This window comes from Rattus rattus, chromosome 8 (genome assembly GCF_011064425.1).
Source record: "Rattus rattus isolate New Zealand chromosome 8, Rrattus_CSIRO_v1, whole genome shotgun sequence".
Lineage (NCBI taxonomy): Eukaryota > Metazoa > Chordata > Mammalia > Rodentia > Muridae > Rattus > Rattus rattus.
Genome location: NC_046161.1, coordinates 88,512,251 through 88,584,339, shown reverse-complemented (window position 1 = coordinate 88,584,339; position 72,089 = coordinate 88,512,251). Strand labels below are relative to the sequence as shown.

Sequence of the window (72,089 nt, the reverse complement as noted above, 5' to 3'; positions counted from 1 at the left end):
AATGTCTCTTCGACCAAGGCAGTCTGCCTATGACAAAATCAGACCTGCAGTTAGAGTCCCCATGAGCCAATTGTCAGCAAACCACTGAAGGCTGCAAGCATCAATGAATGAACGGCTGGCTCAGAGTAGGATCCTACTGCCTGTGTGTTCTCTGCTCCTCTGTCCTTCCAACCATGTCACTGTTGTCCTGGATATTTTGCTTTCCAAGAATGGCCCACAACTGAGCCCTCTGTGAAGCAGATAGGTTTCTAGTAGAAGACAGACTGCAGAGAGTGGGGACATAGAAACATACAAGGGGTTATGAGCTGTGCACTCACTTGCTGGCAGGCTCAGAAGACCTTTCTGCCTCTAGACCAGAAAGGGGGGAAAGTGGAAATGTTACTAGATACCAGGGAAAGCTTTTTCTATAGGGAAAGGCTCGTCTGCCAGGAATCAGTTTCATATCATAGAGTTCGTCAAAACACCTAAAAGGCATTTTAAAATGTGCGTGGATGCTAGACAGATAGTGCATGATTCATAGTTAGGGTCACTGTTGCTGCTATGAAATACCATGACCAAAGCAACTTGGGGAGGAAAGTTACCTTACACTTTCATATCACTGTCCACCATCAAAAGAGGTCAGGGTAGGAACTCAAACATGGCAGGGACCTAGAGGCAGGAGTTGATGCAGAGGCCATGGAGGGGTGCTGCTTACTGGCTTGCTCCTCCTGGCTTGCTCAGCCTGCTTTCTTATAGAACCCAGAACTGCCAGCCCAGGGATGGCACCACCCACAATGGGCTGGGCCCTCCCACATCAATTAAGAAAATGCCCTGTAAGCTTGCGCACAACCCAATATTCTAGACACCTTTTCTTAATCGAGGTTCCCCCCTCTCAGATAGCTTTAGTTTGGGTCAAGCTGACATAAAACCAACAGCACAATTTGCTTGCATTTAAGCACTCAGGAGGCTGGAGCAGGAGTGCCACAAGCTGAGGCCAGCCTGGGCTAAAGTGTCAAAAGAAATGTATGTGGGTGAACCTGTTTGAGCATATGCAGGTATATGTCATTTGTTCTTAACAGGCCAAGGATCAGCCAAGAATTTTGATTATTTTTATTTTTTTTTTTTTTTCGGAGCTGGGGATCGAACCCAGGGCCTTGCGCTTCCTAGGCAAGCGCTCTACCACTGAGCTAAATCCCCAACCCTTGATTATTTTTAATTACATATGTGTGTACAGTGAGTGTGGGGGGTATTTGTGTATATGAGTACACAGTCTTCCATTAGCAGCCTTCAGATGAAGATGTAGAACTCTCAGCTCCTCCTGTTCCATGCCTGCCTGGATGCTGCCATGTTCCCACCTTGATGATAATGGACTGAACCTCTGAACCTATAAGTCAGTCCCAACTAAATGTTGTCCTTATAAGAGTCGCCTTGGTCATGGTGTCTGTTCACTGTAGTAAAACCCTAAGACATAGGACAAATAAAAAAAAATTAAACTGTAACAGACCTTAGTAGTCCCCCAGATCTCAGCGGGACTGACTCCATGACACAAGTATCATTCAGGATGTAAAACTCAGAACACAGACAGCACCACCTGCCAAAACCAAAACAAAGACCGAATCCATCAAAGTCTATAGTTCTGGGAAAGCCTCTAAATGTACTAACCTTGCTTTTGGCTTCTATAGTTCAGCTCCTGCCTAACTGTTCTTGCTAACTAAACTCTGTCAACCCAGGACATGGTGTTTTGTGCTTAAAGCTCACCCTGAGAAAGGCTCCGGGCTACACTGGGACCTGAACCCAAATACCTATGGTTGTCAATGGCTGGTTAATAAGGACTTTCTGTTGGCTCAAACCCATGTCCAAGCAGTTTTCTAAAGCTTTATTTCCAAAGTGTTGTCATGTGAAGTGCTGTTTACCCACTTTAAGCCAGTGGTTCACAACCTATGGGTCTTGACCTCTTTGGGGGTCAAAAGACCCTTTCACAAAGGTCACCTAAGGCCATCAGGAAACACAGATATTTACATTACAATTCATAACAGCAAAATGGCAGTTATGAAGTAGCAGTGGAAATAACTTTATGGTTGGGGAATCATCACAACATGAGAAACTGTAGTAAGGGGTCACAGTGTTGGAAGGTTGAGAACCATTGCTCTAAGCAAATGCAGAGGATAAACTCATATGACACTGGTTCAGAGGTTTCCTTCTCTCCTGGTCTCACTCAAAAGCTGCCCTGCAGCTGGGTGGCAGTAGCATTCGCCTTTTATCCCAGCACTCAGAGAAGCAGAGGCAAGTGAACCTCTGTTAGTTTGGGGCCAGCCTGATCTACAGAGTGAGTTCCAGGACAGCCAGGGCTACAAAAAGCAATTCTGTCTCTCATTGAACTGAGCACAGGATCCCTGTTGGAGGAATCAGGGAAAGGATTGGAGGAGCTGAAGGGGCTTGCAACCCCATAAGAATAACAATACCAACCAACCAGAGCTCCCAGGGGCTAAACCAGTACCCAAAGATTACACATGGACTCATGTCTCCAGCTGCATATGTAGCAGAGGATGGCCTTGTTGGGCGCCAATGGAAGGAGAAGCCCTTGGTCCTGCCAAAGTTGGACACACACACACACACCCAGTGTAAGGGAATGTTGGGGGGTGGGGGCGACAAGAAGGGGGAGGGGAACACCCTTGTAGAAGCAGGGGAGGAGGATGGGATTGGGGTTTTATGGTCCAGAAACCCGGAAAGGAAATTTGAAATGTAATAAAAAATACCCAATTAAGAGAGAGAGAGAGAGAGAGAGAGAGAGAGAGAAAGCAAGAAAGAAAGCAAGAAAGCAAGAAAGCAAGAAAGGAAGGAAGGAAGGAAGGAAGGAAGAGAGAGAGAGAGACAGAAAGAAAGAAAGAAAGAAAGAAAGAAAGAAAGAAAGAAAGAAAGAAAGAAAGAAAGAAAGAAAGAAAGAAAGAAAGAAAGAAAACCAGCCAAACAAACAAACAAAAAACCTGGCCCTCCTAGTCCAGGTCCTTGCCCGAGGCTCTCTAATTATGTGCTTTAGGTAACTTCTGTAAACACTTGCCTTGGATGGGGGCCAAGCAGCTTTTGACCGAGTCCTGTTGCATACAGAAGGTGTCTCTATGACCTGCCAGTGCATATTTGCTTAGTGATGACAGGGGTCACCAAAGTCAAAAATCCTTAGAAATCACAGCCTCCAACCAACCCTGTCCCTAGGTGAAAATCAGCACACACCTCATACACAGCCAAATGCTCTGAGGGTTCGCTGTACTGGGGCCCATAAAAGGTGTTTATAAAGCTGGAACTTTCGGGTGCCAGTAACGAAATCCTCTAAATCAGACTAGTTTACACACAGGGGGAATGGACTGCTCCCCTAACTGAAGCTTTAGGGAAAACCCTCAGGATCCAGGCACTTGACTGACCCTGAGGGGCAACCTTCATTAGAAGCCCCTCTTTCCATTCCTAAAGCCGCCATGTCTCATTTCGGTTCAAGCACCTCAGATGAGGACAGGGAGGCTCCCTTTATCAGTGACACTTTGGAATCAACTCTCCAAACAACGATAGAGACCACACTGACCTTTATTTGTATTACTGCTTTGAGTTATCTCCAAGCCCAGTAGCTCCCACAGCCCTGCCCTTGGTAAAGGTGGCCTTCTGGAGCCCCTCGTCCCATTAGCGTCTTTCTGGATTTTGACAACCACAGCTTTCCTCACATGCTCTACCTGACTGTGACTTAAACCTTTCCATCTTCCTCAGTGAGATTATCTAGTGGCCCTCAGAGAAGTTCTATGTGAACACCTCACTATGACTGACATTGAACTCCACCCCGCCCTCCTGCTAAGGCTCTGACCTCAGATGCATATACCTGACAAGAATGTGGGGGAGCTAACTGTAACATCTCCCCAACCTCCAAGGCAACTCATCAGGAGGCTTCTCTCAAGACAAGGCTCTGGTGATGGATCTCCTGTGGGGATGAGCAAACAGGACCTGGCATTGACTAAAATTATTAGTTCACAAAGCTTTGCAATTGTTCAAGACAGACTGTCTTAGGGTTTCTATTCCTGCACAAAACATCAGGACCAAGAAGCAAGTTGGGGAGGAAAGGGTTCATTCAGCTTACACTTCCACATTGCTGTTCATCACCAAAGGAAGTCAGGATTGGAACTCAAGCAGGTCAGGAAGCAGGAGCTGATGCAGAGGCCATGGAGGGATGTTACTGGCTTTCTCCCCTGGCTTACTCAGCTTGCTTTCTTATAGAGCCCAAGATGAACAGCCCAGGGCTGGTACCACCCACAAGGGGCCCTCCCCTCCTTGATCACTAATTGAGAAAATGCCTTACAGCTGGATCTCACGGAGGCATTTCCTCAAGGGAGGCTCCTTTCTCTGTGATAACTCCAGCTTGTGTCAGGTTGGCACACAAAACCAGCCAGAGCCTCAGTTTACCCCAGGAAACTGCACAATTTACATCCCTTGCTGTTTATCATTTGCAAAGTGGAGTGATCTCTAGGGGATGCCAGACAAACTCTAGAGCCCTTAAGGAGAGCACAAGGCTTCACAGTAGGAGTCTTACAGGCCCAGAAAGGGACAGTAAGATTGCCTTTTGACTGTTTGGATTCTTCTTTCAAAAAGGACGTATAATTTGGGTCCTGGCATGTGCTCCTCTCCTTTTCCGCATTCCTAAGACCACTGTGCTCAGCCTTGGGCAGCCTGAGGAAGAGCAAAGAGACTATGGGTAAGGTTGTCACTTGCAACGATATTGCTCCTTAAAAGCTGCCATGCTCCTGGAGAGACGTCTGTTCTAATCACATCTTTCTTTAGCATTCCTCCTGTTCCCTTAGCACTCCAAGCTGGCTTCAGGAACCAAAGTTTTCTCACCATCACTCATTGATTGCCCAGCTCCAGTTGCCCAATGAGTGGCCAACCCTAGTCTCGTATCAAGATGCCAAGTTTCTTGGGTCAACTTGAGCCCAGGTAAAGTTTCTTACCCTAGAACCTACTGACTCTTGGAAGTGATCAACAGGACCCTTGCACATTTCACTTCAGGACTAGGAATTTTTCAAGAAGATAGCCCCTTCCTAGGTCTCATCAGTTAGCCACAAAATGACCCAGGGCTAAGGTCAATGGCAGAATTGTTTCCGCAGTGTCCTTCCAAGGGCTTCTGACAGTACACGTTGTATGGAAAGGAATGGACACCTTTCCAGCTTGCATGCCCAGTACTATATAAGGAACAAGTACTCAAACAGCCCGGCCTTGGAGGTCAACTTTATAATGAGTTCAATTTTTAAATGAGGACTAACTTTATTCGCATTTGGTAACTAGACACTGGTGCTGTCAACACGTTTATACAGGTCACAAAGTCCCTAAAAATAGTACGTGTAGCCAGCCACTGGATTCCACAATGCTGGTGCTTTAACAAAACCATTCTTCTCATATTAGAAAATGACTCCAGGTTGATAAACATGTTGTTAATTGTGGCAAAGCAATGAACACTTACTGTTTGGGTTTGGTTGGTTGGTTTTTGTTTTTGTTTTTAATAATAACATTTCTGTCTTGTAGGAAGAACTGTTTATACTTCCAGGTTAATATTAGGCTGGTATATTTTAAGCAGAATTTTGAAGGGCGAGAGTTTATTTTCTTTCACAGAAATAAGATTCATTCCTACAGTCTTAAAGAAAAAAAATCTAATCATTTAATAATCATTTTCTGCTGTTTGCTAGCTGCAATGAAGATTGTAGCAGTTAATATTAGGCTGGAATATTATAAGCAGAATTTTGAAGGGTGAGAGCTTATTTTCTTTCACAGAAATAAGATTCATTCCTACAGTCTTGAAGGAAAAAAACCTAATCGTTTAATAATCATTTTCTGCTGTTTGCTAGCTGCAATGAAGATTGTAGCAGTTAATAAGAAATCCCAACAACATCGAAGCAAGTAGAATATCATGTAAAACTTTATGCAGGGAAATGTATGGTTGACTCTAATGGGCAGTTTTGTTCTTCCCGTCCCTTTCTTGGATTCCCCAAGAATTTTCTGAACTCAGAACAAGAAATCTACTCCCAGCCAGCTTCCCAGGAATGCCCATCTCCATGAAAAAAATTAAGTCAGTCATACTGAGCTTTGTTAAAGACATTTTAGTAAGAAGAAATGGATTGAAAATCTGACCGTGAAAAGAGGCACCATAGGAACACAAGGCAATGGCCAAGAAATACTAAGTTGTGAAGCATTGGCTCAGCTGGCTGTTTCTCTAGGGAACAGAATAGATTTCAAATAGAGAGGAAGTAGGGAGACGGTGCGAGGACTTGAGCTCAGATCCCCAGCACATACTTAAAAAGCCAGGCACTATAGAGGGTGTCTGTCACCCCAGTGCTGTGTCAGGTGGAAACAGGTGGATGCCTGGGACTCATTGGCCAACCATCTGACTGGACCAAATGAGCTACAGGGTCAATTCAGTAAGAGACCCTGCTTCAAAAAGGAGAGAGCACAAGAGGAGAGTAGCCAACATTGTCTATGACCTACACACACACACACACACACACACACACACACACACACACACACACACACACGCACTCACATGTATAGGCATGCACACACGTGTGCACATACACCAACCCACACACACCCATACACACAAAGAAAGAGATTTGAATTAGAAATATTAAATTGGGTTGGGGATTTAGCTCAGTGGTTAGAGCGCTTGCCTAGGAATCGCAAGGCCCTGGGTTCGATCCCCAGCTCCGAAAAAAAAAGAACCAAAAAAAAAAAAGAAAGAAAGAAATATTAAATTGGACCTTGAAGTCAGATGCTATTGATAGTGTTAAAGCCAACCCAATCAGTAGGGAGAAACGCCAGACTCTGCGTGGATTGCCTTGTTTAATCTTCAGAACACTGAGTTTACAGATAAGGAAACCAAAGCTCAGAGGATCAAAGGACGTTGACTGGTGATGGAACCGTGTTCATCAACAGTCTAACCAGGCATCCTTCCCAGCCCATCAGATGTGCCTCTCTCCCGGTGTAGACAAGAGCAGTCTTTGTTGTCTCTGAATGAAAACCGTCCTGAGTTTTTGAAGTTGTATGATTCAAGAGCCTCTGGCTCAACCTAGGCTTACAAAAGAAAGGTAGTCGCAGCTTGCTAACTGAGTTGCTAACTCGCTGGCCATTCGTTTGTTCTGAATGGGTCCCAAATCCCCCAAGGAAAGAAATGAGATGTAAGAACTTCTGTAAACAAAAGCAAAGGGAAGGAGGGGAGGGAATGACTAACTTTAAAAAATATTTTTTTTCATTTTCTTACATTCATTTTTTTGTGTGTGCATGTATGTGCCACTGAACATGTGTAGAGGTCAAAGGACAAGTTGCGAGAATCTCTCTCCCCTTCCTCCATATGGGTTCCAGGGAACGAACTCAGTTTTTAAGGCTTGTCAGCAAGTGCTTATCTGCTAAGCCAGCTCTCTGGCACTAAAATGACTAGCTTTCTGAGAGCCCAGTCTAATGCTAATGGACTCCAGTTAGAGAAGAGGCATGGGTGTCTGGGAACCATGTATGTGTGCTGTTACACTAGCATCACAGGTGATGGAACCCAGTCTCCAAGATGATGCCGTGTTTGTGTTCTTTACCGTGTGCGTGCGTGTGTGTGTGTGTGTGTGTGTGTGTGTGTGTGTGACTCACTCCAATAAAAGTTAGATACTATATTATGACAGCCCTATTTTTTAGAGGTGCAAATCCAGAGGGGCACCACTGACATTTGCAATTTGTGTGCCAAGGTAACAAATTAGATCAGGGATATGTGGATGGTGGTAGAAATGGAGGCCTCTTATTAAGGAGGCACTCAAAAGGATAGAAAGGAGCCACTGGGAAACACAGAGGTTCAAAGGTTCCAACACTGAGTTCTGGTCCTTTAGAGGTCATTACAGGACACACATCTTCTCCATATCTCTCAGGCTCCTCTCCAACATGTTCTATTTTGATTTATATAGTCCAGTGGGCAAGGGTTTCCAATCCTCCTGTCAAATTGGCTTCTTTCATATGTTAATCTTTCTCTCTCCGTCTCTTCCTCCCTCCCTCCCTGCCCCCCAAATACACACTTCTGACAAGTTGCCACCACCTTGAGTAAAGACTGAAGCCCCAACAATGGTGGATCAGTGATGGATGGGACCACACCTTGACCAGGACAATATAGGCATATTTGAACCTCAATCTCATGGTACAACCCTGAATATGAACTTGGAGTCACTGAAGCCCTTTGTTTATCTTCTTTCTATACTATTACATGTCTCTTTAATTGGCATGTTGAAGACAGGAAGCCCTGCTTTGTCCTAAAATGCCAATAACAACCCTGAGGCTCCTCCCCTACCTCCCCACTCATCTCCCTTTCCACAGCAGGACACCTTAGGCCCGGCTTACTTGTCTGTCCACTGCACAGAGCAGGGCAGGCCTCACCCCAACACCTAGCTAAGTGCTTGCCACATTACAGCTATCCAGAAAGTTAAGAAAGGCTGTCAAGTTCCCATGGCTGAGAGCCACTAATAGCTCTGAGGAAGACGTAACAGAGTCCCAGACCTTAGCACAACTGACTCCATAATTGAAGTGTTTAGTTTCTGGACCCTAAAATAAGGGACTGAGGTGCACATTTTACATATCAAACATACCTGGTCTCCAGGTTCTCCCAACATTCCTCAGTCCCTACCTGGCAAACCATATCCTAACCTTGAACTTTCCAGCCCAGGGGCTAGTCTGCCCTTCCCCCCCAGAGGCACCTCCCTATATAATCCAGACATTTTAGTCTCTCTCTTCTCTTTTTTCTTCTTTCTCTGTACTTTTGCCCTTTCTCCTTTTATCTTTTCCCTCCCCCAACCCCTCTCTTCCCAAGGCAACTCCCCTGGTCTCAATCCTTGGGTCCAGTGAACTCACCTGAGAGCAGTTTCCCAATAAACCTGCCTTTGATATACTCTAATCTGGCTTGCATTGGCTCATTTCACAGGTAGAGAAATAATCTATCAGGAAGTACCATTCAGGCTATAAAACTCAGGATGTAGAAAGCACCACCAACCAGAAATAAAACAAAGACTTAATCCATCAAAGTCCAGAGTACTGGGAAAGTCTCTAAATGTACTGGCCTTGCCTTCTGGCTTCTGTGGTCCTGCATCTGGCTAACTGTTCTTGTTAACCGAAGTATGTCAGCCCAGGACATCGTCTTTGTGCTTACGAGAAAGGCTTGGAGCATGAACATGCGGTATAGACACCGGCCCGCTAATAAAGACTTTCCATTGGCTTAAATCCACGTCTGAGCAGTCTTCTCTGGTGGATACCCCACCACAAGGGGAAGCAGCCTTAAAGAAATTGCCTGGCCCCAAGAAATAGAGGAGAATCTTTGGATGACAGGGGCCAGGGACTCCCCCTAAGAGAAGCCAGAATCCAGGCCACCAGGCCATCTGCCCTCGAGATGAAACATAATGACAAGTGAGCCAAGGACCACAGGTTACCCTGACACTAGGACACCAGCTCTGGCCAGGACCCAGCATCCGACCAGGCCTGCATGTTATTCTAAGCAATCGACCTTGATCTAGAAGCTAAGCTATCTTTATTTAGAAAGCAAAGAGAGTTGCCATGAGGGAAGGAGCCCAGGCTATGTGTGTGTGATCTGTCAACTCATCAAGTCTAATCTGGGACTGGGCTCTGGTTAATCAGAAACTAGGTTTCTAGAAACCATCAAGCTAAGGCGGGGGAGGAGGACACCCAGCACAGTGGAGTTTTCCATCTCGTTCCTCTCTGTGATTTGATTTAGGGAATCCAACTCAAAAGAAAAAGATGTTTTTCTTCATCTTGATCCATACCCAAAAGGAGAAGAAAGAAAGATCCTCTCCCCTTCCAGAGTTTCCCTACTCAGTCTTGATAGGTGCACACATTCTAAACCTAGGCATGTGTGCTCAGCATAGAAGCTGCAGTAATGGCTACATTGGAGATACAACAGTAGTTGTATACCCATAATCCCCACCATTGAGGAAGCTAAGGCAAAAGGACTGTGAGTTAGGAGCCAGTCTATGCTACAAGATAAGACCCCATCAAAAAGGAAGAAGCCGAAGTTTAACATGGTTGCATCTTTCTCTCCCTGGTGATTATGCAAACAAAACAGACTTGTCAGCCACTTTATCCTGGAAGTCCATCGTCCACGATTAGCCTCGCCCCAGCTTCTGTCACCGTTCTCAGTCATCAGAACCCTCCCAGGCTCCAGTTCAGCCAATATGTTAGCAACCAGGCATCTCCAGCAGGCTGAGGTCAGGGACATAGGGATCTAGGGACAGCATCATTCTAGGACATACGTCATTAGCTGCCAAGAGGCAACACATTTCCACAGTCCCAGCTCCTCCTCATGCACATGGGTTATATCCCCTAATAAAAAGCCAGCACCTCCTCTCCCTTTCCTCATTTTCCCTTCCACCTCAATCAGCAGCAGCCTCCGCATATCCCCCAACCCCAGTAAACTTCCCAAGTGAGATCTGACACATGGTGTGACTGACGGCAGTCGCTTAGATCCTAATACAAGACAGCTTTGTTTCTAGCTTTATTCCAAGTAGATTATTTAGGAAACAAAGAAGCCAAGCTGCAGATCCTTTTTTCTAACTTGTTCTTTTTCTATTTTGCAGACACTTTTTTTTTCCCAAAGAGAAAAACCTTCATTTCTATAATTGAATTTATCATATTTTTCTCTTATAGCTTTAGGCTATGTGTAAGCGAGGTTCCATATCACACTATTATGTATTTGTTTTTAAAATCTCTCAAGTTTTATTGTAAATTTTTATTACCTAATTTTTAGCCAAACTTTATATAAATCATATACAATAAAATGTAGCCACTTTAAGGAATCTGGGGGATACCACGGTGTATGGGCTGAATGAAATTTCTCCACCTGAGCTATGGCCATCACCAGATTCCCCACCACCACCTTTTTATTTTGATGTAGTGTCTCACTAAATTCCTCCAGCAGGCCTTGAACTCACTGTAGCCCAGACTGGCCTTGAAGTGTCAGTCTTTCTGCCTCAGCTCTGAAGAGCTAGGATTACAGGCCTGTGCCAACACGCCCAGGTTTTCTTCGTTCTAATTCTATTGTCGAGTACAATTTCACTTTCTGGATGAACCAGAATGTATCTGTCCACCCACCTGTTTAATGCTAACTAGTTTTTTTGTTTTTATTAATAATTCTTTTCGGCTTTATAGCTTTGTTTTCTTGTGGGTTAATTTTTAATAGATGTTTTTAAGTCAGGACAATAAAAAGCGCAAAGGTCACACATACCACCTACATACATGCAGCCTGCTCCACTGTCAACTTCCTACACCACAGCGGCACATCTGTTACAACGGGCCAGCGCACTGTTGTGGACCGACGTTCAAAGCTGACAGTGACATCCACTCACAAGGTTCTACAGTCTGTGGATCTAGATGATGTATACTGCCACATGTCCCTCGTTATCATGTCATACAGAGTGGGCACAAGTCCCGCGTTTTGCCTGTTTACGCTTCTCTAACCTGTGACCACTGACAACTGCTCTTCTTCCTGCCTGTCGTTTTGTCTTTTCTAGAATATCTGTGTATGTGCCTAACTTCCATCTGCGTATCTTCTCTAGTGTCACATCCTACACTCACCTTTCAGAATGAGTTGAATAGACTTTTTTTTTTTAATTGCTGAGTTTTAAGAGCTCTTCATATAATTTTGTGCTAGTGTCTCAGGGTTGGGTATTCATGGAAAATACCCAGAAAGAGTCAGTGTAAAAGATGGAGAACTGATTGTGGATCTCCATTTCAGAGGTTTCGGTCTAAGGTCACCTGGATCTATAGCTTTAGGCATAAGTTGGCAGACTGTCATAAGGTTAGGGACAGGATGTGATGGGAAAGGTACTCACCTTAAGGTAGTCAGGAAACAGAGAGGAGACAAGAAAGAGGAGGGAGAGGAGGAGAGAAGAAAGGGGAAAGATGGTGAGAGAAGGGGAAAATAGGGGGGAGGGGAGAGATAGAGGAACCAGGACAAGATACAGCTCTCAAAGACACCTCCCCAGTAACCTACACACACACACACACACACACACACACACACACACACACATACACCACCACCACCACCACCACCACCAACGACAACAACAACAACAACAAAAACAGCAACAATTTTAAAAAAATCTACCAGTGGGGACCAAGCCTTCAACATATGGGCCTTTTAAAGATATCCTTTGTATCTAAACTTAAATATCTTGGATCATAAACAGTCTTGTATTTTCTCGTTGTTGGGACCAAATTCCCAACAGAAAACAACTTAAGGGAAGACGCATTGATTTGGTTAATGAATTACAGTTCAAAGAAATACAGCCCACCATTGTGGAAAGTCTTGGCAGCTGGGGCAGAGGGCAGCTGGTCATTTCTCATCTACAGTCAGAAAGCACACAGGAAGTCAAGCCGGGCTGTAATGCTTCAAGGTCTGCCTACAGAGCACACTTCCTCTGGCAGGACTCCACAACCCTCTCAAACAGTATCACAAGCTGGGGCCAAGAATTCAAACACATGAGCTTATGGCACAGGGGGTGGGGTGAGGTGTGGGAACGGGGTGTCATTCTAGATATAAAACATAACATAGCTTGTATATGACAATAGTTTGCAAATATTTTCTTGCATGCTTCGACTTTCCTTCCAACTCTCTTGATTCGAAGTTTTGTTCCATCCATTTAGATTCAAAAGGGTTATGCAGGGAAACCAAGTACAATTATCCATCATGTAAAAGCATTTCAGCCAACAATGGACTGTATTATGTGGTGGTGGTGGTGGTGGTGATGATGATGATGAGCCCCTATCATTGTAATATACCAGTGACACAATAGCTACCTTATTATGTTTAAATGTATTCTACATACCTTGTACAACCATCAAATTACCTAAAGGCAATTTCCTCAACCAATAATCTACAACCAATAATCGCTAAGTGACTATACCATACCATACGTTTGAAGGTGAGATATCTAAACTCACCTTGGTCTAGAGAGATAGCTCAGCAGTTAAGAAGAATGTGTTGTTCTGGCAGATGACTTGGTTTCATTCCCAGCACCCATCTGGTGGTTCACAACCACCCATTGGCATGCACAAGGTGCACATCCATTCGCTTGGGCAAACACCTATACACATACAATGAAATAAATAAATAAATCTAATAAAAAACATGTGTAAGCAAGAAATTCACATTTCCCCTGTTGATCTAAAGTGCTTTTAAAAAACTAAATTCTCATGTGCATTTGGACCAAAGCCATTGCCTTGTAGTCTGTTGAAATAAAGGATGACTAAGAATCTTTAGACGTGGCAAGGCTCCCAAGTTATTTCTGTGCACAAGCTCACTCTATCCTGGAGTGTGTATTAAACTGCTGGGGAACCGCATGGGGTTGGAACTTTGTCAAGGGTAACCAGGGCATCCCAGTGAACAGAGAGCATTAAGCTGGGAGTGCTGGACACGTCTCTCCCTTTTCAAGCTGGTCATTCGCTAAGGGCAGGAATAGCATCACGTCTCTCAAACAAAGATATTCTTTCTCATCAGTCAAAGGAGGTCTTGTGAAGTTGGTGATGTGCTAGGGACGACCGCACCACTTTCCTGAATCACTGGCTACCTGCCTGAATGAAGTATTGGCCACTCCCTTCCCCCTGTCCCCAATTGGTCCTCTTCTCTTAAAACTGTTTCTGGCACTGTGGTTCCCTGTGACCGTGTGTACCATGGGTCAAGAGAAAGAAAGACGCCCTGTGTTTGGTCCAGTGCTTACATTCCTGCTGGCCAGCAGAAAACCAGTTGGGGATAGAAAACACCAGCCTCACCCTGCAGCCGACTATCTCTGGAGGTTAGGTGGGCCTCCAGAGCTGTCTGCTGCTTAATCTGGGTGGGGAAAGCTAGACTCTGCCCGCAGCATCTCATCGCTCATCTTTTTCTGGGCTACCTTGCTCCGCCCACCTTGGCCAGCCACCCTGTTTTCTTATTCTTCTTTTTTTCCTTCTCATCACTTTGTTCTCCTTATCATCAAAATATATACATAATAATAATAATGTTCACATCTTTTGCCAGAAGGACAAAGGACAGACAGGGCTAAGCAGAGTCCTGGGAATGTAGACACCCCAGAAAAGGGATCATGACATAGAGCCCAACGTGGAAAACAGAAGTTAGGGACTTTCAATAATAAAATAAGTCAAGCCAGTCAGTGGTGCAATGGATGATGTATCTATCAATGGAGTCAGAAAAATGGCACAAATTAGGGTTGCTTAGTGCTGACCAGACTTGAGGTCTGCAAGAATTCGTGATTAATATATCATAGAGAGCAATTTAATACACTGAAGTTTTCTGTTTGGTTTTTGGTTTTTAATGTAATGAGTGCTCTATATAAGCATATATACCTACATGCCAGAAGAGGGCATCAAATATCTCTATAGAGATTTGATATCCATGAGCAGCCACGTGGTTGCTGGGAATTGAACTCAGGACCTCTGGAAGAGCAGCCAAGCTCTTAACCACTGAGCCATCGCTCCACTCCCTAATACACTCTATATCACATTATTAATACAAAAACCGGTCCCTTTTAGCAACTCCATCTTAATGTGGCTGTAGCCTGAAGTGGTAATGCCTGGGGCTGGAGACAGCACAGAGCTGTGAACTGTCAGGGGCTGGAGTTATAGGTACATAGCTTGTCTCTTTCCAGTGATGGTGGCATCACTCTGCTCCCTTCTGAGACAGTCACAATGATATAAAATATCTTACACACAGTAAGCATGTGGCACATTCCTATGGTTGTATACACTTGATGAAAGGAAGTTTAGTCAAATCGTCCAATACCTACTAAAGTGTCCTTGTCCTAGTCATGAAGCTAGCACCTCTATGGTGATGAGTTAATTTGGGTTAAACGTATTTGTATACATTAGTATACATGCCATGCATATATTTTCTTCCTTCTTCCAACCACTCTCCTCTCATTCCTGACCCTCCCATCATCCCAGAGAGATCACTGCCCAAGCTGCCACCAGCTATATCTCCTGATGGATCTCCTATTCCCTTCTGTGTCCTCCTTCAGTCCAACTCCCATGTTACCAGAATGAGTTCTGTAAAGAGAAAGCGAGGCCCTCATATCACCCAGGTTAAAGTCTCCAGTGGTGTCCCACACGACTACAGACGCCTGCAAGAGCTGGCCCCTATCTTGGCCTCCTGATTCCTCTGCTTTTCCCCCTGTCTGTCTCTTCCTTAAACATTCTCAGGGCCTTTATGCTTTCTATGCTCAGATCACGCACTTGACCTCTGAATGGGAATTATACCCTCCATCCAAATGAAACAAGAAAATTCACACATTGAAGTACTAACTTCCAATCCCTATAGGGATGTGACTCTTCTGCAGAAAGGGCTTTTACAGAGGTAGTGGAGATAAAAATCAGGTTATTCTTGTGGGATCTAATGCAATTTGATTTATTTCTTTTTGGTTCTTTTTTTTTTTTTTTTTCCGGAGCTGGGGACCAAACCCAGGGCCTTGCGCTTCCTAGGCAAGTGCTCTACCACTGAGCTAAATCCCCAACCCTGATTTATTTCTTTATCGGAGGAGAGGGTGACACAGACACACTTAGGAACAACTATGTGAAGTGTGATGTCACAGTCAGAAGGCAGCCATCTGCAAGCCAAGGAGAGGCCTCAGAGAAAAACCAAACCTGCTGACATTTGGATTGGAGTTCTGTGTGGAAGCCCCTAGTCTGGGGATTCGTCTTGGCAGCCCTACTAAACTACTACCGCCCCCAGCCACATCTTCACCTGGTTGCTTTCCATTTCGTTCCAAGTTCCCAGCACAACTGGCACATCTGCAGAGAGGCCGTCCATCCCAACCCACGAATTCTAAACAATTCTTCCTTCTTTTGCTTGTTTTCGTCACAGTAATGTGTTATGTCTGGAGACCAGCACATTGCTGATTTTCCACTAGAACCCAAGAGATGGCTGCCTTAATGTACCCCCTGGGCTTAGGTAGAGCCTAGCACAGAGAGGACAAGTGGAAACCATGCATTAACCGTTCACATGGGTGAATACAGAAGAGGCTACAGATATGAGACTCTGCAAGCGTGGAGAAGCGAGCTGCTTGCTACGTGCCGGGAATCTTGGCACTCAGAGGGTGCTGGAGCAGGGGCTGTAAGTGGACCAGGGTCTGGAGGTCAGAGGAGAACTGTGCAGGCACAGAGGGGAGAGGGTGATCCAGAGGAGTGTCTGCAGGCACAGAATGAAACAACTGTGTGACAGCAGGCAGCGCCAGAGGTGCCAGTGACCTGGAGTAACCTCTGTTTAGAGGAAGGGTGGGAGGGTGGGAAGGAGAGGCGAGCAGGCACCTCCACGTGAAAGGCTGAGTGCCAGAGCCAGGAACTTGAACTTTCTTCCCTCCTTCCCACTCATTCTTCTGCCCTGTAAGGAGGGGAGAAAGTACAACTCATAGATTTATTGATAAAAATTAACTAAATGGATTTAGTTGCATATTTCTGTACACAAGTTTTGTTTCAGCCTTTGACCCGAGTGTGGATTCGGCAGTTTTCTCAAACCACAACAACGGTTTGGCTACTTTCTGACTTCTTCAGCCACCCACCCCTTACGTGCCCATACCTGGTAACTTCATGCCATGGACACAATCTGTTTGTCCACATCAAAATAGAGTCCTGCAGGCGATTTGTAGGAAACAAATTGTGTCAGCTGTAGAGTCTCTAGAGCCCAAAACAATCGAACAGTTGTACAGTTCAGCTAAAAGGACTGTTTTTCAATTTTAATTTCTTTGTGCCTACAGAACACGATCTGTCCCTTACCTTTTTTTTTTTTTTTTTTTTTTTTTTTTGAGACGTGTTCTGTAGCTCCGACACACTCTGTATGGTGAATAGCCCATGCTTTCCATGTGGTAAACATTCCATGGGCCATAGGACTGTGAAATCTTCTGGGTATGTTGGAACACACCTGTAGCCTCAGCACTTGGCAGGTAGAGGCAGAAGGAGCTCAAGGCCAAGCTCAGCTACAAAGTTCAAAACAGCCTGGGTTGCAAGAGATCCAGGCTTCAAATCGACAACAGAGCTGGCAAATGTCAGTTCAATTCCCAGAGCCCACATGATGAAAAGAAAGAACTGAACCCTGCAAGTATCCGCTGACCTCGATGTGCCTGCTGTGGCCTGGGCACTACTCCCCCTGCCCTATACACAAAGAAAATGAAGAGGGATTTTAAAAACAACAACAGGGGTTGGGGATTTAGCTCAGTGGTAGAGCGCTTGCCTAGCAAAGCGCAAGGCCCTGGGGTTCGGGTCCCCAGCTCCAAAAAAAAAAAAAAAAAAAAAAAAAACAACAAAAAAACAACAATAAGCGTTGTTGAGATATAGTCTATAAATAGTCTATAAATCTCAGGATAAGTGATTGATTGTAGTAGAACCCAATTAATCTTCTCAAATGATCCTGGCGGCAGAGGCAAGTTCCTTGACAGTGTCGTTCAAAGCCCATGTATGCTCACTTATTTCTGTCTTCCTGATATTTGAGCCTAATTCTAAATTTGTCTTCTTCCTCTGTATAGCCCTACTAGTTTTTACTAACTGGATTGAACCATGATGAAATTATTTTCTTTCAGAAATAGCCTGGTGGTATTCTTTGCTATGAAGTCTATTTCATTTTAACCCAGCCAAAACAGCTCTAACTGCTGCTAATATGGCATATGTGGTGGTTTGAATAAAATTGGCTTCCACAGATTCATAGGGATTAGCAATAATAGGAGGTGTGACCTTGTTGGAAGAGGTATGTCACTGGAGGATGGGCTTTGAGGTTTCGAATGCTGAAGCCAGGTCCAGCGTCTCTGTTCCTGCTGATCTAGATGTAGAATTCTCAAGTATTCTCCAGCACTATGTCTGCTTGCATGCTCCCCACCACAATGCTGGACTAAACCTCTGAACTGTAAACAGGCCTGTACTGGCTGGTTTTGTGTGTCAACCTGACACAAGCTACAGTCATCACAGAGAAAGAAGCCTTAGATGAGGAAATGCCTTCATGTGATCCAGCTGTAGAGCATTTCTTCAGTTAGTGATCAATGGGGAGAGAGCCCAGCCCATGTGGGTGGTGCCATCCCTGGACTAGTGTCCTCGGTTCTATAAGAAGGCAAGCTGAGCAAGCCAGGGGGATACAAGCCAGTAAGCAGCAGCTTCCATGGCCTCTGCATCAGGTCCTGCCTCCAGGTTCCAGCCCTGCTTGAGTTCCTGTCCTGACTTCCTCTAATGGTTGATTGTGTGGAAGTATAAGTCAAATAGACCTTTTCCTCTCCAATTTGCTTTTTGGTCACAGTGTTTCATTGTAGCAATAAAGCCCTGACTAACACACAGCCCCAATTAAATGTATTCATTTATAAGAGTTGCCATGATCTCTTTAGAGCAACAGGACACTGACTAAAACAAACCTAGTACCAGGAGTGGGGTATTGCTATGACAGACCTGACCACACTTCTTGGTGGAATGTGGACTTAGACTTTAGATAAGAAAAAGAAAAAAAAAACAGTTGAAGACTTTAAGTGGGGCTTAATGCACCAGACTACTAGAACAGAGAAGACAGTGGTGCTGAGAACAATGTAGATTATAACTGATGGCTAAGCTCAAGAGGTTTCAGAGGAGAAGATTATTAATAAATAGCCTACAGATCATTCTCGTAATATTTTACTGACAAAAGTGAATACTTTATGCCTTTGTCCAAAAACCTGCCTAGGGCTAAATTGAAGAGTTTTAGATTAACAGTGATGGCAGAGGAGATTTCAAGACAGCTTAGTATGAACTGTACCATGAGGTTATTAATGATGAAAGAGCTTTCTGAAGACTCTACCCAGCTTTGCCTCATTTATGAAGTCTTCCATTTTAGCTGAGGTGAAAAGGCATCATTCTTTGCTATTAACCCTGAGCAAGACAGCTCTTCATCACCTACCTATTTGCCCAACTATTAAGCCTACTAAGAGGTGGTGATCTGGGATAAAAGCTAAAGAAGATGAGAACTCGTTTTACAAAACCCAGCCCTAGAGGGAAGCAGTCTCCTGTGAACTGCAACTACCATCACACTCCTCACCAAGAATTGTTTGCCAAGAATCTGTCCATGCTTCTTCTCACAGCACCACTGCCAAACCAGAAACAGAGCTTCTAATCAATGGCCCTTGACCATGGCCACTGATTCAAGGCTGATATTGTGCCAAGTATTGTAGAAGGAAGAAAATACTAAATAATTTTGACTTTGGGAACTGAAAGACAAGCCAGCAATGAGATGGTCCACGGGCATTCCCAGCATTCTGTTTCCTCAGTAGGAAAGTCCACAGGGTACCCTGACACAGACAGTAGAGAGAACTTACAGTACTGTTTCACAGAACTTCACAAAGTAAGGAGTAAAGATAAAGTTCCTAAAGGTTTTTGAATCTATAACTCAGAGAAACAGGCAAGTAGGGGATTGGAATGAGAGTTCAGTCAACATAGATGATAACCAGAAATGGTGGGGGGTGACGTAGGATGCTAGGAGGGAAGGCTAAGAAACAGTTATTCTCTCTTCCTGTCTGTAAGAATAGCAGAGTACCATTAATAGTGCCAGGGCCAATTGGTATCTATAGGAAGTATCTCCCCTTCTCTGATGAGAAAAGAGAGGAAGAATGGGAGAGGGGGTGTGAGGGTAGTCCTGGAAGGAGAGGAGGGATGTAAAATGAATGAATGGTTGAATGAATGAATGAATGAATGAGTAAGGAAAACCATATGATGTGACTAAAAGGAGAGGAAAAAAAGCAACACAATTCTAAAACAAATTTGAAATTTTAAATGTACCAGAACCTAAATTGGAAAGAAAAACAAAGTTAAGTGAATGGGGTTTGTTATGTTACCTTGGCTGACCTTCAAATCCTTGGCTCAAGTGATTCTGCTAAATAGCCTGGATTATATGTGCACATTAATTCTACTCCATGCCACCTCCACTAAGCCTACACACATGTGGTTCAAAACCTTGACACTTAAGAAAGTCACTCTTCAGTTGACACCACTCACTGCTGTGGCCTTCTGAAAAACCTCAAACCCCTATTCAAAATTTGCTGCCCCCTTTCTAGTCCTTCTAGCTAGCATGGATTGAAGTGGCTAAAATCCTCCTGATTCATGAATACAGATACCAATCGCTGACTCAAGAATGTCTGTCTGACCAACTGGCACAAGATAAAGAGAGAGGGTTGACATCAATTACCCAACTTTATCGAGAGGTAGCTGGAATAGAAATAGATGCTCACAAGACCTTTGGCCTTCTGGTGGTTTGAATGTGCTTGGCCCAGGGAGTGGCACTATTAGGAGGTGTGACCCTGTTGGAATAGATGTGGCCTTGTTGTAGAAAGTGTGTCTCTGTGGGGGTAGGCTTTGAGACTCTCCTCCTTGCTGTGTGGAAGACAAACTTCTTCTGTTTTCTGATCAAATTGTTGAACTCTCAGCCCCTCCAGTACCATGACTACCTGAATGCTGCCCTGCTTCCTGCCTTGGTGATAATGGACTGAGTCTCTGAACCTGTAAGCCAGCCCCAATGAAATGTTTGCCTTTTATAAGAGTTGCCTTGGTCATGGTGCCTGTTCACAGCAATGGAAACCCTAACTAAGACAGGCCTCACCTTCCTCTATTCCCTATCCTATAAAATCGTTTCTTTTAAAAAATATTTATTCTATTACTTTATGTATGGTGGAGGATGGGTGTCCAAAAAAAGTCAGAATTAGATATTAGAGTCCTTGGAACTAGACTCACAGGTGTTTGTGAACTTTCTAATATAGGTTCTGCAATCTGAACTAGGTTCTCTGATAGAATAGTAAACTCTCTTAAACTACTGAGCCATCTCCCCTAGCTTCCCTCTTTTATTGTATTTTACTTTATTAGTGTGTAGTGGGGAGAGGGTGTCCTGGATAGTTTGGTTTTTGTTTTTGTTTTTTTTTTTTTTTTTTGTCAACATGAGACAAGCTAGAGCCATAGGAGGGAAGGGAAAGACAATTTCGATAATGCCTACATAAGATCCAGCTGTAGGGCTGGGTAGGGGAGGACTCAACCCATTGTGGGTGGTGCTATCCCCAGGGCTGGTGATCTATAAGAGAGCAGGCTAAGCAAGCCATAAGAAGCAATCAAGCAAACAGCATCCCTCCATGGCCTCTACATCAGCTCCTGCATCCAAGTTCCTGTCCTGTTTGAGTTCCTGTCCTGACTTCCTTCAGTGATGGACTATGATGTGAAAGTGTAAGGAAAAAACCCTTCCCCCACCCAACAACTTGCTTTTGCCCATCTTTCATCTCATTGACAGAAACCCTAACTAAGACAGGGGCACCCACACATTTCACATGATATGTGTGGAAGTCAGAGGGCGACTTGTAGGATTTAGTTCTCTCCTTCCTTTATTCGAGATTCAGGGATCATGCTCAGGTCATCAGGTTAGGTGACAAACAACTTTACCTGATGAGTTCTCCCCTACACGGACACTATGTGCTCTACAAGTGTGCAGTGCCTGAGGAGAGCAGAAGAGGGTGACATCGCTGGATCTGGAATAACGGGTGTCGTATGCCACTCATATAGGTGATGAGAACCAAATCCAGGTCCTCTGGAAAAATGAACAGGTGCTCTTAAACACTAGTTATCTCTCCAGTCCGTGTGTGTGTGTGTGTGTGTGTGTGTGTGTGTGTGTGTGTGTGTGTGTGTGTACAGGTGCTCTTAAACACTTAGCTATCTCTCCAGCCTGTGTGTGTGTGTGTGTGTGTGTGTGTGTGTGTGTGTGTGTGTGTGTGTGAGTACGTACGCATGCATGTATGTATGTATTGAGACAATCTCATTGTTTAACTCTGGTTGGTCTGGAACTCACCATGTAGACCAGGCTAGTTCAAACTCACAGAAATCTTCCTACCTCTGTCTCCCCAGTGCTAAAATTAAAGGTGAATGCCACCATACCTGGACACAGCCCCCACCGTGCACACATATATGCTGAAATATTAGATTACTGAGGCTACTCCTGATACAGATCTTTAGCCACACCATACAGTCCTTTCCTTTCCCTAGATTGCAGAATGCCTATCATGTAACAGCCCCATATAAATTTGTTTCCTTTCCTTTTCTTTTCTTTTTTTTTTTTTTTTTTTCGAGCTGGGGACCCGAACCCAGGGCCTTGTGCTTGCTAGGCAAATGCTCTACCACTGAGCTAAATCCCCAACCTCATGAATTTGTTTCCTAAATTACATTCTTGTATCTATCTATAACCCTCACTAATCTGTTAAGCTCAGAGGCTTTCCCCTCTAAACTCAGTAACCCCTCTCTCAAAGCTCAGAGACTCCTACTGTCTAAGGCAGTGACTCTCAACCTCCCTAATGCTGCGACCCTTTAATACAGTACCTCATGTTGTGGTGACCCCTGACCATAAAATTATTTTATTGAGACCTCATAACTGTAATTTTGTTACTGTTATGAGTTGTAATGAAAATATCTGATATGCATGATATCTGATATGTGACCCCCAAAGGGGTCACAACCAAAAGGTTGAGAACTGCTGCATAAAGTCTATGAATAGACCTTTGTTCTGCAGTTCTTTTGGGTCTCCTATTCCAGTTTCCCCTGCTGTTGAATGGCTAGCCTTAAGAAGCACCAGATCGGGGGTTGGGGATTTAGCTCAGTGGTAGAGCGCTTGCCTAGCAAGCGCAAGGCCCTGGGTTCGGTTCCCAGCTCCGAAAAAAAAAAAAAAAAAAAAAGCACCAGATCCCCTGAAACCTGTCTAAGCCTATCTACTGAACACGAATCTTTATCGTTTAAAACATTGAGCATCCCCCCAAGCCTGGCTTCCACCTTGATTCCTCCCAGTGTAACTCAGCACTGTCAGGTAGACTCACACCACTGCTAACCGTCACCATTTTCAGACTTTCTCATTATCCTAAGCTCAGCTTTGTCCTCACGAACGATTAAACTTCCTACAGCCTTCTCTCCCAGGAGCTTCTACTGTGCTTCTGTCTCTGTGACTTTGCCTTTTCTTTCCTTTTTTATTAAAAGAACAGATATAGAACTAAAAGCTAAAAGCAAAATCTTATAGTCGTTCACAGAGATGAAAGTGAAGAGGCAGGAAGGTAGGGAGGGTCTAGTCTTTTTTTTTTTTTTCTTGTAACTTTCCTAGTAGTATATATTTACTTTATGACCATGCGAACAGCCTACCTACTTTTATTGTGGTTAAAAATCTACAACATAAAATTTTATACATCAACCGCTATGGAACACAAAATTTATTGGTGTTAAGCCCATTCATGAGCTAGGTGTGCTGGTGCATGCCTGCAAATTCAGTACTCCAAAAGGTAAGGAAGGAGGGAAGGAGCGTTTTAGGCCAGCCTAGGGTGCACAAAGCAAGTTCAAAGTGAGCCTAATATATAGTAGGGCTCTGCCTGAAATATTCAAGAGCTCAGGCCATCACACACAGGCACGCACACACACACACACACAGAGAGAGAGAGAGAGAGAGAGAGAGAGAGAGAGAGAGAGAGAGAGAGAGAGACAGAGAGAGAGACAGAGAGAGACAGAGACAGAGACAGAGACAGAGACAGAGAGAGACCACTGTACATTCACATCATTGTGTGGCCATCATCCCTATCAGTGCCTGAAACTTTCCTAGTATCTTAGACTGAAATTCTGTACCCATGAAGCATGAGCTCCCCGCTCCTGTCCCTTTCTTCCCCTACCCTTGATTAACATTTTCCTGCTTTCTTTCTCAGTAGCTTGACGATCCTAGGTACTTCATGAAGCATAAAATATCTGCCTTTATGTTCTGGCTGATTTCACTTAAAAGCTTGTCCACACTGCTGTTCCTGTCGCAATGTTCGTCCCTCTACGTGCATATATCACATGTGGTTCATCCATTAGTGCATTTGTTGCTAGGGAAACCCCTTCAGTTGTCCTGGATGATGCTGTGGTGAGTGCCTGCTTTCATGTCTTGGGGTGTATGCCCAGGAGTGAGACTTTTGGGGGGGCTCACTGTGTAGTCCCTCACTGCAGTGGCAACATTCTGCGTTCCTTCCAGCCGGAAGCAAAAGTTCCGACTTCTCCACACCTGGCCAAACCTTGTTATTTGGCGATTTTTGTCTGTTTGTCCAGTCACCCTATAGGTACCTGTAGTATCCCATCTTGATTTTGATCTTATTGCCTTGGTGATTGATAACATTAAATGTATTTTCACAAGCTTGCTATTGTCATCCTCTGCAGCAGGGGTTCCCTGGATCTCTGGTCCCTCAGAAGGGAAGCCAGTGCAGGGCAGGTAGCCAAGGTCCCAGGGTTTCTTCAACTACCAGAGCCAATGCCAACTGCAGCAATGAGCAGCAGTGAGCGACGGCAGGTGCAGCAAAGGCGTGAGCCCAGCTGGCAAGGTGGGTCTAAGGTCCAGCAATGAATACTTCAGGAAAGAAAACGCTTCCCCAAAGTGTTACAGCTCAGTAAAACAGCCACTCTCAGATGATTCTTGGAGAAATAACAATGTGGATAGGGACTTCATAAACACTGAGGAGTAGGAAGGGATCCAGGGGTAGATGCTTCCCATTGGCTCAGATCGATATATTAGTAATGCTCTATTAGCATGGGAAAGGACTTCGGGTGTTTTCCCTAGGAGACTGAATGTCACAGCCCTCTCAGTGGGGTGTCATGGTTCAGTGTTCCAGAGCAGGTCTTGGCAGTGAGTACTTTTTCTGAGTTTCACGGGGTTTGGGGCTCATTCAACCTTACAGTTCTGTCTGGAGGCACGGTCCACTTGCCCCACATGCGATCATTTTTTTAAACTTTTTTTTTTCTTAGAGCCATTCAAATTCTCTCCTCACTCTGTTTGATCTGGACTGTTTGACTACATTGATTTTGTTTGTTTAAGGACACTGAAATGACTCAGTAGGTGAGGACTCAGAATGGTTAACCCTAGATGTCACTTTCATTACATCAACTAAAACAAACATCTGGGCGGCCTCCAGCAGGTTGAGGGTAGGAGGATTGGTTTGTTGTTGTTGATGATGATGTTGTTTGTTTGTTTGGGTTTTTTTTTTAATCATATTATTTGATGTGGGAAAACCCACTTTATATCTGGGTCATTTCAGACTAGAAGGTCCACCTTAAATCTGGGTCATTTGAGGTCAAAAGCCCCACCCTAAATTTGAGCCCTAGCTTCTAATTGTAGCCCATATACATGATATGAAAGAAAGAAGCGTTTTGCTTTTTCCTGTTTCCCTCTCTGGTGTTGGCAAGTTTATTCTGCTGCTGAAGAATTCCTTCATTAGTATTAGAACCTACTTCTTTGGAATTTCAGCATAGACTGAAGACCAGCTGAGACACCCTCCCTTATGGTCAGAACAACTACCTGATTCTTGGCCTTTCTGTGAGGAAACAGCCACTTCTGGGCTAACGGGACCACAGCCTGTACACCACTCAGCTAAATCTGCTTTTAATATATAGAGATCAATTCTGTTCTTCTAGAGAAGCCTGGCTAATACAGAGGCTAATACAGATTGTTATATGAGGTGGCTAATACAGAGGCTAATACAGATTGTTTTACGGGGAGTGGTTCTAGAGAAATGCCTGGATTGTTTTAAGTGTTTGGAACAGGCTTTCCAAGTTGCCAACATCTACAGTTCCTGAAGCCTCTCCCAGAAGAACAGACTACATGAACAATCCATGGTGTGAACTATTTGAAGAACTTACTGAGATAAATTCATTTGATTAGCTGATTTGCCTGTTGTGAGGAGGAAAAATGTAGTGACTCTGTACATAAAACTTTTTCTAATTCCTTACTTTTAAGAATAATTGGTTTATTTTTATGTATAGAAGTACACTGTAGCTGTCCTCAGACACACCAGAGGAGGGAATCAGATTACAGATGGTTGTGAGCCACCATGTGGTTGCTGGGAATTGAACTCAGAAACTCTGGAAGAGCAGTTGGTGCTCTTAACTACTGAGCCACCTCTCTAGTCCCAACTTTTTTTTTTCTGTAGAGCCTGTCTGGCCTCAAACTCTGCCTCTCGAGATCTCCTGCCTATGCCTCTGGAGAGCTGGATTGGAAGGTGTGCACCACTGCGCCTGACTGTGCATAGTTTTCGACAATTTGTGGAAAAGAGATGCTCTCTGGTTGTTTTTTCACATCTCTGGATAAATCCACAAAAGAATGAGATTCCTGATAAAAATTAAGCAACTTCTAGCATCTCTGAATATAGTAACAAGGAAAATGAATTAACCCTGAGATACAATTGGCTGGCTCCTGGTACATATGAACAATTTAAAGGTTTCTAAGTGTCGCAAGGCCCTGGGTTTGGTCCCCAGCTCCAAAAAAAAGAACCAAAAAAAAAAGGTTTCTAAGTGTGCCCTGGAAGAGAACCTTCTCTACAGTAGTCGTAGAGTTCGAACTGTGGGAAATCAAATGAAACCCTCATTGGCAAATTGGCTGAATTATAACAAAAATTCCAGCCCCAGCCTTGTGTGTTGAAGGAAGGGAATTGATGGTAAGGAAGGGAATCTTGTATCTTGAGATGGAGATGTGTAAGAGGTTGGGGCTTAGACGTTTGAAGCCTTAGAGCGGTGGCTCTCAACCTTCCTAATGCTGTGACCGTTTAACACAGTTCCTCATGTTGTAGTGACCCCCAACCATATAATTATTTCATCACCACTTCACGACTGTAATGTTGCTACTGTTAGGCGTTCTGATGTAAATATCCGATATGCAGGATACCTGATATATGACTCCTTTGGGGGACAAGACCCACAGGTTGAGAACCACTACCTTAGAAGTAGTCTCCCTTCCCTTAGCAGAAGATACACCTCGACCCTCTACAGTATTGCCCTCTCTGCCTTTGCCTGAGGAAATTAATCCTTCATTGTTTGCTGAATAGCCAGTGACTTCCCCAGGAGATGCCAGGCGGGACAATCCTGATGTCCCTCGGGGCCCTTCAAACATTGCCCCTAAATGTACAGGGAAACTTCAGGCTTTTAGAGAGGAGATAGAAAGTGTAGTCCATGAGGAGGTCTGTTAACAAATGAACTTACTGAGTCTGCCAATTCATTCAAGCAGAAGCCTGGGGATATTCATGGATTTTAAGGGTGTGAGATAGCCACAGAAGGAACATAAAACTGGATCAGGCTGAGTTTGCTGATACGAGCCTGCTGAGTGGAGATTCTAGGTTTAATATGTGTAATGGCTATTCCTGGTTGTCAACTTGACTATATCTGGAATGAACTATAATCCAGAATTGGAGGGCTCACCTGAGATCCAGATCTCAGGGCTGGGAGATATGAGTTTCTGACCTGGATCTTGGCCTGGAGACCTTAAGGCATAGTAGCTATGAATCCCAGGAGTCTAAGGCAAGGAGATCTCTGAGTTCAAGGTCAACCCGGGACAAAACAAGTCCCAAATCCAGGGGTGGTGGTACACAGCTTTAATATGAGCCATAGCTTCTGCAGGAGACCTACCTACGGACATCGGAAGAAGGAAGACACACTTTTCACCTGCTTGCATTTACTTGACAGCACTTCTGTTAGAATCTACTAGCCTTGGAGGACTGAGCGACTACTAGATCCTTGGACTTTCAATTCATAGCTGACCATTATTAGGGAGTTGGACAACAGACTGTAAGTCATCATAACAAATTCCCTTACTCTATAGAGACTAACCGTAAGTTCTGTGACTCTAGAGAACCCTAATACAGTATGGATGCCTAAATAGTTAAGAAAAGGTGTCAAAAGCTTGATTGGTTTGACTGAAGCCGTTTGTCAAAAGGTGGCCTACCGAAAAGGAGCAGGAGATGCCTGATACCCCTTGGCTTAGTGTTGGCGAAGGGCTTTTAAGGTTGAAGGAAATTCTTTTTTTTTTTTTAAAGATTTATTTTATTCATATGAGTACACTGTAGCTGTCTTCAGACACACCAGAAGAGGGCGTCCGATCCTATTACAGATGGTTGTGAGCCACCGTGTGGTTGCTGGGAATTGAACTCAGGGCCTCAGGAGGAGCAGTCAGTGCTCTTAACCGCTGAGCCATCTCTCCAGCCCTTGAAGGAAATTCTAATGCTAGAGTGGGTACACTGTGTAAAACCTAATTCTCTATGTCATAAAGGTCCAAAAGACATGCTCCTCACTAGTTTAATAAGACCCAAAATGGCGAGAGGGGCACCAGCACACTAGGAAAACCTTGTTGTAGCCCTTTTCCTTGAGCCAGACCTTACAGTTGGAGATGCTGCTGATCAGTTGGATGACTTAAGTGAGATAGGTTCAATTGGGCCCCAGAGCAGCAGGGGCCAGATGGCAGTCTTGACTCATCAAAGGCAAGGTGAACCTAGTTATCACAATAGGAAGCACAAACAATGTCCATAATGGCCTAACAAACAATGGTCAGCACAGGCAAAGTAAACTTCTCAGAGGCGTGATTCAAGGGAACCCTCAGTACTGGCTCATCAGTCATGGTGTTTCCAGAAATGCTACGTTTTTGTTCAATCCGTTTAAGCAAAAAGACGCTCAAACAAATGAAAGAAAAGCTTCATTGGATCATAGCATGAGGGAATCTCAGCTCGTGGACCCGTTTCTAGCCAGTTTTCAGACCCGGAACCCTTTGAATGAAGATATGTCCAAGTCCCCCCAAAGAAGGACCTTGAAAAATACCTAAAAGTTTTGCTGTTACTCTTTTCCCAATCATTCTTCAAAGAGAACTAAGGCCTTTTACAAGGGAAACTGTGCACTGAGAGGAAGGACACAATCAGACTTTCTAGGATCTACTGGAGACTCAAGAATCACTGTTGCCCTTCACCTAAAGTAGGGGCTTATGAAGATCGGGCGATTAATGCATTTTGGGTTAAAGTCTGACACACAGTGAGTCCAGTATGGGTCCCTGAACTCATCCTGTGGTTAATTCTCCAGTTCAGAATCTATAGTTGGAATATGTATGATTAGAGTTTGGCAGTTTCCACAGAGGTTCCCTGACCTGTGGAAGGAGGGTTGGAAATGCCAAATGGAAGCCATTTAAAGTTACTTCTACTAGGTAAAATAGTGAATCAAAAACAAATATTATATCCCTGGATAAGTCACAGAAATCAGTGCCGTTATTGAGATTAAAAGATGTAGAGATTTTGGTTCCCAGCATAGCTGCCTTTAACTCCAATCTGGCCAGTGAGGAAGAGAGGGAGACCACGGGGAATGACAATTGACTCTAAACATTGCAATCAAGCAGTGACACTGACGGCAGCTGCACCAGATGTGTACCCTTGCTCGAGCAGATTAACCCACCTTCTGGTATATGGTGTGCAGGTATTGATCTAACAAATGCCTTTTTCTCTGTAGCTGCCCACAGGAGCACCGGAAGTAACTTGCTTTTAGCTGGCAAGGCCAGCAGTTTTACTTTTACGGTTTGACCTCGAGGGTATATTAAGTCTCCAGTTCTGTGTCATAATTAAAATGAAAGGGAACGTGATCATCTGTCTGTTCCACAAAATATCTTCTTGGTCCACTATACTCATGGCACTGTGAATATAAAGTGGCAACCACTTTGAATTTGGGAATACGTATGCATATCAGAAGAGAGAAAATAAATTCAATGACCTTCCAATGGCAGACAGGGAGCCTTTGACAGGCTCTTTCGATGAATCACAAAAGAGACCCTTGGGATTTTGGAACTAGGCTCTACCATTATCTACCAACAAGTATTCTCTTTTGAGGGACTGCTGAGTGGAAACTGAGTGTTTGACAGTTAGCCACCAAAGTTACCACGTGACCTGAGTTGTCCATCATAAGCTGGGTGTTATTTGACCAACCAAGCTGTAGCTTTGGCTACTTTGTGGGTCCCTTTTTCTTCCACCCTTCTCCACCCCCTTTTCCACCCCTTCCACCTGATAACACTAGAAAAGAGAGAAAAAAAGTATAGAGAGAAAAAGGGGCCATGTTATAATTAGGCTACTTCCTGGTGATTAGGGACATCAAGTCCTTGGGGCAAGTTTGATCTTTGTTATCAGAATATCTAACTTCTTCTTGATGTTTTTTCTTTGCACATGACTACTTACCAAACTGTGACCAAGAGCAAACAGCCAATAGTCCAACAACAACCCCACCTCTCAGGGCCCTAGCTTTATATACCATCTCAAAAGTCCCCAGAATTCCAAATGTCACACAATCAAAGAAACTATCTGCAGCTGGCAAAATCACACCCCCTCTTCACCAGAGCACTAGACAAATCATAGTCACCTGATGTGATCTGTCTCATATTCCACACATGAGATTAAAACAAAACCAGATCCTTATACTAGTTCTGTGCTTTTAAAAGAAACCAAAACTCCAAAATTGTCACTACACCAAGCCATAAGGTAGAGTGTACAAGAATAATCCATTATCGAATAGAAGTGGTATATGTGTGATTGGGAACAAGAAAATTACATGAAGGAGTTGTTCAAATGCCTATAATACCTACTCCCATCACAATGCCTTCTATTCCCAAGCATGCATTCCTAGTCTCTGGGGTCCCATGATTGGTCCGCTGAAGAAGTGATGACTAGGGCCTGGTCTAAGATGATTCTGCATGCTATGCAGGCACCATCACAGCTGCAACATTATAATCCCTTTCAGGGACAGCCTGAAAGACACCAGTGAAGGGATGTCTTCAAAGTAGACAGAACTTTGGGGAGTACATGACTGTGCATACAGCTTGGAAGGAGAAATGACCACATGTTTGATTGTTCACCGACCACAGGGACTATCTAACTAAAGGAGTAATGGCCAGGGGCTGGAAAGAGCATAATTGAAAAGTTTCTAAGAAAAGCATCTGGGGAAGAAGAATGTGGATAGATCTCTTTAAAAGGGGAAAAGGTGTGAAGATACTTGTGTCCTATATAAACACTCATCCAAAGGTGACTTCAGCAGAGGAATTCAATCATGAAGATAGGATGACCCATTCTGCGCACAGTCAGCCTTTTCCCTAGCCATCCCTGTCATTGCCCAATGGGTGCATGAGAAAAAAACAAAAAACAAAAAACATGATGGCAGAGTTATCCATGGGCGGCTCAACAACTTGGCCTTCCATTCACCAGGGCTGACTAGGTTACAAATGCAGATGAGTGCCTGAGATCGTCAACAGCAAAGACTGAGACTGAGGGCCCGATACAGCACCATTTCCTGTGGTGATTAGCCAGCAATCTGGTGGTAGGTTGACAATATTGAATACTTCTTTAGTGAAAACGGCAGTGCTTTGTACCTAATGGGATAGATATGTACCTCTGGCCCCTCTATAACTCAGCCATTTTAGCTAGGCTGGTCTCTTGACTCGGGCTGCTCCTCTTGGTTGGCAACTTCTCCCTGGCTCTCCCCTCTCTCCTCCTCCATCCCTTCACAATTATGGATTTGCTTTCCCTGAACGCAATGCTTCTGCCAAAACTGTTATCCAGGGACTTACAAACTTCCTTATCCACCATCATAGCATTCCACACAACGTTATTTCAGACCACACATCTCACTCCACAGCCAGATAAGTGCAACAGTGGGCCCATGTTCATGGAATCCACTGGCCTTAGACCATTCTCCACCATCTTGAAATAGCTGACTTGATAGAACTATGAAATGACCTTCTTTTAGTTTTTGATAGAAAAAAAATAACACAATTTTTTAAATGTATTGTTAGCTTTCAAACCTGGAACAAATGGCTAACTTAACTGCCCATGGACATAACAAAGCAGGTACTGGCTGCCAGGGTCTTCCTGGATTCGTCAGCCTCTACCTGTTACAGGACCCTCCTGGCTGGCCTACCTTGTCCACTAGCCTGAACACTCTTGCCTAGATATTGGGCTGGGCTTCCCTCTCCCACCGTCTCCCCTAGCTCCTCTTGTCCCTATATAATTCAGCCATTTTGTCTAGGCCAGTCTCTTGGCTCCTCTTGATTGGCTGCTTCTCTCTGCCTCTCCCCTCTCCCCTCCTCCATGTCTCAAGGGCCAGCTCAGGGTCATGGTCACTCTGGACTCTCCCAGATGCCCCTACCTCTGGCTATACTCTCCCTTTTATCTACAAGAAACTTTCTCTTCCACCACACCTAGAAGCAGTCATGTCCTTCCTTTTTTATTTCTTTTTTTCATTCATGTATGTATGTCACACACATGTCACATGTGTGAGTCAAGGGTGTAAGATCGTCTGCATCTGGAGTCACAGTGAAACAACATGTGGATGCTGAGAATTGAACCCAGATCCTCCGAAAGAGTGGCAGTTCTCTTAACCACTGGCCGTCTCTATAGCCCCTGGAATGGCCTTTGGAAGACACAGTTTACAGGGCCAATTAGTTGTCAGTAGCATGGAGGGCTGAGTCAGGGTTCTCAGGCAGTATATACTTTGAATCGGCATCCAGTAGGTATAGTTCCTCCCAGGATTCAGGGATCCAGGAGTCAAGGGCTGGAAATGGGGATGTTTCCCTTATCATTACCCCTAATCACCCATGAGGAACAATTTTCCTTCCTGTTCCCATGACCTTAAATTCTATTGGCCTAAAAGATTTGGTTCCAGGCAGTGGAGCAATTTTGCCTGGAGACACAACAAATATTCCACTGAACTGGAAGTTCAGACGACCTCCCTCTGGCCACTTAGGGCTTCTGGTTTGTCCTGTTGGCTAAGAAAAGAACAGCAGTGTTAGGAGGGTGATTGGACCAGACTACAAGGGGAAACAGGGTCGTTTCTCCATAATGGAGATAAGGAAGATTCTGTCTGGACGGCAAAGGACCTAAAGTGGTTCTTAACCTTCCTAATGCTGTGACCCTTTAATACAGTTCCTTATGCTGTGGTGAGCCCGCAACCATAAAATTGTCTTCATTGCTACTGTATAACTGTAGTTTTGCTATTGTTATGATTTGTAACATAAATATCTGTATTTTCCAGTGGTCTTAGGGGACTCCTGTGAAAGGGTCATTTTATGCCAGAGGGGTCTCGACCACTGCTTTAGGGCATATCCTGGTATTGTTGTGAGCTATGATCAAACTCAATAGGAAACTACCAATACAAACGGGATGGCACAAAGACCCTTCAGGAATGAACATGTGGATCACCCCTTCTGGAAAAGAAGCAAGGCCTGCTGAAGTGCTTGCTAAGGGTGAGGGCAATACAGAACGGGTAGTGGAAGAAGGTAGTTATAAATACCAGCTAAGGCCATGTGACCAGTTGCAATGTGGATTGTAGTTGATGTGTTTCTGTTCTGTTTTATTAAGAACATGTTTCTGCACATGTGTATGTACATTAAGTGATCCTTTGTTTTCTTTCTTCATCTTGCAATCCCTATTGAGATATCAGTAATTATTATCACGTTTACATTATGGGACACTCAAACACTAAGCATTCCTCAAATTGGACATTGCTGCCTCTTTTAAAATGTATAATGCATTTGCAGTTGACCCGGCACTGAGAAGGGAAGGTAGATGGGAAGTTCAATTCCTAACCAAGAAGCTGCTTGCAAATGATGCCTGCTGGAAAAGAGAAAATCTCTTTTTTCCAAGGACATGTCACCCTTCAGGGTGGGCTCCACGCCCAGGAGTAGTTACCCAGCACTAAAGAGACTGATTTTTTGTTTGTTTTGCCATGATTTTTTGTTTGTTTCTTTGTTAGGTTTTCCGGTTTTTTCTTCGAGAGCTTTTTTTGTTACATGTTTTCATATGTTTTGTCTTATTGACATTTTGTTTTGATTGTCCTTTTGTTTTGTTTTGGGGAGGGAGAAAATGAAGTTGCGTAGATAAGGAGGTAGGAAGAATTTGGGAGGAGTTGACGGAAAGAAAAGAATATCATCAAAATAGATCTTTTCAAAAAATGTGTTTAAAATTAAAAAAAAAAGTTGAGGTTTTTCAGGGAATCTTGGACCTGCTGTGGGCTCTGAGACAGTGTTTCCCTTAAGGAAACAGTTGTTTCACCATAGGGGAAAAAAAAAATCCATCTTTGCAACAAGTATCTTATCTACCTCCGGTACTCCCTCTGAAGGCTTACCACCAGTGTACGGAGCTAGGTCAGTAAACAGCACTGAGTTTAAGTGTCACAGAGTGGATGATGGGAAGGCACCGAAGGGGAGATTAAACTGCACAAGGAGGAAGTTACTGGCCTGGGATTTTCCATCTGAGGCTCAGTTATAAGTGCATACTTTGTCTTCTCTAGAACCTTATCTTCTGGTGACTCTTTCCAAAATTATTCAAGTTTTTGTAGCACCGACGGCTTATATTCTTCATGGTGATGGGGCCCTTCAGCCTACATTCTCGGTGTGCTGGGGGGGGAGGGCAGCACTAGTGAGCCATCAGTGTTAATGAGAGGATAAGAGAACAGACTTTGGAACCAGAGTTCGTCCGTTTCCAGCCTGGCTGGCTCATCATTTCCAAGTTGGGTCAGCTCGGTAAGTCCTATAAACTCTTTGTACCTCCACTTCCTGTCTGTGAAATGGGACTTCCCTACCATTCTTGTAAAGAGGACTGATTTAACTATTTCCTAAGTATTTGCCACACTGCCTGGCACATAAGAGGAACAGAGGCTTATGTCTATACACGTGTACGCACATGAATGTTCATAATGACTTTATCTGTAATAGCTTAAAACTGCATGCAATTTCAATGGCTGCCGCAAGACAAGAAATGAGCTATTTACTCTTGCTACTCTCTGAATTAGTAAGCTCATCAAAAAAAGACAACACACATATGCCCATGTGCTAGGTATGTATTTAGGAATGCGCTTTGTGGTTTTATCTAGATCAAATTCTAGATAAACGTAAGGGAATCTGTAGTGGTTGCCTAAAAGGGCTAAATGAAAGTGGAAAAACTATAATGGGCAGGAGATTGGGGACGGGGTGGATGGAGGTGGGTGGATTTACCATTTATCTTTATTACAGTGGTCCTTCTGGTAGATACATACAAATCACCAAACTTAGGCTAAAAGTAAAAGGAGGTCCTGGGATGCGGCTCCATTGGTAGAGTGCTTGCCTAGCATGAATGGAGCTGTGCGAGTGCTTGTCTAGCATTCATGAAGTCCTGGGGTCCATCGGTAACCATACTTCAATCCATAGGACTACAGAAAAAGTAGGCATGGAGGCAGACATCTATGATCCGAGCACTTGGGAGGTAAAACCAGGAGGATCAAAAGTTCAAGGTCACCTTCAGATAGGTAGGAAGTTGAAGACCAGCCAGGATATCTGAGACTCCAGGTTGGGAAGGGAGAGAAGACAAAGAGAAGGAAGAGGAGGAGGAAGAGGAGGAAGAAGGAGGAAGAGAACAGAAAAGCAAAGGGACATGAGACCACCTGCTTAACCTTTGCGGTGGTGTGAATGACAAATGTTCAGGCATTTTGATACTTTGGTGGCACTGTTTGGAGAGCTGCGCTGGAGAAAGTGCACCACTGGGAGCAGGCTTTGACATAAGAAGACCTGGGCCAGTTCCAGTTGGCTGCCTGCTTCCAAGGCTGCCACTGAGAATGTGAGTCCCCAGCTTCCTGCTCAGGCACCATGCCAACAGGAAGGCCTCTCTACCCTGGTGCACTCATTCTTCCGGAACCCTTACCACAATACAACCTACCCTATACGACAAAACCCCACCAAACATTTAAACCCGTCGTTGCCAACCCAAGGGCTGAAGCTTTTAAGAATTTCTAAACCTACAAGAACTAAAAATAACAGAAAAACAGAGAAGAAAAATAAGGGATGAACAGAGGCCAAAATACCATGACCTCAGTCTAGCTGTGCTCTTCTGCTCCCACCCCCATACCTACCGACTAAGAACTTCCAACTCTTTAGCAATTGTAATTAGAAACCAAAGTTAGTCAGGAAGTTGAGGCCTCTGTTTGTTTTTGAGGTACTCATCTGATTGTGACCAACCACCCAGACAGGAAGATAACTTTGGTCCCTTAGTCACTAAGAGATTGTATCTCCCAGAAGCCCTCTAGGTAGAAATTGGGAGGGGGTGATGGGTAAACTGTTTGGTGGGAAGCTTCCTTTGTTCCCATTCGCCTGGCCCTGATACCAGCCTTCAGGAAAGCTCGCAAAAGCTTGTAGAAAGGGCAAAGGGGCCTGTGGAAAGGATTCGTTGAAGCGGTGCCCTATCCAGAGAGATAAGGAAGGTTTACCACTGTGCTGTGTGGATCCAGCCGCTTTGGCGGTTTGCTCAAGCCAGGAGTCCTTATGGACTTCAGCAACCGCGCCCCAGTGGGCGGCGCCCGACTGAGCAAAATGTGCTGGGTTTGCATCCACAGTGAACTCCAAGAGAGGCAGAAAAGGAACCAGCAACGCCGACTTGTCACCGATCCAGGAATAACTGTTACTGTGCAAAAGCATGCCCATAGAACTTGTTCACAGCAGAAGCATTGGAGACAGTCTCAGAGTGGGACCGAGTGGTCCTTCTCTCAATACGGACCATCATCAGTCAAGCAAGGAGTATCGCCCGTGAAAGGTGAACTTTGAAGACACTCTTAGTGGAAAAATTCCTCACACCAAAGGCCACACACGTAAGTTTAAAACATACGTATTTGCTCATAAGTAATGTGCAGCATAGGCAAAACCAGAGGGATAGAAAACAGGTCAGTGCTTTGTAGAGAGTAGGAGGAGGGGCGAAAAGGAGTGACCCCTAACAAATGCGTGGCTGTTTTGAGGGCGAGGAAGCCCTCAGGGAATAGGTAGATGAGGGTTGCACAACCAGGGAGATAAACTAAAACCCACCAAACCACACACTTTAAAGAACCATATGTCATGGGAATTGTGTCTCAACAAAAGAAGAGAAATACTTGTGCCATAAAAAGAGTCACTTGTTGAATGTCCTGTGGGAATCTATGTCATTTGGCTAGAGGGTCGTCCTCACTCTTTGGGTCCGCTCTTCTAGTTTTGCCCCTTTTTATCCTTTCCCGCCCTAATAGACGGTTCTTATTTCAACAATTAAAGCTCTGAAGTCAGATTCTACTGGATTCAAATCCCAGCTCTTCTAGGATGAATTGGATAACCCCTGGGCAAAGTACTTTGACTGCGCGTGCCCCTCCCCCAACAATAATAATCAAATAAGGAATACAATATCACGAACACTTACTCGGTGGTACTGAAATGCTATAAATGGTTTACACACTCGGTCGGTCCTCTCCTGCTGCAGGAACATTTACAGTCTGTACGTTTTGTAGGAATTTAGATGGCATGGTCAAACTCGGAGAGAGCTAAGGCAGTTAGACTTTGTCAGGTGGTGCCCATAAGAAAGTGGCTCTGGAAAATTTAATGTGGGCTGGAAAGGCAATTGTATGGGAGGGGGAGAGAGAAAAAAAATGAAATGTCCCTACTGTGTGATTGGCATATCGGTATCTATTATAGTATTTTGACGGTTCATTTGTACCTTGCAAATAATAACCAGCTAACAAAAGTTTGAAATAACTGCCATTTTTCTAGAGAAAGAAAACACTTTTCCTAGTCCTACATATACATATAAGAAACGCCTTGATCAGTAAAATAAAGCTAGTTTTATTCCTGTAGTAAACCTTCACATTTTAATCTACTTGCCCTTTACTAAACACTTTTCCCTCATGTGACTCTACCTTATTCCTGTCAGAATTCTCTGTCTGCATTCCATTTCAGAAATGTTCTACAGAGCATGGTCCGCCTTTCATTCCATCACTCGGGGAGTCTAAGGCATGCAGGTCTCTGAGTTGGAGAGCAAGCCCCAGACTAACCAGGGTTAGTCTCACAGTGAGAAAAGTCTCATTCCTGGCCAAAAATAAAAAAATAAAAAAATTAATTAATTAATTAACGACTTATCTCACTACTCCCCTGCAGATCCCAATTTAACACTGGTGTTTCTTGATCATGTTTAATGCTGTGCTGTTAGTGAGAGTGCATGCTAGTATCTTCACACAAGGTTTTTTCCAAGCATTTCAGTGATTTCCAAGGCAAACACGGGGAAGCAGAAAGACTCAGTTCTAAACCCACAAATTTACTGGGGCTCTGGGCCGCTGGAGTTTTATCCTAGACTGTCCCAGGCGGCCAGCGGAGGTAAGTGGCAAGGGCCGGGTAGCCTTCCTGATTAGCGGATCAGGTGCGAGGGCAAGACAAGCCACTATACCGGGCAAGCACTCCCATCCTGCCCCGCGGCCCTTCATTGAGGAGCCCCCTCGGTGATCACGTGAAGGGGCGTGCGAATCTCGTGACGTCACGCAGCCTAACCCAATAGGAGCTTCTGTTTATGTAGGGACCTCCGACTCCTCACGACTCGCGCTGCGCAGTCCGGCGGAGCTCGCTGGAGCAGGAACCCAGCGGGGTGGGTTTGCGGGTGGCCATCCGCCGCGGCGGCTCCGCTCACTCCCGGACGTCCCTCTTCTTGGCCCTCGCCGCTGGCCGTGGCGGCCTGCTGGGTCCGCGTCCCGCCTCTGCTCCCTGAGGACATGCAGAAGAGAGAATGAGCCAGAGGGACACGCTGGTGCATCTGTTTGCCGGGGGGTAGGTCCGCGGGGCGCGCGGGGTGGAGGCTGCGGGCCTACGAAGGCCACGCCGGGCCTGGGCGTGAGTCGCGGCCTAGCCTGTCTGTACTGCGCGACAGCGGAGGCACACGGACCCCGGCCTCGCGGAGGAGGCTCGGCCTGGTGACAAAATGGGAGCAGGTTCTGTCTCCCCGCCCAGCACGACCGGGCCTCACGTTGCCCACGTTCGGGGACGACCTGGTTTCCGGCCACCGCTGCGCCTTTGCTGCTGGCAGGCGTCATAGCCGGCGGGGAAGGTGTTGCAGTGCTCTTGCCCGCGGTGCCCGGAGGTTATTTCCAGCTTCGGAAAATTTTCTTTCTCTTCCCTGCCCCCGGTTTGCCGGAGATAGTGCAAAAGCTGCAGTGACTTTGAAATTCTCTCTCTCTCTCTCTCTCTCTCTCTCAACCTCCGAGCACTCTTTGCTTTTGGAGAAGGGTAGGGGTGGGTTGAGAGAAGTCATGTATTAAATGACTATTTATATGTGTACAGGATTAGTATGGAGCCTGAAGTCTGATTTGCTGATTTCCCCCAGCATGAATGCTACAGCCATTTTGCTGAACCAACTTTGTTCCTCCATTCGACATGTTCCTTCCCAATTAGTTAAGAGAAATCGAACGTTAAGGCTTTTACCTGCAAGACTATAAAGTTGTCATAAAAAATAGCTATGGTGAATTAACTTTTTAACCTATATAACAGAATAAAGTAGTATTTTCAAGTCCCACGGTTTGACTTTAAGATCAACCACTTTAAGATTATCAAAGGAATACATACTTACGAATTCTCTGCATGGTTTTTGCTTTGAGTTAATGTGTGGCGGATTCTATTGCTAATAATAACAATGCATAGTTGGCGTACATTTCATTCCACTTTTATGATTGACCGATTTTGAACCGACCCCTATTCTGGCATTAAAACAACTACTAATTTTATGAGAACCAGTTTGCTTTTTGTGTTTCTGAAATGTTTACTGCTAGTAAAGGGCTAATTTAATTCTTGCTTGTACCTGCACATGCTAGGCAAGCTCCATCCTCAGGCCCTTAGAACATTTTATTACTCTATCTCTCCCCTCTCCAACCCTCCCCAACCCACCCCACCCCACCCCCGTGGGTGTGGGTGTGGGTGTGTGAGGCGGGTAGGAGAAGGTAAGAATGTATTGTCTTCTAGTGGTTGAGTTTCTACTTGTAATTAGATCTGGAAACACTTGAAAGTTAGAACACCATAGATGTATCTAGATTGGTAATTTTTTATTTTGACTTAAGAAATAGACAAAACTCCTTAATCACGTCACTTGTAAAGCAAAGTTGACATGGTCTCTTCTAGAGCCCTTCCGTGGCGCCTTTGTTATTTTTTTTTTCAGGCTTCATATATAAGCAGGTTTTGTTAAAGCATATGCTTGTGTATGATATAAATGTTAGTTTGAATGTTAATTTTCCAGTTGTGATAGGATCATCATTTTGTGTTTGTAAATGCTTGTGAATTTAGGCCATTTTATATAGGCTTTTTGTTTCTGTTGGGGGCTGGAATGGAGGATTTTTATGGGATCCAAAAATATCAGTTCATTTCTTCTATTTCCCAAGAAGTCTAGTATGTGCACAGTAGTGGGATGTTAAATGGTGCACAATACGTGTTTTGTAAATTCCCCTCCTTTCCATCTCATCCTAATTGCATATTCATATATAATTGTAGCATGTATACATTCACTCTTTATAGAAAAGAGTGGTTCATGATAGCAACGGTCATTTTAATCAAAATAAAGGAAAAAAATACAAATACCAAAACAAATTCCCTAAGGTCAAACATTTTCATTCATGTAAAACGAGGAGTAAGTAATTGTAGAAGTCTTGACAGTCTGACAGTACTTAAGTTCTGTTCTGTATACTACTCTGGCAGTGTTGTATATACTGAACATAGAGAGATGTGAGGCAGATAACGTTGAAAGTGTTCTTAATTGAACATGTCTAAGTTATATATCAAAATTGCTTGTTTTGGCAATAATTCAGTGTGTTCTTTCTTCATAATCGTTCAGTTTGTTTATCGTGATAGCATTATATACACTAGGGGTTGTAAAATTCACTTTACTACGCAGGAGAGGCGCATCTTTGTGGGCTCTATGCCTGGGCTTCCTCACATACAGGTAGGTATTCTTTGGGTTATGCTCAATATACCTTAAAAGAACCAAGAGTAGCCTTTCATTATTCTTAGGCAAGGGTTTTCTTAACACAGGAGCCTTTGAGTTCCTTCCCTGATGACTGAAATGCTGTACACTCAAGTGGGCTCATTGGGATCCCAGAAAGATTGTTACTTGGGGCCGTAATAGGAATCTTTGAAATAGACAAGCACCAGACCTTGGGTCTAAGTGACATATCCATGTGCTGAACTCCTGCTTCCTTTTAAGGCGCCCTTTGATCTCATTATGCTTTTGCCAGAGTTAATATTCAGAATTTGTAAGGTCATTGGTTGGGTTAATTAGGTCACAGACAAATCATAGTAGCCTGCAAAAAAAAGGGCTGTAAATAAGTTTTAGTTTTCACTGCACTTCAGATGTCATGATCACAACTGTCCAGATCCAGCAGCCACACATGGAACAAGACAATTGTATACATTAAGAAAAATAAACCTTAAAATTAAAAATATGTATTTGTATATGTGTGTGCATGCATGTGTGTAGCTGGCTATGCATATGTGTGTACCACATGTTTGCAAGAACCCCAAGTAGGTCATTCCTGGAAGTGGTCCCTGGTTTCTGCAAGACCAATAAGTGCTGCTTTCTTCTTTTTCTTTTTCTCCTCCTCCTCCTTCTCTTCTTCCTCCTCTCCTTTGTCTTCTCCCTCCGTCCCTTCCTCCCTTCCTTCCTCTCTTCTTTTCTTCAAGACAGTCAGACAGTCCATGGTAAATTTGGAGAAACTCATATTCTTGTAGGAATGTTGCTAAGTTTATTGAGAGGTCAGCTTATGAGAGTCAAGAATGTCGTTGTGGAGAATCCTTAATCAGTATACCACATGCCTAGAGGGACAAAACATCAAATGGTGTGAATGCAATGTGGACACTTTCATTTCTTTTTTAAAGGGTATGTCAAGTGTCAGAATGTGTAAAACCACGTGAACATAATGCTTCTGAAAGCTGCAGCGTACCTCTTTCTATTCCAGAATGAGGAGATATATAGTATTCTGCGTTTAGTAGACTTTCTGATTATGATAGAAGCTTGCAATTAATTGGTTTTCTGACTTTACTGGGAAAGCTGTGGCTTTAGAGCTCTGGCTGTCCTGGAACTCAATATGTAGACCAAGCTAGGCTAGAACTCAGAGTTCCGCCTGCCTCTGACCCCTGAGTGCTGGGATTAAAGGCATTGGCCACCTAGTAAGTGCTCTTAGCCAGTGAACCATGTCTCCTGTTCTATCCTGCATCTTACTTAGACCTTTTGGGCTGCTAGAGCAAAACACCATAAATCAAGTGGCATCTAACATTTATTTATTCCAGTTCTAGAGTCCAGGTGGTGGCGATGGCAAGTTCATGCCTGCCTGGTGAGGGCCTCCTTTCTCAGACTACATCCCCACTCTGTCCTCAGAGGAAGGGCTAGCTGGCAGCACTCTTATGACACTAACCCAAACATAAGGCTCTGCCCTCAATGTCTGCTCACTTCCCCAAAGCCCAGCTGCTGTTACCTTATGTGGTAGGATTTGAACCTGTAAATGGCAGGGGAGAGATCTTAAACATTGAGACATACCCCCTGAGAGAATTCCTTCTAATGGATTGGAAAACCAAGAGAATTCTTTTTTTTTTTTTTTAAAGATTTATTCATATATTATATATTAAGTACACTGTAGCTGTCTTCAGACACACCAGCAGAGGGCATCAGATCTCTTTACAGATGGTTGTGAGCCACCATGTGGTTGCTGGGAATTGAACTCAGGTCCTCTGGAAGAGCAGTCAGTGCTCTTAACCACTGAGCCATCTCTCCAGCCCACCAAGAGAATTCTTAAACTATTAAAACAATATTAAGTTATTTCCCTGTATTGGATTAGTGTAGGGGGGTAGGGTGGGGCTAGGACTCTGTAGAATTCCCAAGAACCCTTGGGGTAGTTTTCAATTCTAAGACCATGTTTGTGAAAATAGTGTGACATTGTTTGCCTTTCACAGATCTGTTGACATTTGTACTGGTAGTCAAAGGCAAAGCTGTGAAAAGGCAGCTGATGGTAGTCTCATTATTCATCTAGACGCAGTGTTTTGAGTTTCTGTCAGTTTCACTTAAAAATATTCGTGAAAGGGTCTGGTAGATGGTTCATTCAGGGAAGTGCTGCTGTCTACGCATGAAGACTTGTAAGTTCAAATCTCCAATTAAAGTTTACAACAGAGAATGGGAGCTATCCCAAAAGCTGTTGCCTGTATGTGGGATGTGTTCTTCTAGCTGGGCTGCCTTGTCAGGCCTTAGTGGGAGAGGAAGGGAGAGTAACCCAAGGGGCCACACCCCCTGGGGGGGCATGGGTTAAGGATTGTAGGTGACCAGGAGGAGGGCAGTGAGTGGGATTTAAAGTGGATAAGTAAAAAATAGAATTAAGTTAAAAAGCTAAGAACAGGAAAAATCAGAGCAGAAGAGCCTGCTGGGCAAGGTAGTGCCTTCCTTTGATCCTAGCACTCAGGTAGGAGGCAGAGGTAGGCACATTTCCAGGTCAGCCTGGTCTACATAATGAGACCCTCTCTCAAAAAATAGAAGGGAAAAAAAGAGTAGAAGAATCAGAAATTGTGTTCTGGAATCCGATGAGGCAAGAATACTATAGTAAGGAAGAAATGCTGAGCTTTCTAGTGCTACTGTCATATAAATTATGTTTAGAGACCTTAGCCCTTTGGCCTGATCTGATTTAGTGATTTTGACTGGGTGTTTACAGGGTAAGGGGTTAGAAATGTGATTGGAACAGGAAAGAGATAGAAAACTAATGGACAACTTTCAGATTTGATGAAAAGGGGTGCAAATAGATTAAGTTACACTTTATGGGGGAAATTTACTTTTTCAAAATGTATCATGTTCCTTCTGCATCTTTTGTTTCCATAATAGATTTTTAGTCCTTAGTCTGATACTCTCAAGCTGTATCTTGATATATGGTATAGTTTCCTTCCACAGGTTTATCTAATCAATTGACCAGTATTTTTCTGATTTGGGTATTGCTATTGGTCTTTATTTTGCTCTAGCATTCAAAGTAAGAATTAATTGTTACTATGCCAGAAATGCTACACATATCTTAAGTGTCCTCCTTTTTTAAAATCTAGTTTTTTCATGGTAATCTTTCACTGTATAGGAAATGTTCCTATCCCTTTCGAAAAAAAAATTTTTTTTTCTTGACTTAAATGCTAAAGTCTTGGAGATAAGGCGCAATCTGTAATATTGGTTAACCAATAAGCTACAGAAGAAGAAGTTGGGGGTAAGAGTTCCTTGATGAGGTTTACAGGATTTTGAGACGAGGACTATATGCTTTAATATACAACACCTCCCACCCCCAAGATTGGTTAACCTTTTGTGAACTGGTGTTTAGTATTGTTTCTTATGAGATGGTGTATTACTCAGAGACAGAAAAATAGGTCAGCCTGTTCAGTCTGCGTTTACAATGGTTTGTGTAAAGATAAGAAAGATGGATTCCCAAGCACCTTCAAGATGTGTACACGCCTCAGTATTGTAGGTGTGCTCAGGAAATGCTTTCTTTCCACACGAGTTTCTTTGCCTGTCTAAGAAGTGTCCTGGCCCAGGCACACTCAGCCTCAGAAGGAAGGCAGCCTGTGTCTGACAGTCAGTCTTGGAGTCAGTTCTTACATGTTCATCCTTTTCCGTCAACAGTCTTGAATATTCTTAGGTTCCTGTGCCCCCACCCCAATTTGTTTAGTAAAAGTTTTTTATAGACAGGGGAAATGGTTCTAGTGGTTCAGCAGTGTGAGACTATGAGGGCTGTGTGTGTGTCTGCACGGGCAGGTTCATGGTTCTCTTGGCAGGATGGTTGAGATGACTCTGCTTGATTCTGCTATTCAGTGAACAGTTCTCCTTTGCCTTCCCACCCCTCACTCTCCACTTAGTCCTTATGCACCATGGTAAGCTGTGTGGGAAGCACTTGGAAGCCGTCAGTGGGCACACTGCTTTCTTATAAAGTCTGTTTGCAGAGTTTTATATTCTGTGCTTTTAAACAGTGTCCTGGTTACACTGCACTTGACTTATTTAACTGCGCCTCTTACTCAAGAGGTTGGTAAAAAGCACTAAAGCAGCTGACCACTGGCATGCCAGAAATTTTCTCTTATGTACATAAGCAAATAGAAAACTTCTCAGACGTGGGTGGACTTACCAGGCAATCGTAAAAGTAGAGAAGTTTGAACTGTCTTATAAAGTTGTGGAGTTAAGCAAGGTCTAAATGGTCTATGATTGATGCATAGAATATATGATTGCCTTATTTCTCTAAGTGATCTTGGCTGTTTCACTCTTTGGTTCATTTTCCTCCCTGGTCCTTCCTTCCTTTTCCTCTCCCTTTCTTCCCTTCTCTCTCTTGGTTCCTTTTCTTTCTGGGTACAGTGTTTCACTATGCAGGACTGCAGCTCTTGGTCCCCTTGCCTTAGCTTCAAGAGTGTTGACGTAGAGGTGTGTAACACTCTATCCAACAACTGCCTATAAGTGTGTGTGTGTGTGTGTGTGTGTGTGTGTGTGTGTGTGTGTGTGTGTGTGTGTGATGTTTTACCTGCCCATACATCTGTGTTCTGTATGTATTTTGGGTACCGTTGGAGAGCGTTCACTCCTGGAGCTGTTGTTACAGACTATTGTGAAGCTCCATGTGACACTGAGAATTAAACCTCTATTGTCTGGAAGAGCAACCCATGCTCATAACCATGAAGCCATTGCTCCAGCCCCTGCCTACTGCCTATAAACTTAAAATGCACATTGATCCAGATAGTTTGACTCAGAAGAAATAATTGAGGTTACTTTGATTTATCAGAGATTTTGATGCTGTAATGAATGTTTAATGTTCTTTGGTCTCAGTCTTGTCTGTTGTTCTCTCCATGGAATTTCCAGTGAAGAAAACAGGGACAAATGAGTGATTTATAGAAATAACTTTGAATTGTGACTTTAAAATATTTTTATATTATAGATATAATTTATATTCATATTATTTTATTTTATATTTATGTAATGTGAATACTAAAATATTCACATTAGCAGATTAATTGGCTGCCACACTACAGTCACTCTGACTCAGGGCTACCCACTAGGTCAGATGAGAAACTGAGAAGTTCTGGAACTTCTGCATGGGTAATTAGAGGCTTTTCAGCTAGTTTTGATTTCAGAAACTTCCTCATCTTGATTCTGCAAAGCAAACCAAGAGCCTCTTGCTCCAGCCTTCTTTTTATCTTGAGACAGGATCCTCACTAAGTTGACTTGACTTGTCTTGGAACTCCCTAGCTAGGCAGGCTTGAGCTGTGATCCTGCTGCTTCTCAATAGTTTTTAAAACCATGATTATGTTGGTTATGCAAATCAGTATTTTTTGCAAATTAGTATTTCTAAAAAGTTTAAAATGTCCTTTAAAAAAAAAGATTTATTTATTATATGTAAGTACTCTATAGCTGTCTTCAGACACACCAGAAGAAGACATCCTTATAGAGGATTGTGAGCCACCATGTGGGTGCTGGGAATTGAACTCGACCTCTGGAAGAGCAGCTAGTGCTCTTAACCACTGAGCCATCTCTCCAGCCCAAAATATTGTCTTATAAAAATTTATTTATTGGTATGAAACTGGAGAAATGGAATAAGGCTAAAATAATATTACATAGTATTTGGGTTTTGCTTTTGTTTTGAGATAGGGCTAGCCTAGACTTGTTTGAACTCACTGTATAGCTGAAGATCACCTTGAACTTCTGATTCTGTTTCTGCCTCCCAAGAGCTAGAACTGTAAGTGGGTGTGTGCGTGCCATGCATGGGTGCTGGGAAAATAGGACTCAATTCATGCTAGACAAACACTTAGTACGAGCCATATCCCAGCGGTATTGTGTTGTAAAATTATATAAAATAAATGCTGTCTTTTCCCCCATTAGGTCCGGCACTGCTGAATTCCAAGATATCTAGTAGATAGCTTCATCTCAGTCAGCAAAGCCTCTCACCCGCTCTGCTCCATCCCATATCACACTGCTGATAGCTTCTCTCTGAGCCTGTCTCTCTACCCGTCTAGTTTCCAAGACAGGCTATCACCTTTGCCAGAAATATACATCTCAATTCTGTGGCTGCTTGTGTCCCCCAGATACCACACTCTTAAACTTACAAGAAAGAACACACAACACAATAACCTCTGATCCAATTGACAAGATGTAATTGCCCACCTAGACATACAAAGCCCTATACACATCCATCCCTTAAGAACATTAATAACAACCTGTAAAGGTACAGAGTAGAATCTTAACATCCGCCTTCATGTTCTCTCAGCGGCAGCATCTTCCAGTCTCTCCGTTCCAGGCTCCACTTCTCTCAAACTTTTCTCTTGCCCATCCTTCCTTCTCATTCAGTGACAGGCTTCTAACCTGTTCTAACCTGTACCTGCCTCACCTGTATAACACCCTACAGTATTCTGGGAAGATTCTTGTTGGGTTTTTACTTGTGGACATAAACATATTAAATGTTTTTGCATAATGGAAATTGCATTCAACTCCAAATACTTCATATATTACTAATTTTCACATTTGGCTTTGTTCCTAGTTTGTTTTCTGTTGTATGATAAATACATGACCAAAAGCAACTTGGAAAGGAAAGGGTTTGTTTGGCATAATATGTCTTGAGTACAGTAGATCACTGAGGGAAGCCAAGGAAAAAGCTCAGGTAGGACAAGAATCTGAAGGAAGCAGAACTGAACTCAAGCAGAAGCCATGGAACACTGTTAACTGACTTGCTCCCCATAGGCTGCTGATTTTGCTTTCTTAAACAACACAAGACCACCTGCTCAGGGGTGGCACCGCCCACAGTGGGCTAGACCCTCCCACATCAATCATTATCAAGAAAATGCCTCTACAGACATGCCCAGAGGCCAAGCTGTTGAAGGCATTTTCCCATAAAGGTTCCGGCTTCCTACATAACTCTAGTTTTTTTATCAAATTGACAAAAAACTAACCAGCACAGCTTTTTAAAGAATTATATTCTTGAGAGTTTCATACATGTGCAGTGAAATATATCTACTTCTATAAACCTCCCTCCAACACCTCCATATTCCTCTTAATACAGCCCCCCAATTTCATGCATACACACACATGCATGCAAATACGTACATGTATACCTACGTACATACACCTACTAGTTAGGGCTGCCTTTGTGTGCATGGGTGTTGGGCCATCCTCTGGAATGTGGAAATTGTACCAGTAGCCACATGACTCAAATTTGAAAAAGTAATTCTACTTACTCTAGCAGTTGTCAACTACCAATGGCTCTTGAGTAAAACTGGGGTCTGGAGATCATCTACCCCATTTATTTCAGGTTTTGACGGTTTGACCTTTCGTAGCTAACCCAAGCTTAAACTTCTCTGCTTCCTTTAGTTCCTTTGCTCTATATTGTTTTCAGTTGTCTTGTCAGACATGTGTGTCACTTTTCACTTAAGTTCATCATTGATTAAGTTTTATCTTGGGTTGGGGATTTAGCTCAGTGGTAGAGCGCTTGCCTAGCAAGCTCCAGGCCCTGGGTTCGGTCCTCAGCTCCGGAAAAAAAAAAAGAAAGAAAGAAAAAGTTTTATCTCAAGAATTCTCTCAGACTTCTTGTAGTTAGTCTTTCCAAATTACTTTCCCTTGGTGACCACAAATCTCATTTCTGCCCCTTTAGTTTTGCCTCTTCAATGTCATAAAAGTGAAAACTCATATAATTACAGCCATGTGTAACAGGTATTTTCAAGAAGCATAATATTTGAGGTTCATCCTAGGTTTTTTATTGCAGAATAGTATTCGGTCATACATAGATGCACTACAGTTCATCAGTTCTTGATTAATTCAGACAATTGTGTGGTTTTTCAGTGTGAACTGGCTGGTTTTGTATGTCAGCTTGACACAAGCTGGAATTATTACAGAGAAAGGAGCCTCAGTTGTGGAAATGAGACCCAGCTGTAAGGCATTTTCTCAACTAGTGATCAAAGGGGGAGGGCTCAGCCCATTGTGGGTGGTGCCATCCCTGGGCTGGTGGTCTTAGGTTCTATAAAAGAGCAAGCTGAGCAAGCCAGGGAAGCAAGTCAGTGAGTAACATCCCTCCATGGCCTCTGCATCAGCTCCTGCTTCCTGACCTGCTTGAGTTCCAGTCCTGACTTCCTTTGGTGATGAACAGCAATGTGGAAGTGTAAGCTGAATAAACCCTTTCCTCCCCAACTTGCTTCTTGGTCTTGATGTTTGTTCAGGAATAGGAACCCTGACTGAGACATTCAGTTTTTAGGCACTACATGTTAAGCTGCTATAAACTAGCAGGCATTTCATCATGTCTTGTCTGTTTACTTCACATAGATCTTTACCTGTGGAAAGTGTCATTCTGTTTTCTGATATGGTTGTTCCAAGTGTCAGTCTTTTTAGTTTTAGCCATAAGTTGCTGTGTATCCTATTACATTCCGGGTGGCAGATGACTGAAGACTTGGTGTGCTTGTTCAAATACACCTATCACGTGTAAACTTTACTAGATATCTTGTTAAAGCACTGACTTTGTCGGCATCCGATTTGCAAATTAGCCTTGGCTGTCTTTCCATTCTCTTAACAGTCTTTCAAAAAGTGCAGGTTTTAAATTTGTGTATGGGGAGTTGGGGATTTAGCTCAGTTGTAGAGCGCTTGCCTAGGAAGCGCAAGGCCATAAGGCCCTTAAGGCCCTGGGTTCGGTCCCCAGCTCCGAAAAAAAAAAAAAAAAAAAAGAACCAAAAAATAAATTTGTGTATGGTATAGCTTTTCAGTTTTAATTTTCTTAGTGGCACATAGCTACTATATCAATATAAAGTATTCTTTGTTTCATATTTGGGTGCTAGGCCTCAAACCCAGATCTACTCCATGTGGGTCACATTCTGGGTCCTGAAGTAATTTCTTTTTATTGACTTGTTATTTGAAGTTTTATTTGAGTGATACTGAATATATTCTTGTGCTGGGCTGCTTTTCTTCCTTTTTCTAATGCCCTTTTTCTATATTAACTTTGGATTCCATTAGCTCTTGCCTCACTGCAATAAGTAAAATCTCTAAGTTGTTGTTCTTAGGACCTCACTGGGTAGCTTTTAGTGCTGTAAATGGAAATTGTTTCCATTTTTCTGTTACTGGAATTTTCAGTTTGTTATGTTTTTGACAGTGTCTTATTCCGTTTCCAGGCAGGTCAGTTCTAGGGTTATAAGCATGCACTATATGGCCTATATGGTCTAGCTTTACATGGATGCTGGGGATTCCAATTGAGGTCCTTGTCCCTGTACTCCAAGTGCTTTTACCCACTAAGTTTTCTCCCCAGCTTTCCCTTAGCCTCTTGAAAGCTGAGATTACATATATGAATATTCTACACTTGTACTTAGAGAATAATTGCTTAAGTTATCACTTAAATTCTTTTTTTTTCCTTAACTGGTTTAAATAATACATTTTGCTGATAGTTTTGTTATTCTGATGATCAGCCTTTATATAAAATAAATTTTGTTGTTTATTTTTTCACTAGTTCTGCCTGTTCTGTACACATTTGAACATAACAGATGACTGTAAAACTATGGGTTTCTTTTTTTCGGAGCTGGGGACCGAACCCAGAGTCTTGTGCTTGCTAGGCAAGCACTCTACCACTGAGCTAAATCCCCAACCCCTAAAACTATGTTTTGCAAGTACAGTCCTGAGTGTTGGAGTACTTAAAATTAGAAATACGTACCGTTATTCATAAGTAATTTATCTCTGTTCTATTGCTTTGAATTAGTTCTGGGATTTTTAAAGGATTAGAAATTTGAAAGATGGGATATAATTCACACTGTAGAGTCTAACAGCTATGAACCGCCCATAGGCAAAGAGCACTAATCACTTCTTATGCCTTAATTCAGTTTGTCAGTCATTCTTACTAAAAGCCATCATTGGAAATCTTCCATTACCTAGTTATGCTTCTGTGTAAATTACTAAGCTCATTTTTTTCCATGTTTGATTCTGATATGTGGGTACTATGGCCACCAATTACAGCATGACAGAGTGTTTCTCTAATTCCCTTAGTTCTTTTTGGGGGAACTAAATGTTAATTTGCAGTCAAGTAAGTGAAACTTTCAAAGAAATTAGTCTTCAGAATGTTAACCTTAGTAAGGTTGTAGAGCACTAGGTAGGAGTGTGTATTCTCATTGGCTGGTTGGGTGCTTGCATTCTTCCCTTACTGGGTTGTTTTGTTTTTTGTAGATGTGGTGGTACAGTGGGAGCTATTCTGACATGTCCACTGGAAGTTGTCAAAACACGGCTGCAGTCATCTTCTGTGACACTATACATTTCTGAAGTTCAGCTGAACACCATGGCTGGAGCCAGTGTCAACCGAGTAGTGTCCCCTGGACCTCTTCATTGTCTAAAGTAAGAGCAAAAATTCATGGATTTTGTTGATGCTGAGATCTTAAATGACTCCTACATGCTTAGTTTTCATTTTCCATATTTTAAAAGGTTCTTTAGAAAACTGAAAAATCAGAAGTTAGTATGAATCAGTAGTAATAGACCATAAAGAGTAGAACAATCATAAAGACTGTGAAATGGAGTATTTCCAAATTGTATATATTTAGAATATTTTTTTACATTATCCAGTGGATTTCTTTTCTAAAGGTATTGCAGGTATTTTGTTTTGAATTGATTAATTTTTTTTTTTTTTTTTGTTGGATTTGTTTTCAGGCAAGGTCTCACTATGTAGTCCTCACTGGTCTAGAATTCAGTGTCTAGAACAGGCCTGCCTCTGTGCCACCATGCCCAGACGGCTGTTCTGTTTACTTTTGAAATGAAGGTAGTGTTGTACTAACTAACTATTGTGTGTTTAACGTTCACATGTGTACAAGTACCTCCATTTAATTGCTGGCAGTCTGTTTACAACATACAGAACATCCAACCTAAGCAGATGCAGCTTGAAACAGTTATCCCAGTTTTTAAATATCTGTGTTGTCATTTTCTGATGATTTGAAAAAAGTAGCATGTTTATATTACTAGATTTAATTAATTAGCTTTCAAGACTGGCTGTGGTAACATATACCTTTAATCCCAGCACTTGGAAAATGGAGGTGGGTAAATCTTGAGTGTGAGACTAGCCTGGTCTACAGAGCAAGTTCCAGGACAGCCAGGATTATACAGAGAAACCCTATCTCAAAAAACAAAACAATAAAAAACTTACTGAGAACAGTTTCTGTGTCTGTAGGTTTATATTAGAACTCAGTGCCTGTGCGTCTGCCTTATCAGCTCACAGACTCAGATCTGTTTGAGTTGAGCTCAGTAGTGTTTGTTTTGTGGGAGAGATGAGCTCATCCAGGGTGTGTACATTTGCTGCTAAATTGCATCACACTTGTTAACTGGGTTACCCAGGTACACGGAAGGTAGAATAAAACTCAGCAATTTTGAATTAAATTTAAAATGTCACAATTATGGAAAAGTGTTGATAGATGCGGGAGATGTATTCCTTTTACTTACTTATTCATGTATTTCATGTATATGGGTGTTTTGTCTACATAATATGTGCACCAGAAGAGGACATCAGATTCCACGGGAACTATGGTTACAGATGATTGTGAACCACTGTGTGGGTGCTGGGAATTGAACTCGGGCAGAGCAGCCAGTGGCTCTTAACCACTAAACCATCCTTCCAGTCCCAGGAAATACATCTTAGCATCACAATTCTGATATTACCATTGATTAGGTCTTCTTAAAATTCTCCCTTAGACCCTGGGATTTATTTTGTTCTGATTTTCAGTAATATTGCTTTTACTTCACTATAAGAGCTTTCAGTATCTCTCTAGATGTGTGTGTGTGTTTGTTTTTAAATATAGACTCCTGGGGTTTCTTATTGTCTTGAGACAAGGCTTCATTATGTAACACCGGCTGACCTGGCTCACATCAAACTTACAAAAGATTTACCTGCTTTTGCCTACTCAGTAATGGGATTAAAGGCATGCACCACCAGCACTACTTTCTTAAGGTTTTCATTCTTTTCTTTAATCTCTTTATAAATTAATCACCGAAAAACCCAATGCTGTTTAGTTTTCTTGGGGTAAACTTGCCACTGAGCCATCTTGCCAGCCATTTTAGAAGAGAATACATATGGCGTTTTGTCATTAACACAGCACCTGGTTCTTCAGTACTTCTTCCTGTGCCCAGCTCCCATGAGAAATGTCTTTATAAGTAACACAGTGGACCTGAAAGGTACATTATAAGTGGGACACTGGCTGTGTTCGGGGTTATTGGTAAAGGGCAATAGGAGAACATTTCTTTTTAATAATTTGCTTTTTATCTTTTCAGGGTTATCCTGGAAAAAGAGGGCCCTCGCTCATTATTTAGAGGATTAGGCCCCAATTTGGTGGGAGTGGCTCCCTCCAGGTAAAAAAAAGCTAAGTAAGATTCTGGCTGTCTTTATTTCATGGTATCTGGATATAATTTGCAGAGACACATATGTTTCAGTGTTTGTGGGAAATTAAGATAGTTGAGTTTTTGTTGCTAATCAGGAAGAATCTACAAGAAAACCTTGGTTCTAGGGCTAACAAGTTCATTGTACTGTGAACACAGGAAATGATTCGTGTTGTAAGGAGGCAGTGCAGTGTTCACTTTAAACTGTGGATGCTCATACGTAGAAAATGAAGTGTGAATAAAATAGTTCTAACTGGTAACTTATATTTCAAAAAACAAAACAAAAAAATGTCTATAAAGAAAATAAGGGTTTGTTGTATGTGTGTGCAGGGATGTCTTTGTTTTTGTTTTGAGACAGTCTTACTGGGTAGCCCTGCTAACCTCAAATATACATGAATACTAGAATTCCAGAGGTTTACCTGACTATAAATAAGCATTTTTTAAAAAAATATATTACATGTGAGTGTTCTTCCTGCACAAATGTATGTACACCATGTGTGCCTGGCCAGAAGGGGAAATCAGATCCCCTGCAACTGGATTCTTCCATGCTGTTTAAAAAAGTTCATATTTAGGATGAACATGGACACCCAGTTCATCACCTGACTTCAGACTACATACCTCATCCACATCCCATTACTTACTGTATTTCCCTTTCATTTTAAGGAGGTAGTGAGAGTCGAGCTCGGTTGCTTACACCTGTAAGCGAGGTGCTGAGCAACACCGTCTTGGATTCAAAGCTAGGGCTTAGGAAGCTGGGTGAGTGGTCGGTGGAAGTGAGGGCTCTGTGTAATGGAAGGAGCTTGCCTACAAGCCTGATGACTTGAGTTCAGCACTCAGAACCAACAGTAAAGAATGGACTCCTAAAGTTAAGCTCTGATCTCTGCACACAGAAGTAGTGATAATAAAATAAAATGTAGGGTTGGGGATTTAGCTCAGTGGTAGAGCGCTTGCCTAGCAAGCGCAAGGCCCTGGGTTCGGTCCCCAGCTCCGAAAAAAAGAAAAAAAAAAAAAAAATAAAATGTAAAGATTTGTTTTTGAAAATTGTGTGTGTGTGTGTGTGTGTGTGTGTGTGTGTGTGTGTGTGTGTGTGTGTGTGTGTGTGTGTGTGTGTCTTGTGCCACATACGTGTGCATGTGCATGCGCACACTCCCAAATTGGTATGTGTACATGCATGCAGATTCTTAGGAGTCCAGAAGAGGTATTAAGATTCCCTGGAGCTGGAGTTGCACTCTTCCTGATGTGGGTGCTAAGGACCAAATGCAGGGCCTCTGGGAAACCAGAGCTCTTAACCTCTGAGCCATCTCTCCAGCTGCTACTGTAACGGTGGTTTTGTGAATATTCCCAAACTTTCACCTTATGTAGTTAAAGAAGTTTATTAGTTTTATTTGTTTTTCTTTCTTTGAAACAGGGTAGTACTATATAGCCAGGCTGACCTTAATTCAAAATTCTGCTTCTGCCTTTGGGATGCTGGGGTTATAGTCATACACCATGGTGCCACAAAGTTACATATTTTAGAATGAATACCTAAGTAGGGTTTCTGGATAAAGGTAACAAAACACATTGAAAACTAGAGATTGCTAATTTGTCCTCTGAAGACACACCAGGTTTTTGTTTTCATACAGTGAGCTCATTGCTCTTATGCCACGTGATAATGAATGGTGGCTACTGTTCACTTTTTTCCTTTTTAAGATTTATTTATTTTATGTATGTGAGTGCACTGTAGCTGTCTTCAGACACACCAGAAGAGGGCATGGGATCCCATTACAGATGGTTATGAGCCACCATGTTGGTGCTGGGAATTGACTTCAGGATCTCTGGAAGAGCAGTCAGTGCTCTTAACTGCTAAGCTGTCTCTCTAGCTCCCTACTATCCATCTTAAATATACTAACTAAATGAACTAAAATTTTTCTTTTGGTATTTTGCCATGTATTTAATTTTTGTGTAATTATACCCTCTTTACTAGAAGTTGATGTTTTACTTTTCATATTTATATTTCCTATATGTATATTCCATACCTATTTCTCTTTAAGACATCTTTTGTAATTTCTTCTTGGGAATGAATCTATTCCTCATCATGTTTTAGAATTGTATGTCCTAAGCTTTTTATTATTACTTTCTTTATAAATTGAATGGTTTTGTTATAAATTGTTAAATAATTCCCTGCTTTTTTAAACATCAGGCTTTCAGTAGATCAGGCTGCCCTTGAACTCATGATCCTCATGCCTTAGCCTGCTGTCTTAGTTAGGGTTTCCATTGCTGTGAACAGACACCATGACCAAGGCAACTCTTCCAAGGATAACATTTAACTGGGGCTGGTTTACAGCTTCAGAGGTTCAGTCCATTATCATCAAGGCAGGAGCATGGCAGCATTCTGGCACAATATTGGAGAAGGAACTGAAGAATTTTACTGAAGAATTTTCATCTTGAGCCAAAGGCAGCCAGAAAGAAGCTCTCTGCATTGGGCAGAGCCTGAGCATCAAACCTCAAAGCCCACCTCCACAGTGACACACTTCCTCCAACAAGGCCATTTCAATCCCAACAAGGACAGACCTAATAGTGTCACTCCCTGTGGGCCAAACCTACTCAGACCACCACACCTATTGATTTCTAGGATTATAGATACAAGCAAACTGGTCCCTTTTTCTTAAACATATTTTTAAAAACTATAATAATGGAAGAAAGAGAGATGGTCGTTTAACGGTTAAGAGCATTTGGTGCTCTTGGAGAGGACTTGAGTTCAGTTTTAGTACCCCCATGGAGTTTCATCACCATCTGTAACTCCAGTGCAGAGCATCTAATACTATCTTTTGGTGTCCATGACTGATGCACTTACTTACATAAAGGCAGAGTACTCAACACACCGGAAAAGGGTGCAGTAACGAAGCTCTTCACTCTCAGTTATTGGTCTACTTCGTTACTGATTTATAAATCAGAATCGTTGAGAGATAATGTAATATTTGATTCAGCCAATAATGATCCAGTACTTCAAAGGCTAAAAGAACTCTAAATTTAATGGAGTATTTACAGGCATTACAAAGCATAACATGCCCTGATGGGCCTGATCATGTTTGTCAACATCATTTTGTCTTAAGAGTATTGTGGGCAAGCGGTATAAAGAGGACAGAGGCGTTGGTGGGATCTCCAGTACAAGAAAAGTAGAAGTAGACTCTAGGAATCTGTTCTGTGTATGCTTATAGTATAGAATATATACAATCTCAAAACTTGCCAGAGTAGACTGACTAGATCAGCTCTACCTCTAAAATTATCTTCACCTAACTTGGGTTAAGTACGCTGGCTTCTGAGTTCTCACTCAGAAGTACAACCAGCACTGGTCCACAGCATAGAGTCTCCAGTTGTCAGTTAGACAAATTCTCTTTGCCTCTTGTAGTTGCTAAGTGGTTATCAATATTGAGCACGGCTTAGGTGATCTGAGAAGGTTTCTAGGAGTTCTCTATGCCTTTGAGTTTGGCTGCTTTTTGTTTTTATTTTTATTTTTTTTTTAATATTTATTTATTTATTATACACTGTAGCTGTCTTCAGACACACCAGAATAGGTCATCTGATCACAGATAGCTGTGAGCCACCATGTGGTTGCTGGGATTTGAACTCAGGACCTTTGGAAGAGCAGTCAGTGCTCTTAACCACTGAGCCATCTCTCCAGCCCTGCTTTTTGTTTTTAAAGTACTAAATGTGCCTTGTGGAAAAAATGGGTAAACCTGATGATATGTTGAATAGGACTAAGACTTTATTCTCTTTTACTTGTCTATTCTAAAATTATGAAGATTTATATCTTACTAATAAACTTTTTTCTTTAATTTTTAGAGCAATATACTTTGCTGCTTATTCAAACTGCAAGGAAAAGTTGAACGGTGTTTTTGATCCTGACTCTACCCAAGTACACATGATTTCAGCTGCAATGGCAGGTACGAATATTCAATAGTAAAACTCCTCTCAATCTGGAGATGTTAATGATTACTTCATATCAAATTAAGATGGTTGGTGTGCTTTTTAATAATTAAAGTGTGCACAGTGGTTTTTGTTCATTGGAATAAAACATTTGCTACACATAAAGTCTGCTATCAGTTAAATCTTTGTATTTAAGGGTTAAGTGACTGCAGACAGTATGTTTATTTTGCTGTGTATGGGTTAATATTTGATGCATTCATGCTTTAAGAGTCCAGCTGTTCTTCCACTGGAGTTAGAGCTGCCACTTGCTCTCCTCAGTTTCTGTTAGTGACTTTTTGCTCCTGTCTGGAACATGCCGCCAATACTTGGTGCCCGCCATATTCATTGTGTCCTGTGTTCAGATGCTACAGTTTTGTGAGGCTTCTTATGACCCAGTTATTATAGTGGGTGTACCACTAGGAATATATTTATCATTCCTCACAATCTGGACTGCATATTTACCTGAACTTTAGACACTGGCTTATGTGTACATGCTTGTGTAGAAATGTTTCCAGGAACTTAATGTCATGATGACATGATTCTGAATCAAAACAGCCCTCGCTGGTCTCTGCCCACCTTCTAAGGATGAGTAGTAAAGATTGGTTTGCTCTTCTGATTCTGGAGTCATTTGCTGCCATGCATGTTAGACAAAGCCTTGAATTTTAGTTCTTAGTAGAAATGTCTCCCAGTTTTCTGAAAATTATTAATGTATCTACCTCATATTTCCAAATTGTCCTGTAATTTCATAAAACTATAGCTGCTTTTATCAGCTGTTGATCAATAAATTGACTTCCCATTGTGTGCTTAAGGAATGCCGTAAACTGCTAATCATTTTCTATTTAGAATAGTTTAATTTTGAACCACATATTTAACCAAATGTATGCTTGAAATACTGATTTGTGAAATATCGATAACGTTTGCCATATTAATAAATCTAGTATATACTTTACAAATTGTTTTCAAGACTTTACATTTTACAATGGTTGGCTGATTGACATTTTGAAGCTGGAAGGGACAGTGTTTAAAATCAAGATACTATATCCTCTGATTTGCCAGCTTCGAGATAAGCTTAAGTAAGTTAGGTAATTCCTGGGAGTTTTTATGACCTTATCCATGGAATAACTGAATTAATCTGGATAGATTGGGTTTTAAGAATTAGTTCTTAGTGTAATAATATTCACCTAGTTATAAACTAGAATTTTTTTACTTACAATATGTATAGATTATGAATGTTTTCCTCTTACGTATTTGACCGAATATTGGTGAAACTTGGGCCACTTAGTTATAAATCCAGTAACCATTACATTAGATCAATAATATATTTCTAGATTTCAGCATTTGTGGTTTGGGGGCAGTAGGATTATTTATGTCTAACTCCAGAAAATTAAAAAGAAATGTTAATGTTACTATAAAAAATTAAAAGTCAAGAAACTAGTTAAAACAGTCATTTAGTTGACAGTGTTTATTATAGATTTAATATTGCAAAGTTAGAGGGTCAAAGTATCTACATTCTTACCAGAATCTTATTTTATTAGGATATATTAAAATTTATTACTGGTTTTTTATTGCAAAGTAATTAAGTAAAGCTTTTCAATTCTTTCCTCAAATGTCTAACAGCTTCATTAATACTGTTTTCCAAGTTGAATTTTATAAATTGATAAGCATGCATATACAGACATTATAACACTGTGTACTTACTGTGTAATTTGAAAGTATTTTTTCATTTGTTTACAGTTACATTGTCCTGAAAATTATGCCTTCTACATTTCTTTGCACTGTTCATTAGTATTAACGTTTAGCTTTGCAGTTTTTGAGTCTCTACAAGGCTGGTGAAACAGAGTGGTCCCGTACAGATTGACTAAGGTAGTTTTTGCCCCATTTATTCTTAAAATAATCTGCACCAGATTGTTCTGGTTGTCTTCGGGATCGTGTTTTTGGACATTGAAGGATGGTTTAGAGGTACAAAGTACTTAAAGATAAGTCATGTGTGGAAAAGTTCTTAACCGGCTGCTAAAAAAATGCTAACCTTGTCACCTTAGTAGCAAAAATACATTAAAGTACTCAGCCGTATGGCCTTAGCAGTTGTGCCATACCAGTCAGCACACTCAGCCTCTCTTCAGTTTCATTTTACATATTTTCCAAATCAACTAAAACATGTAATTTAAACATTAAAATTTAGTTAAAGTGCTGTTAAAGAGGGTTTTTTGGTTTGGTTTTTTTTTGTTTTTTTTTTGTTTTGTTTTGTTTTTTTTTGTTTGTTTGTTTTGTTTTTTTTTTTGCATTTTATAAATGGCCACACCTAAAATGGACTATATGATTTTGTTTACTGAAACGTTTTCCAATTACAAAGATATTTCATCCAAGCAAGGCTGATTGCTTCTGTGTTTTACCCACCTTTCCCCCTTACGTACAGCTGTTGACATGGCTTACTATAGCTATTGAGGGTATCTGTTTTGTGTCTTGTGAAATAATCTTGAGTAACCTTCTGAGTGTACCATGACACCTATTGGTATGCCAAAAAGTTGTATGAAATTTCTTCTTTCTTTATAGTAATTCCCAATTTTTAAAAGTTTGCCTGACAAACACATTCTTTTTATATGTAACATAAATATAAAGGAAATGAGTTTCTACTTTTATTATTATTTATCCATACAGTGTGAAGTTTCTAGTATATCAAAAATATAATCATTCATAATCATTCAATATTGTCAGTATACCTACTGAGTAGTATTTGCTTACAGAATATATTATCTATTTATATTTCAAGGTATTTTTTTCCTGTGAATTTTAACTTCATTATTTGAATGCAAGGTTAGGTGTTTGCCCTTAAATGTAAAGCTTACCTTACAGGATTCAGCCAATGCATGGTTGGGCAGCTGCTTTGTATGCTTACTTGTGAACATTTTCCCTGTTTTCTGTTTTGTAGAAACAAGAATTAATACAATAACCCAAAATATTCCATAAGTATGGATGTGCAGTATTACTGCTAGAGTCCCAGGTGACAGGTACCACTGTTAGCAATGTGTACTTTATTAGTTACGCAAAGTTCCAGACTGTAATACTCTGTTGGGGCTCTGTGTGTTTCTGTTTGTCTGTTTATTTTAATCACTAGATAATCTGAGTGTTACAGAACAGAAGAGTTTACAACTCTTTTCATGGTAGGTAATAGTGATAGGAGGAAATGGGACACAGAATCCCTTCTCGGTTTTTTGTTGTTGTTTTTTTTTTTTTTAGATTCTCCCTTGACAAGGTTAGCATTTTTTCTTTAAGACAAAATTGATCATCTTTTAGGTAAGTATTTGGACTCTGAATCTGCTGAAGATGGCGGGATTGTCAGTACTCTGTGCACTTTTATTTTAAACACAAGGCACATTCTGATATTCTCTTAACTTAAAAATCTCACAGTAAATATTTCTTAAATCCTTCAGTGAGATTCAGTTTGTACACATGTGTCTGATGAGGTCGCTACTTGTTGTTATGATACAGAAAAGCCTGTGTCTATTTTAGGCATTTACTGTACATTTCTCCCGAGAAAAGAGTGAGATCGTGTCATCTCATGCTCCCCATCCGCAGGTCACTTCCTGTAGAAATATGGACTAACTTAAACCTCGTGAGTACTGAACTGAGCATCTCTTGCAGCCTCTAGTATAAGAAACACACCCTGGGGGGTTGGGATTTAGCTCAGTGGTAGAGCGCTTGCCTAGGGAAGCGCAAGGCCCTGGGTTCGGTCCCCAGCTCCGAAAAAAAAGAACCAAAAAAAAAAAAAAAACACACCTGGGATTTTCTGGTAGCTGTAGATGAGTAAAGGCGGGACATGGATTGTGTACATTGTCGACTGTTTCATAAAGATTTAATTCTCCCTTTGTAAGCCTTCTAGAAGGAAAAATGGTCTACTCTTCAGTTAACATTGTAAACCTGGGGTCTTCAGCTTAGCCATTACTGCCTGGACCTTCACAGACTGACAGAAGTATATATGAATATGTAGAGAGTTTGTAGTTTTAATATGCTGTCCTACAGCTGTTAATAATAGCAGTTGTCTTTTGTCTTTGCTTAGCTAACATTTAGAAGTCTAATACAGTGCTTTCCACTCTGAACTATTGATACTTAGTTACTGCTCCTTTTTAAAAGACTAGTTTGTCTTCTTTCTAAGAAATGCAGGCTATAGTGAATAAGGTCTTAGCTGGTTTAGGGTAGTTTTAATTTTTAAAATAGTTTGAATACTTTAGTCTTAGGAGGTTGTGTATGCTTTGTACTTTCAGAGCTGAAACGCAATACTGCAGGTATCACTCATTTAAACATTCTCAGGGAGTTTCTATAGGTGGGGTTTCCTTATTTTTTTAATTGACTTATATTATCAAGTAGAGTTTGATTTTATGCACAACTTAAATTTACATTTAAAGTTTTCTAAAGTTTCTCAGTAAAAACTGATACTACTAACTAAAGGCCGCTATTGGCACTTTGCTTAACTGATTCTGGAACAATATACAGTTTTAATCTACAAGTGGATTCCACACTGTACTTCCCAGTTTGTTTTTAATGATTTATTGGGTGTTCTGAATATATTAGTCTCTTATTAAAAATGTAACAAAGCTAAAATGCAGAATAAAAACTGATAGACAATTTCTAAACTTCAAGATCATCATGCCCAACATCTGTGTGCATTTGTTGTAAATGTAGCAAGAAAATGTGTAGTTGTGGCTAACCACAAACTTCCTTACCATATAATTTTGTTAATAGTAAAATTTTGTTTCTTTCCTTGCTTTATTTCTTGGGTTAATAGGTTATATTTTTCCAGATTTAATTAGCCTAATAATGTCTGTCTTGCTATTTATTTATTTATTGTTGTTGTTGTTGTTGTTGTTGTTGTTGTTGTTGTTAGGAGAAAGTAATACTGTAAAGCTTAAGAACCAGTTAGCTTTTTTTAAAGGACCAACAGCTAAAAACCTATAGCTAATGCCTAGATTCCTTATCGGAGTCAGGAGATGATTTGCTGATCAGCTAGTTTGTCTGTGCTTAGGTGGTACCAGAACGATCACAGTAAGCAGAGCTCACAGGAAAGCCAATTACAGATAACACTCTCTCACTCACCTCAGTTTTAATGTTGGCTTATTACATATTGTATCTGGAAATGAATTTTAGTTAAGTGAGAAATACCTGTTGTTTGCTTTCTGACATTGTTTATTTACAGAGAAATATTAAAGTTTCCATTTGAGTATTAAAAATTTAGTATACCTAGTAATAATTTAAAATATTTTTTAATGCGGTGCTCCTATCTTAAAGTGAGGGATTTTGTGACTTAGAAGACAATTAAGGGCACAAAAACTAAGTGTTTTATTTTAAATTTAAAATTGGTGGTAATCTTTTCAAAAAAGTAAGCTGAATGAAAGTTTTTAATTGAATAGCTTTATTTTTAGCTCGAGAAGGAATTCTACTATATGCCTTTTAAATTAAGTTTTATAAGAAGGCAGGTTCTTATTAAAAGTCATTGTAAATAATGAATAGTGTGGTTTTATCCTGCTCCTTTTCAATTAGAAACTCTTAATATTACTGTGTAGGCACCTAGCTAATATAAATATTTCGGTGATACAATTCTTGTTTAGTAAGTAAGAATTTGGGCTAGGAGTGTGGCTTTGTAATTAGACCACTGGTGTAGCAGCTGTGAAACCCTTGTTTCAGTCCCCAACGACAAAGAATCATTTAGTTGGTGTTTTGGCCTGTATTGATGTCTGAAAATGTATAATTTTAATTTGTTGAGTTTAACTTTCTCATTTAGAAAAGTGAGATTCAAAAGAAAAAAAAAAACAGTGTGTATTCTCAGACTAAGTATGTAAGACAAATATTCAAACTAATCTGATAGTCATGGTTTTGTTTCTTTTACCAAGAATAAATCTATGAGAAGAGTCTCTTTTTTAAAAAAAAGAATATTCTTTGGCAGTCTGTTCCATATTTTAAATTGATTATGTTATTACCTGCTAATGCCAAAGTTATTGGTCTCATTCCTCTTTATGTAGTATTAAAGGCACTTAAAGGCAGAAACTATATCCTAGTCAAAATATTATTAAACAGTTAGTAAGCCAAACTTTATCTTCCTAAACAGGCTTAATTGAGAGCACCCCTTCATGTGAGATGTGGCTATTTCTGCAGTGGTAAAGCAGGGCATAAAAAGAAGTAAGGTTTGAGGAAGTTGACTGTCTGACACTGCAGAAGGGGAACGAGAGAGCAGTCAGCCTGTACACAGCCTGGTAAAGGCATCTCTTAATGTAGCGGCTTTAGAAGCCGAGGATTAAATACATCACAGCATTTTCTCATAGTAAATGTGCTGAGTATAGTATGTCTTTCTAAAAGCAGCCGGCTTGACCTGATAGTATTTAATAGAAGATATTAAAATAACTGGTTCCTTATTTCTCTATGTGAGTTTTCAGTGAATTTAAAGGCCAGTTGAATAAATGTAATTCTGTGAAGTTTGTGTTACTGATCTTATCTGGAAAAACAAGCACTCATAGATGAAACATCTTTATAAATTCTTGTCATTAAGATAGCATTTCCTATTTTGCTTTCCTAAAAATAAAAGATAATGCATGGTCCCAGAAGCACACTGCTCCAGAGATCCTAATTTATACTAAAACTGAGCCACCCCGTCCTAGGTGAATGTTAGCAACAGAGAGCTGCTTTCCACCCTACTGACCTTCTTCACTCTCTGTAGAAGTGAGAAGAAAAGTTCAGGTTGTAACTTTTGTAAAGAGTTTTTATTTGTTTAATTGGGTAATGAGTTATAAGTAGCTCCAGCTATTAACCCTAGCACAAATCTCACCTCTGCTAATACTTATCTATTATCTGTTGAAAAAAGATTCTGAGCCAGACTTCTGACCCACAGACCTAAATATTAGTATGTAGTGTACCGGGTGATAGGATTCACCCGGGCAGCTGTTCATAGTGCATGCTTTTTAGCTTTTGATTACACAAGATTTGTTTGTGAACAAATTATAGAGTATCGAGCACCCTGTTGTCATGTAGGTTAGAACGCTGTAGGTGAGGTCAGAGTCTGCTCCTGTAAGAATCATCTAGGAAGGCCAGAATTGTGAACAGGTGCTCATGGTCACCTGGACATCAGTTAATACTTTCAACATTTGTAGACATTTTCTTTACAATAGATTCATATAATAATGTAAAGATCCTTAATGTGAATAATGTGGTTCTTATCTGCTGACATCATTTTAAATGTATTTGTTTAGGTTTTACTGCGATCACTGCAACAAACCCCATTTGGCTTATAAAGACTCGGCTGCAGCTTGATGCAAGGTATGTTTTCATGTGGTCTTGCTGTACCCAGGAGGAGCACGGGTTGCCTTCTAATGCATGGTGATCTTACTGATCTTATACCTTATAGCCTCAGTCTTTCAAGTGTTGTGCTTATTGGTGAGTTACCACACCTACCTTAAGGTATATTGATTCCTTTTTCTTTTTTTGTAAATGTGTGTGTACTCTGTCTACAGGTATATCTGCGTGCCAGGAGAGAGACTCCTATCCCTTTATACACAGTTGTGAGCCATCACGTGGTTGTTGGGAATTGAACTTGGGACCTCTGGAAGAGTAGCTTGTGCTCTTAACTACTGAGTCATCTCACCAGCATTAAATTTAAAAAAAAAAAAAAATTAAGCAGGGCTGGAGAGATGGCTCAGCGGTTAAGAGCAGTGACTGCTCTTCCAGAGGTCCTGAGTTCAATTCCCAGCAACCACATGGTGGCTCACAACCATCTGTAATGAGATCTGATGCCCTCTTCTGGTGTGTCTGAAGGCAGCTACAGTGTACTTATATATAATAAATAAATAAATCTTTTTAAAAAATTAAGCTAACATGGATTTAGCTAATTTTTTATATATAAATTTGTATTTGTAATTCCTCAGGGCCAGGCTGTCTTGTCTTGTTTATCCTTTTTTGGCTGCTGATTTTATATAAAAATGAGATGGCATTACATTTCCACACATGGATGGAATGCATTTCTCACACACACGCGCATGCACACACATGCACGCACACATGCACGCACATTCTCTGTCATGTTTTCATTCTGAGTGATACTAGCTCCATTTTTCCTTTTGTCTTTTGTGTGTGTGCTACTGTGCAGTTCTTTAGGGTTATTTCTAGGAGCCATGGGTAAGAGTTTGTTTACAAGAGGGTGGGCCCCTTAAAACAGCTACACCACTGAAGAAATTCTATTCCCCATCAACCTTTAACTGCACCTAAATCTTCAGGAGAAAATGGCATTCTAGGAACCCCTTCCCCTCCCTCAACAGTGTTGACTGGCCAGTCTTGTGGAGATTCTGTGCAGGTCATCATGGCTGCCGTGTCCTCAATGTCTTTCTTCTGTCTCTTACATTCTTCCCACCCCTTCTTCCAACGGTGTGTGCTGAGTCTCTGAAGGTCAGCTATCCCGTTATAACTGAACATTCAACAGTTGTTAGTTCTTTGTCCTCTGACGATCTGTAGTCACAGCTCACCTTTACAAAAAGACGCTGGCAGCAGCATCCTTCTGTGGGCATGAGCACTGTTACTTAGAAGACAGTCTGACAGGCCTGTCATGTCCATTTAGCAGTCACTTCCCCTGGGGCTTTGACCAGTTTTCAGAATCAAATGGGAAACCTTTCCTATGGAGTGAGACACTCACTGTCTGATCCAGTCAGAAAGCAGATGGGAAACCCTGAAGTAGACCTGCCAGTACTACTCCAGTAATACTGCCTTCTTAGCCAGTCAGTACTGTTGCATACCAAGTCCACTGAGAGGACACTTGTGGTTGAAACGTCTTCCCCAGCATTCTGCATAGCACTTTCTATTGAGTATTTGTTGGTGCTTCTGCTTCCTTTGAAATGTGGATCTCCCACCAGAAGCAACAGCTATATAATAGTTGATAATGAGACAGTCTAATAACACGGCATGTATGTCTTACCAAAGAAAGAGCGATTCATTCATCAAAGCTATGTCGAACAAATACCACTTCATGTTAGAAGATTCACCAGGAGTCAGGGAGGTTTATTTTAAACAGATAGATCAATGAATAGCTCTTTTTAAAAGTCCTGTTTTAATCAGGAACCAATAAGAGTAAATCTCAGGGAATCTAAAGTATAAGACTTTTGGCAACTGAGAGCAGACTACCGGAAACAGTGCGGTTGAGCTCTTACTGTTGGCCTCAGCGTAGAAAATGGAGATTGTACTACTTAAATAGCCAATCCTATCTGTTTGTATTAGGATTCTCTAGAAGGGCAGAACTGATTGAATGAGTTAATGAATGAATGGTTATATACATTGTTAATGGAGTTGAAGGGCACAGGTAAAAGACTTGTTGATAGTTTCTAGGTCTAGGAAATCCTCATTTGTTTGTTTCACAGACTCCTTCATCAGCTACGTGGTGTCATGCCCTGAAGGTACCACTCCCTTTATTCCTCTTTGAATCAGGCCTTTCCTTAAACTTCTTTATCTTTATTATAAGCTGGATTTTTTTTTTGAAGATTTATTTATTTATTATATATAAGTACACTGTAGCTGTCTTTAAGACACACCAGAAGAGGGCATCAGATCTCATTACAGATGGTTGTAAGCCAAAAATCTGAAAGTAATTCAGATAAAATAAATAGCCAATGGTTTTAAAAGTGTGACATTATATTATTGTAAAATATCACAGTTATTATTACAGTGAGTATTTTTACAAGTTACACACACACACACACACACACACACACACACACACACACACACAGAGTAGATTCTCTCTACCTTTAAGAATACCTACAGTGTCCCTAAGCGGCACTAAGAGATTGTATTTGGGAAGATATTTGGGAAGTTGTCAGTGTAAGGATTGAGTCATTATTTTCCAGGCTGCTCCATGGGATTCTGACTTAGATTTATCTGGTAACTCTTCAGGTGGACCTTTGTGAAATTGAAAGAAACCCAGTTATAATTCTTACTTTAAGGTACAGTGTCATAATTTTAACACCTCCCTTGGCTTTTGGGGGCAAGGCTAGTTTGGTTTTTTGAGACAGAGTCATGATTATATAGCTCTGGCTGTCCTGGAACTCGTTGTGTGGACTGGGCTGGCCTCAAACTCACACAGATCCACTGGCCTCTACTTCCCAAAGTGCTGAGATTATGATACGCAGCAGAACGCTGGCCCTCATTGTTCAGGTCACTCAATGCAAAGGAGATTTAGCCTCATTAGAACCGGAACGACCACGGTGTCAAGAGCTTGGGGTGTTGATACTTTATGAGTCTTCCTTGGGTCAACACTTGAGCATGGCCAGGAGTTCCCTAGGAGAATTCACTGAGAATTTATTTCCTCCCACCTGAATCCCTTTGAGGAGTACAGGAAGCTGAAGAATCAGTGTATGTAGTATGTTGTGTTTTTTCAGTAAAGCAATGACATGATATTTGTTACCAGATAAATGTAAGTCGGACTCCTGTAGAGTAGCCTGGAAAATAAGGACTCAATCCTTACACTGACAACTCAGTATCTTCCCAAAGACAGTCTCTCAGTGCCGCTTAGGGACACTGTAGGTATTCTTAAAGGTAGAGCATCTACTGTGTGTGTGTGTGTGTGTGTGTGTGTGTGTGTGTGTGTGTGTGTGTGTGTGTGTGTAACTTGTAATACACCTAATAAGATATTTAAGAGAAGATTAGAAAAATCTATACTATATTTATAAAGTATAAATGTATACTTTGAGTTTTTTAATGAGTATACAAAAGACCATTGTTTAGTAGAGTGCCATATTTTAAAAAATACATATCTTGTTAATTTCGACAAAAATATTTCAGTACTTAATGTCAGTAATACTTTTGTCTTTTTTTCTTTCAGGAATCGTGGGGAGAAACGAATGGGTGCTTTTGAATGTGTTCGTAAAGTATATCAGACAGACGGACTGAGAGGATTTTATAGGGGCATGTCTGCCTCATATGCTGGCATATCAGAGACAGTTATCCATTTTGTTATTTATGAAAGTATAAAGCAAAAGCTACTGGAGTGTAAGACTGCTTCTATGATGGAGACTGACGAGGAGTCTGTGAAGGAAGCATCGGATTTTGTGAGAATGATGCTAGCTGCTGCCACATCAAAAACCTGTGCCACAACTGTCGCATATCCACACGGTGAGAGGGCGACTGGGCCACACGAGACTCAATTGCCATATAATTAGACGCTGTTCTTAATAGTTTAAGTCTAGTTATGCCATAGTTTTTTTTAATGGAAAACAAGAAGAAATGTTAAATTGTTAATTTGCCCAGGGACATGTCAGAAATGGACCTCTGATTTAAAGCCTTTAAATTACAAGGACCCAAGCAATTTTCTATTTTTTATATTAGCACATTAAACTGCCCACCAAAAATTTCCTTCTACTATATTCTGTATTCATCTTTACTACATTTATGAATATTTTTTGTTCATTAGGCCTTATTTATTTTACACCCTTTTATCTTAGTGTATATGACTTGGATTGTATTAGTTTGGTGTTGACAGTTTGACTGGTTTCAATAAGCTATACATTGAATCACTGTCATGAGTTTATAGTGACAGATCAGCTATGAGCTTGGTATGAGGAGGGTAAAAAGGTAGCAGTAATGTTGCAGTAATGATTTTCCTTTTTTCCTAAACAGAAGTTGTAAGAACAAGACTACGTGAAGAAGGGACAAAATACAGATCTTTTTTTCAGACACTGTCTTTGATTGTTCAAGAAGAAGGCTATGGGTCTCTTTACCGTGGCCTAACAACTCATCTGGTGAGACAGATTCCAAACACAGCCATTATGATGGCCACCTACGAACTGGTGGTCTACCTACTCAACGGATAGCAGCAGGGGCTGCCGTGCTGCAGAGCAGGAAGACCAAACGATCACAGTGGACCATGGAATCTTGAAGCCAGCATGGTGGTCAGAAGACAGTAGTGGGGAAACGTGTAACTATCGTGGCTGAGTGGAAGCTTGGTTTTAGGAAGTAAGGTACTACCACACCACATTGATCTTTCAGTGAGGACACCTGGGCTGCCTCTTAGAGAATGCTTTGAAAAGCATTCCTGTCTCAAAATTGCCATTTTCTCTACTATTCACCAGCTCCAGTTTTCTTTTACTGGTTTATGACAGTCAGAATATAGTGTTAATTCCATGAGCATTTTTGGTTGTTTAGACAAAATCATTCCTCAGTATATACTGTACTGTAATTTTCCAAAAATGACAGTGACAATTACAGATGACTAACCGGACTTCTCCTGCAGTACTGTAAAAGAACAAGTAGATCTCGATATCCCAGTTCCCCAGAAGGGCCTGCCTGTTACAGTGTTTTAAGTTATTTGACACCAGTAATCACTGTGTTTTGACAACCAGTGAAATAGTGTTTAAATACTTCACATTTTCAACATTAAAATGTTTTGGTCACAGCTAAAAGGTATTCATCATAATGTGGACTTTAACACATCAGATGCACGGAGTTAATGGTTTTGGACTGTAAAATAAGCTATTGGATACTGACTGACTCAGTGACGTAGAGCACATCCTCATACCTTCTCCAATTATGTGATGCAGGAATGGGTGCGATTTTGATTCATAATGTGATTATCACAGACTCATACCTACATACTATTTACTCTAAATGTAGAAAACTAATGACTTGAATTTTTTCTGCTTACTTTCACATTAAGAATTTCGTCCTTTGAATTGTTTCCACATCTGTATAGGTTATTCTTGGTTGGTAGAGGAAATGGTAATTTTCAGTTTTGCCCTTTACAGGCTCCTTGAAGTGATACTAATATTTAGGAACATATAAATCTTACAAAAAGACACCCTCAGCCATCAGATACAACGAATCTTAGTTGGCAGAGAGCCTGTAGGTGAGTGTGCTGCACTGGGCAAGCGCTCTGCCCGAGCTCCCTCACTGCTCTCTCAGAGCCAGCTTAGTTTTAGTTCCTTGTAAACAAGATAGTTTTTAAATGTTGCTGTTGAGTCAGCAACATCTTTGAATACTTTAATATACATGTGGCCATTATAAAGGTGTTTGCTGCAATACTGTAGATTTTCCTATGGATGTTGCTATACTGGTATATAGAACTTCTACAATTAAACTCTACTGTGGTACTCATCAGTGTACCTTACTTAACTTTACATTTTGTGCAATGGCTTTCTCTTCAGAATGACTTTGGAAATGCACTTTGTGGCCTTTTGAAAGGGTAAGAATAGAATTCATATTAATTTCTTTAACATTGCTATGTATTAGGCAGAAGAAGTGTTCATATTTTTCTGGACTTTAGGTATGTTTTGGAGATCTTACAGTATTGTACATGTGCTGTGTTACACCACAGTATTATGGAAAAGCTGCATGCCACTGAGCGCTTTCTCTGCTGTCACCAATGAAGTTTAATTCCCTCTTAAATGTCTCATCTTGACTTCCTTGTAATCAGTAACTGGATGTTTTTGAGGTGCTCAATTGGAATTAAGAATATTCCAATCTGGGTTGGGGATTTAGCTCAGTGGTAAAGCGCTTGCCTAGCAAGCACAAGGCCCTGGGTTCGGTCCCCAGCTCCGAAAAAAAAAAAAAAAAGAATATTCCAATCTATTTGGAGACCAAAGGCAGGTATGGATTGTTACCTTTGGAATTATTGCAGCTTTGACATCTGTTACATGGAACATACCAAAAAATTAATCCCTACCTGGGGGGTTAACTTAAATCTGTAGAGAAGGTCTCAGGCTATAGTGTTTCCTCTTCAGGTGCCATTGATACTGCCTAATGCAGCGCCATTTGCTCTGTGAAGATCCATAACACTCTATTGTGTTGAATGTAGGACATGTTCTCTGGGTCACACAGATCTCAGATGATGAAGAGTGAAGTGAAAACCAGCAGCCAAGGGACAGCTTATGTCGTCGTCACAGTAAATCCATGATAAGTGTCCTTCAGGGATGAGCATGTCGTAGGCTGGTTTTGGCAAGTAAAACCTACATTAATGTCTAGTGCATTGCACTCAGCTTTTGAAGTTAGCCTGTGACCTGCAGGAAGGGGGTTTTGGAGGCTCAAGTGTTTACTTGAAAAGCAACCGCTGGCAGGGAGCAGTGAGGCCGGCCTTGTGTTTTCCCTGAGCATTGGTCTACCATGGCTTACTGTATGACAGACAGTCCAGAACAGAAAGTCATATATGTGTCACACAATTTGTCTATGAAGTATTTCTTTGAAGATTTTAATTGTAATTTTTTTAAAAAAAATGCATACTCAGAGCATTGTTTTTTTTTTTTTAAAAAAAAAACTTGTTTTAATCATATAATCTTTTTTTTTAAATGTAAAGAGCTCGGGTGGACCTTTCTGTATACTTTTGTTGCAGTCTTTCTTCTCAGAAAATTGAACTTCCTCAGCCGGGCTGGAGTAGTAGCTTTTAGAAGCAGCCCTCACAGCAGCAGATTGCTGTGCTCAAGTGCTTGAACTCGGACACCACTCCAGCTGGGGAATCAATCGCGAGCTTTAGTAGGTACCATACAGTGCTTTAAGTTGCCAGGGAGCGGCCTCCCCCAGACCTCTGTCCTGGCATTGGTTTGCCTTTTTCTTCAAATTTTGTTTTATTTTTGTGGTGATAGGGGCTCTTGTTACCTAAGAAGACCTGGTTCTCTGCCTTTGCCTCCTAAGTGCTGGTGTTACAGGCCTGCCCCTCCAAGCTCACAAACTCTGTTCCGGTTCTCACTGTACAACTATGTAGAACCAGCTTGATTGATTAAAGCGGTTCAAGCAGGCTTGTAATTCTGATACCATGACAGCACTGTTAGGTCACACAACACAGCCTGGCCTTTTTGTCTCCTTGCAGTAGCCTTGTTAGGATGAGCACATCTGTGGTGTTCAGAAGAATAACTGTTCATTTACTAAAGTCTAAAAAATTTTGGCTTTTAAAAATCACCGTGAAATAATGATTTCATTTGAAGAATGTAAGTGGTAGAAATTGGTCTCCCCCTATCTCTGAGGACTTTCTTCCTACTTCTCAGTTCACAGGCTCTCCTGTCCAAACTGCCCTGACAGTAGGGACCCCTGAGGGCTGATACCCAGCCCGTGATCCTCCTTTACCATGACTTTCAACATTCCTAAGATCCATACGTCCGCATAAATAGGACAGAATCTTACCATATGAAATAAAGAGTGCTTTCTGCCCCTCACATACCTTCT

The 72,089-nt window shown here is 41.8% G+C and overlaps 1 protein-coding gene across 2 annotated transcripts; it reads left to right on the top strand.

Moving 5' to 3' along the window:
• The first annotated feature begins 38,166 nt into the window (after positions 1–38,166).
• On the top strand, positions 38,167–70,322 carry Slc25a36 (solute carrier family 25 member 36). 2 transcript variants are annotated; one of them, XM_032910054.1, is made up of 7 exons: positions 38,168–38,410; positions 50,790–50,954; positions 52,872–52,949; positions 56,799–56,899; positions 64,154–64,220; positions 67,765–68,054; positions 68,559–70,322. In XM_032910054.1, exons 1-7 carry the CDS (start codon positions 38,370–38,372, stop codon positions 68,750–68,752), a joined length of 936 nt encoding a protein of 311 aa, XP_032765945.1. In that variant the 5' UTR covers positions 38,168–38,369; the 3' UTR covers positions 68,753–70,322. The 2 variants fall into 2 exon arrangements, with proteins under 2 accessions (XP_032765946.1, XP_032765945.1); XM_032910055.1 differs by lacking the exon at positions 52,872–52,949 and having other exon boundaries at positions 38,167–38,410.
• The last annotated feature ends 1,767 nt before the right edge of the window (positions 70,323–72,089 follow it).

Coding starts and splice junctions, on each gene's coding strand:
- Slc25a36 (XM_032910054.1), top strand. CDS start 38,370: ATGAGCCAGAGGGACACGCTGGTGCATCTGTTTGCCGGGGG. Junction 64,221..67,764: donor CGGCTGCAGCTTGATGCAAG/GTATGTTTTCAT, acceptor TTTTTCTTTCAG/GAATCGTGGGGAGAAACGAA. Junction 68,055..68,558: donor AACTGTCGCATATCCACACG/GTGAGAGGGCGA, acceptor TTTCCTAAACAG/AAGTTGTAAGAACAAGACTA.